The sequence below is a fragment of the Hylobates moloch genome, unplaced genomic scaffold (assembly GCF_009828535.3).
Source record: "Hylobates moloch isolate HMO894 unplaced genomic scaffold, HMol_V3 SCAFFOLD_5, whole genome shotgun sequence".
NCBI classification, from domain to species: Eukaryota; Metazoa; Chordata; class Mammalia; order Primates; family Hylobatidae; genus Hylobates; species Hylobates moloch.
In genome coordinates, this window is record NW_026652280.1 from 148,783,484 (window position 1) to 148,855,572 (window position 72,089).

Below are 72,089 nucleotides of genomic sequence, written 5' to 3' on the forward strand. Positions count from 1 at the left end.
TCTGCTGCCCAGGCTGGAGTGCAGTGGCACAATCTTGGCTCACTGCAACTTCCACCTCCTTGGTTCAAGTGATTCTCCTGCCTCAGCCTCCTGAGTAGCTGGGATTGCAGGTGCACACCATAATACCCAGCTACTTTTTGCATTTTTAGTAGAGACGGCGTTTCACCATGTTGGCCAGGTTGGTTTCGAACTCCTGACCTCAAGCGATCCACCCACCTCGGCCTTCCAAAGTGCTGGGATTACAGGCATGAGCCACTGCATGTGGCCCCACCCACCTTTGTTAAAATAGTATTATGGCTCATCTTTGAATTCTGGTTGTTTTTGTCCTTTGCATTTGTCTTTTAATAAACAATTAGAGTTGAAATTACGATCTGACGGAGTCATTAAGATAATCCCTTAAATTCTTGCTTATTAGTTTTCAGTTCAGCATTCTCTGCCTCTTAAGCAATTCAGGCAACTAGATAGTTTAAAATGGAAGAGCCATTCACTTCATCACAGTGAGATAAAATGCAGCATGTGAAAATGCCCCGGTCATTATTTATCTCACTCCTACCCACCCTTTATGTCTCTAAGCCTCAGTTTCTTCTTTTATAAAATGGGGTTAATAATAAATACCTCATAGAGTTTTTTAAGAATTAAATAATTTCATATTTGTACAGTGTATATTAAGTGCTTGGCATATAGTAAGTGCCCAATAAACTTTGTTGGTGGTTTTAGTTATTATTACTATCAGGAAGTCTTCTCTGAATCCCTAGGTTGGTCTATGAACCCCTTCTTCTGTGTTCCCATGGTATCCAGCATAAAACATCACACTTGTCATTTATACTGAAACCACTGGGTTATGAAATGGTCTCTCTTCTAAACTATAAGCTCTTCAACAACACAGAGTGAGTCTAATTCATTTTTCAATCCCCAGATACTGATGCTTTCCCTGGCATATTTAGGTGCATATTTAACTGTTTTCCAATTGGGAAAAAAATCCCTCAAAGCTCAAGTCTAACTGAGACTCAAAAAAATTTAGGTCTGAGACTAAACAAAAAAAATTACTGTTTGACATAGAGAAAGTCACTACAATATCCACTGAGATTCCAGAGGGGAAAGGAAAAAAAGCATGATCCTGCTATTACTTTTTTGGTTCATGGTGTCTGATGTGTCACTGGTACTAGTTTCTAAAAACGCTACCAGTTTGGAAATGCTGATTCCTGGAAGCTGGACTGATGTGCAAAATATTTTCCTTTAGAGTATTGCATGGAAAAAGCATAAAGGATTGTTCTTACCAATATACATTGTTAGTATACAAAACACCCTTTGAAGGGCTGACATCTGTTTAAATACAGTATTTTATTTTCAATTATTTCCTGTGTAATTTGCTCAGAATGGTAGGCAATTCTCACTAGGTACATTTGTTTTCTGAAATCCTAAATAGACTAAGCTAGAGTGTGTACCTCCATTAGCCAAGTTCAATTGCAGAGGGAGCAGAAAAAACTACCTGGGCATCCAATCCAGTTTGTCAAAATCTGTCCTATATACACACACATTGCAGTTGAGCTTCTCACATTCCACCCATATGCCAAGCCAATATTAGCCTTATTAATAAATAAAAGCCTCTATGTCATATATTTATTTGCATGCCCAGTGCATTCTCAGCCCTGTGTGACTTTATTATCCCCATTTTATAGATTAGGAAATCATGGCTCAGAGATGCTAGTGATGGCTCAAGGTTACTCAACTAGAAACTCCTAGGCCCAGGATTTCAATTCAGTGTTTCCAATTCCAAAACCCATATGTTCTTCTCTGTACCTGTTGCAGAAACGTGATATGAGATAAAAGAAAACATGAGATTCTCTGTGCCCTCTGCAAAATGCCCTCTTTTTATCCCTACTATTGCCTGAAATGGGTGAACACACTCAATGACTCTTTTCTGAAAATATACATTTCCAGCGTCCTTAAACAAAACTGGTTCTCCAAAGGGCATTGATTTTAAAATGGGAAAATGAGCCCCATTCCTTCATGGATAATTCAAATCTTTTCTTCTAATAGCCAGCCACTATCAGGGATTGAGGACAACCAGCACATATTATTGCTCAGTCTCTCAGTGAACCCTTTGAGACCTTGAATAATCTAATTTGACTTTCCACAGTATTCAAAATGATTGCCAAATCTCTGCTGTAAGGTACAAGATCAATATACACACCATAAGGTTAGCCAGAATTAAGAACTCGTGACAAAATAATAAGTGGGTTTAAAAAAGTCTAAAACTGGAAACACATTTCAAACATGAACCTACCAGAGATATCCCATATTCCATTTAGCTTACATGATGTCTCAAATTAGGAAGAAAGCTGAAAAGGTCAGTTAGATATATTTACTTGTCTGACAATACATCAATACAATAATCAGTCAGTTTGTCTGTAATAGCGTCTAAAATCCACAGCTGGGGCCAATGTCTTGGTGTTTAGTAGACAGCTAATTGTTAAACTTCGTACACCTGGAATATTGTGGCGGGCAAAATCCATTTTAAAAGCCTGAAGTATTTAGTTTTACAGTCTACACTCATCACATGGAGAACTGCCAGATTTTCCTTTCCTCTTGAGCTGCGCGTAGCACAGATTCGTCTTACTGAAGGATGTAACCTTTGGAGGTCACCAGCAGTCTACTTCCATCTTCTCATTGTCCAGAAGTGAATCTAAGTCCATTACTGTATTTCACCCAAGCAAGCTGACTTCCTTTTCTGGGTGTGCATTATTTATCCCATTCATATGCAGAAAAGTAAATAAAAAACATAAAACCTTAACAAAAAGGCCTGCCATAAATTACTTGCATACACAGTGTAGATTTTAATAAACTATCAAAATTCTCTGTGGTTACCTTCCACCAAGAAGGAAAAACAGTACCCACATTTATAAAGAAAAAAAGATGTACTACGTAGGAATTTTTGCAATCACGTGGTCCTCCTACAGATGTTTTTAATGATTCTTTTAGAAGCGTAGAAATGAAATATATCTCAGTAGTAATCTTTGTGAGAAAAACCTTCGCCTCTTAATTTCCATATTTACTTTTTGAAAATAAAAACAAAAAAAGAACAACTCTTAAGATTCCCACATATTCCCAAGACCTGTCCTTATGCAACACCACCTAATTATTTTCACGCAGGAGTAACGCATTTGCTAGATTGGGGCTTAACATACCACGCTCGAGCTCAGTGAGTGGTTTACCTGGAAATCTTGACTTCAGATGACCTGAAAACGGTGGCTTACAGAGGTGAGAGAAAAGAAGATCTGTAATTATGGCAACCCATTTTTAAAGACAGTTTAGGGAAACTGAGGCAAAATTATTTTCTCAAGTGGTGCTTTAAAATTCCTTTTAACAGAACAAATCCCCCAAACAGAGGGGAAAAACCCTCATGACCTTTAGTTTACAGTACCAGTCTATCAGTTTTCAGAAATGGGGAACGAGGTTTGCAGTGAATGGATTTCCCCCTTCAGAGCACGCTTAGGAAGCTTGGCTTGCTTCTATTCTTTTCTCCTCCTCCCCCCTACTTCAAGCAAAAGCACTGGAGATTCAGGAATGTTTTTAAATTCAAATATGAGGCGAAGGAAAGGAAGCCAAACGATCTGAGACAGGGGCTGTGGCTTAGAACCGACCAAGGTTCATTCCTCAAGCCTCCTCTCTCTCAGTCACCAAGTGTCCCCCCATTCCCGGGTCCCGGTGCAGATGAGGCTGTGCTGCGGTCTGAAGACTGAGCAACAGGAGTCCGCCCGCCTCGCAGCTCCCTCCCCGACCCGCTATCTCCAGGTGGGTTGTCGAGCACTGGCGAAACCTGCGGCCCAACCCTTCCTAGGCAACGGAAAAAACGTGCTCAGGAGTTCATTCAGCGAAAGCGCACAGCAAGGCTGGGGGCCTGTCACCGGGGAGGTGGCACTGGATAGGTTGGGTTTTGCTTTTTGCATCTTCATCCCTCTCTTCAAAGCCGTCTCCGGGGAAGGCTGCCTTCGTCCACATTTCCTCTTTCCCCCAGGGGTTCCGACCCTCGACAAGTAGAGTGACTAGGGCTCTGGCTCCCTCAGTTTCGAGTCTTTACTCGCTGCTGGGCGACAATGCAGACACCTGGCCTGGCCCTCGCCCCCAGAGAGCGCGGCCCGGCCGCGGTCTGCAGCCCACCCTGGGTGTCCACATCCGAGGGGCGCGATGGGGGCAGGCTGCTTTCAGAACCCTGCGGGAAGACTGAAACTTGATCTGTCAGATGCAGGCTTCTAAGCCCAGCCATCTGACAGGGACCCTGGCAACCCGCGGGAAAGGCGACTACCCTCGGGCGAGCGGGCGAGTGCGCTTCTGCAAGCCCCTTCAATTACATGCCCCGTGTGGGGAAGGTGGGACGGGGCGCGGCTGCCTCACCCCGAACCCCCGAGATGCAGTCCCCGGATGCTACCGCCCGTCGGCCAGCCCTAGCCCTACCTCAAAAAGCTGAGGGATTTCCCTCCGGGCCAGATACTCCTTGGCATCGTTGGTGTTCATGGCTGTGCCGCGCGTGCCTTGGGGCGCAAGCGGGGAGGCTCCCGGGCTGCGGCGACCTGAGCCGGGGCTGGCGCTAGGGCTGGCAGAGTCCGCGCCGAGCAGCGGTGCAGCCCTCTTTCTCACGCGCACTCAGCTCAGCCTCTCCGCCCAGGCCAGGGACCCCCCTCCGCCTCTCCCCGGGGGCTGTGGTCTCCGCGCTCCCGCCGCCCCCGCTTCGGTTCCAGCCCCCGAGCCGGAGCTGCAGGCGCCGAGCAGCTGTGCCGCGGCTTCCCGGGCTGCCAGGCAGCGCGGCCGCCAGGGGTGGAGCGCAGGGAGCGGAGGAGGGAGGACAGCGTGGCGGACGCAAGGCAGCAGCCCGCCCGCCTCTCCGGTTCAGCGCGCCGCGCTCCGCGCCTCCCCGAGCCGGGTCTGCGGCGGCTGCCGGTCACGCTGCGCGGGCGGGCGCGAGGTGCGGGGGTGGGGGCGGGCGCGCGCAGGGGGTCGAAGTCATACCCCTCGGTGCCGCACCGGCGCCGGAGCGCGACGCTTCCCTGCGTGCGCCGCCCAGAGATGCAGCTACCCCGGACCAGGTGGCCAAGGGAACAGGGTCGGGGTCTGTAGGAACCTGCGACCGTTTCGCTTCTCCGAACCTTGTACACACACAGACACACGCACGCACATACACGGTTACCTCCGGGTCCCCGAGGAACTCCCAGGAAAAACCTAATAGTCACAGGATTTATCATTTATTCCTAAGGTTACCGATCTTTCACTATAGGGAGCTGTGGGGAAGGGGGGAAAGGAGATTCATGGTGTGGAATCCAACCCTTAAGATAATTTTTAGATATTGAGTATCTCTATCCTTCAGGAAAGTTTTGCTGGCTGGTTTCGAATTTTTTCCCTGTCGGTGTCACAAATCTTCATAGACTTTAGGATAAGGCCTTAGTGTGAGCCTGAAATCCTAATCAACTGAAGGACTAATAAGTAGTCAACTAGTTAATTATCTCCGTGGAGAAGAAGGGACAGTGGAGGAGAAAGGTGGGTGGTAGTGGAGAGCTAGAGATGCTGAAATTGCAAATGTGTTTAGTAGGTGGGGAGGGTGGGCATCATTAAATAGACCTGAGGAGTGTGCAGTCCGTGGACACTGTTGCATCGGAGCACCGCTGGGGGAATATGAGTGAGTATGGGTGGGTGCGCTAAGGGATAATGGGGAATGGATCTTCCTGCTGCAGACCATTGTCAAGGTGTAACCCATCTTCCTCCTAGCTCCCAAGATGACTCAATTCCCTGCTAAGATGTCTTCTCATTGCCTGTTTGGAAGATAGTCCTTGCCCCCGGAGAATATGATCTCTAACTTCCCACAAAGCCTAACACTGTAGGAGGGTGTGTGAGAGAGGACACTTTGGTAGGCACTGGTATCTGGGGTCTGGCTGGAGAAAGAAGCAAAGCTGCCACTGCTTTAAAAAAACTATAGAGTCTGAATGTCCATTTCAAGTGCATCTTTGCAGATCTTTTCTTGGTTCTATTTCTTGTTCCAGAAACAACTGCAGCTCAAGTCTTAACTACAGCTGCAGCTTTGTTTTACCTGAGGGAGTAAATGAAGTTTTAACACTTGTGAACCCGTGTGTCATATGGTTGCCTTAGACGAGGCAGGTATTTCAGTTCCGTGGAAATTGGTTTTTGCCCTTAGAATATGCCACTTCACTTACAGTCCCAACTTCTAGTATTTCTTTACCTTATTTAAGATTGGCTATGGCAGTAGTGAAAGCAGTGTCTCTTCCCTATGCAATGATGCTTGAAAAGTACGATGGTCCGTGGCATTAAGGCTTACTTTGTGAGCAGGCACAGTGGAGGTGAAGCACGCAGGAATGAAGAGGCCACTTTCTCCAGGACTTTTCAAGGTCATTCTTTGCAGACAAGAATCTGGCAGAGCACGGCTCACCTATCTTCCCTTGAAGAAATGCATAATTCTAAGTGTACTTTAGTGTTACTGGACAAGTGATGGGAACTTGCTTGTAAAAAGAGAACGGATAAGAAAGACTGCACTGCACTAAAAATTGTAGATAGCCTGAAAAATGTAGTAAATGGTGATACGGCAAGTTTTCAAGTAGCCTTATGCAGAGACAATTAGTGTATTTTGGCGTGTGCCAGGGTGGAGAGAGATGCGTGAAAGAGGAAGATGTTCGTAATTACTTTTGCAAAGGAAGTTGTGGCCTTGTAGGGAGGGGCTACATGAGAGAGGTATAATGCTTAAAAGCCAAGCTAATGGTTCAAAAGAGAGGAAAGAGAAAGGACAAGGGACACTAAATACATCCTTGCTGTGGGAAAGCTGGCCTCTCATTCCCTGTGATGAAATTCTATGTGTGGGTATATAGAAGGCTCACGGCCCTTGGCCCTTTGTTTATTTGGGACTGCTTTCCTGCAAGCTGTAATGAATCAAAATGATTACTGCATGTCGGATGTCTTCGGACAGACTCCCTTCTCATCACGCCTTGAGAGAGGGTGCTGGGTTCTGAGATATAGCAGTGAATAACAGACATGATCTTTGCTGTCAAGGAACTTAAATTCTAGGAAGAGTGTCTGTAAGAAGTGCAGATGAACAATAAGCAAATAAAAATGCATACACAACATCACATAGTGATTAAAAAATACAAAAAAGGACATAAACAAGAACATATCAGTTAGTGATAATTGATGATGAAAATCAGAGTGGTTGATTTGAAACAAGGGGGCAGAGGCTCCAGGTCTGTTCTGTGGAAGCAGCTGAGGAAGTGGGAGGAAGAATAACCATTAGGGGCCGGGCATGGTGGCTCACGCCTGTAATCTCAGCATTTTGGGAGGCCAAAGAAGGGGAGGATCACGAGGTCAGGAGATCAAGACCATTCTGGCTAACACGGTGAAAACCCGTCTCTACTAAAAATACAAAAAATTAGCCGGGCGTGGTGGTGGGTGCCTGTAGTCCCAGCTACTAGGGAGGCTGAGGCAGGAGAATGGCGTGAACCCAGGAGGCGGAGCTTGCAGTGAGCCGAGATGACGTCACTGCACTCCAGCCTGTGCGACAGAGCAAGACTCCATCTCAAAAACAAATAAGTAAATAAATAAATAAAGGAATAACCATTGGGATGATGACTAGGACTTCCAAAGGGCTGGGCATCCTTCAGGCTCTTGGTGGGAATGTTTCCCTGAGTCATCATAGGTACAGATGAATGGAGGAATAAAATATCTATAGCTCTATCTATAGAATGCTTAGGACTCAGCCAAAGAAATTTAGAAAGGTACCCTAGCAGGAAAAAGTAAACTTTCTATTTTAAAAAACAAATATGTTGAAGTCTTTAAAAATTACACCATGATGGCTTGAAAGAGTAAATGCCATATATAGAGATTCCTGATTTGCCATGTAGGAGTATGTTTAGGTGCTGAGAAAATCTAGCTCAAGCAATGTCTTCGTAATGTCTAGAAATATAATGGTGTATAAATACATGATTTACGAGTCACAATGAAAATAGTGTTTTATGATAATTCATTCAGTCAACAGATATTTCTTGTGCATCTCCTGTGTGCCAGGCATCGCTGGCACTGCTGTGCTGTCAGGCACGTAGGTGAATAAAACACATGCATGGAGCATTTATCTAGGAGCAGGAGATAATTTGCAACAGATATAATAAACAAGTATATGAAATTGTTGTTAGATGGTGATAAATACCATGGGAAAAGAAAAAGTAGAGGAGGGTAAGGAGAACTAGAAGGCTGGCTTCAGTTTTATACAGAGTGGTCAGGGAAGGCCTCATTGAGAAGGTGAAATTTTCAGCAAAGGTTTGAGAAAGCGAGAGAGCAACCACTTCAAATGTCCTAGCAAGGGCAGATTCCTGGCACTTTCTGGCAACAGCGAGGAGGCTAGTGTAGCAGGAACAGGGTGAGGGAGGAGAAGAACAGAGAGGAATGGGGCCAAAGCACTTGGGACCTTGTAAACCATTGTCAGTTCTTCTCTAATGGGAAGTTAGAGAAACGTTTCAAGCCAAGACTAATATGATCTGACTTGCATTTTAAAAGGCTTCTCTGTTGGTTTAGGTATAGGTAAGAGAGAAAAGGTAGGAGTGGGGAGAACACTTGGAAGGCTATTGTGACTCAGGTGCGAGGTGACGAAGGCATGGACTCAAATATTGGCAGCAGAGACAATGAGAACTGGTTAAATTCTAGATATATTTTGAAGATAGAACAAATAGGGTTTCTTGACAGCTTGGATGTAGTATATGAGAGAAAAAGAAATCCTCAAGTATGACTTCATGGTTTTTGGCCTGAGGATAGTGTGGAGACAATTTAATTGGCCTCAAGAGGCTTACTAACAAAATTATTTAATAGATAGATGACAAAGGACTCTATGCAACCCAGAGAAGCAACAGGACAACTGGCTCTGAAGGGAGTCTGGCAGATGGTAGGTTCTCCGTACTGCTTACTGACCATATTTCTTCATCTTCATCTGCAACCCTTGGCTTATAGCAGCCATTTGAGCTCTAAAGGTAACCTACATGTTAGGTTGACTCACACATTGTACAACCTCCTGTGCAAGTGGAAGAGGGGAATTTACACTTGCTTCAGGATATGCTTGCAACTTAAATGTTTTAGAACTTCAGTGTTCCTTCTGCACGAATATTTTACCTGCCCATGTGAACTCTGTAATTCCATCAAATCTAGTCTTCATCCATCAACCAGTAATCCTAACTTGGTTATGATAGATATAAATAAGGGAGCAACTTGAACTCCAAAGACCCTCTAAGTTTCAAAGCTGCAGGTAAAATACAGAGAGAAACATTATTGTTTTGATTTAAAGAAATATTCTAACATATGCTTAGAAGTAAAAGCTTTAGGAGGTCTTAGAGAAAAACGAACAGATCATTTTTAACAGATTATTTTTTAAAACAGATTATTTTTTAAAATTCGTTTTCACAGAATGCAAGTACCACATTTAGGTTTTTATTATATTATTCTTTTTACCATTATTGACAAGCAGCAATTCTGTTGAGCCTAGAGGCCTAAAATGTCTAAGTCATACATATGTATCAGGACCACTATGCCCTTCTGAGTTGTTTACATTGCTTATTTTTGTCTTTACTATATGTCTCATGGACAATGTATTAGTGATGCATACACTAATCAGCCTAGGATGAGTAAGATAAAATCTTTCCATCCAAGGAATAAAATGTGTTTTTTCTCAGTAGTCACAAGGCATTCATGTTGGTGTGCTGGAAAATTTTAAAACTTACCAGAATTTACCATCTGTTCCTGTTTTTAGCTAGTCTGTTTAACCACGTTTCTTCTATTAATTGTCCTTCTGCAATACAATTAACATTTACACTGTTTTTCTAATCAGATGAAATCATAAAATTAAAGATCTAGTGGAGATATATGAGTAGTGATTAAGTTAAATAAATAAATCCCCAAATAAATCAACATTTTAGATTGTGCAGAGGAAAACTAATACTAAAACATTTCTCCAAGAATGTCCCTGTCTTGTGCAAAAATGTTGAGTGGCCACCATTTTCTTCACCATCCATTATGGTACTCACTAGCCTCTCATGGCCATTTACACTTAAATATTAGATTGGTGCAAAAGTAATTGCAGTTTTTGCCATTTGCAATTATTTTTAATGGCAAAAACTGCATTTACTTTTGCACCAACCTGATAAATACAATTAGTTTCCTGTTTTGTACTTAGTCAAATATTTCCATACCTCCAAGGCTCCATTTAAAGACAACCTTCTCCCTAAAAGCCATGTTTATTTAGCCCTAATGGATTTAAGTGATTTCTTCCTTTATCCTCTTTAGAATGTTACTTGTACCTCTATCCTGCCTTCTTCCTTATTTACGTACCTTTGTTTTTCTCATCTGCCTTGACCCAAAAATGTGTCTTCATGGTTTACCCTTATGCAGTTTATCATGTACATAATAAATACTGTAAATTTATTATTTGAGTAATTTATAATACATTTAAATATTACTTCTGTTTTGTGAGCATATGCAGCCCCATTGCTTGATGTGCTTTAAATTTGTAAATGTATTTGCTCCATTATTTTCTAGGGTTATCATTTTCAAATTCTATCAACATTAACTAATCTTGAGATGTAGGGGAAAAGAAGACTAATTGCAACAAGTTATAGACCCAAGTTTCTCTATTCATGACTATGATTTGTGCTCGAGTATTTGAATTGCCTTCATGATTATCTCTCACGCCTGTAGCTAACAAACAGGATGCAATTTAAATCAAACAAACAGAGTGTCTACTAATCTCTGATAATTGGTGCTAGGTGTCCTTCCCATCCAGCTGTCCCTGATCACCAGTTTTACAGAATCACAATCATTAGGACAGAAAAAGATTGTTATGACCTTGTTCATGCCGTTTCTAAAAACTAGCCTATTGTTACACTTCCATTATTTGGATCAAAATAAAGCTTCTCATCAGTTAATCTATTTTCAAATTACAAGCTCCAAATAGATTCTCAGAGGTCATTAATCATCTCACCTCCAGAAAATATAACGCAAGCCCATGGCATATTCCTTTTAAGGAAATGTTGTATTATATTCCTCTTGTCTTCCACAATGTTCTTGTTTGTAATTTTCAGAAACTGGAAGGTGCTATTTGTGAAGATTATTTCATGCTAATGAAATGTTGGAAGTCTCAATGTTGGAACTACTTTTGATGCAGACATTTTTGCTCCTTAGTTCAGCTAAAACGAGGTTCTTGTCACGCGACCAGGAAAGATTAGGCATGCAGACACATTGAAAGGTGAGGAGAGCAGAATTTATTAAAAGAAAGCTCTCAGCAAAAAAAGAAGAGGTCCTGCTAATAGACTCCCACCTCACAGATTGAACAGAACGCCAGGCCACCGCCCACGAGGTGGGGCTGCACGAGGAACGGATTCCCGTGGCTCCACCCTATCCCCCCCAGTGCTCATGTGGGCATTATTCAGAAAGAATTAGTTGAGAAAAGGTGGGTAAACAGGGGCAGTTCTCCGTCTGGCTCCGGGTTTCATCTGGGACCAGCAGTCTGGTTTGTCAGCCTTCAGGCTGTTTTAGGCTTGATGGTGGGATTTCACCGGGGATCCTTGGTTATCTCCCGTCTCTGTCACTTTTATGAAAGCAGAAGAGAAGTTTTTATGTATCTCTGTTTTCCTGAGCACCCACTTTCAAAAGAAGGTGTTTCCTAACATGGCGCTGGTGGCTTCTTGGGGACAATCATCCTGGCATTTTATATCTACGATTTGGTAAGAGTAAAAGGAAAAAGTATTCTTATGCTTAGTCTGAAGTATTCACTAAATACTTTTTAAATGTATTCTAAACACCTTTCAACTCATCTATCTTATAGTTACACCAATGGCCTCTGAGAAGGTGACTTTTTACCTGTTTATCTTCAGCCTTGGCTTTTCTGTGCTCCAGTTCTGCTGTGACAATGGGTTGCTAGATATCCATACTTTCATTTAGCTAACATTTATTGATCACGTACTATATGCCAAGCACTGTGCTAGGTTTTTAGGAAACAAAGTCATAGCCAGTGTGGCAAAATGCTCATGATCTCCCCGAAGGAAAAGGCTACTAAACCAAAGAGACTACAAAAACAGTAGAAAGAGCATAGGCTGTGGAGTCATGATTTCTAGCCTTGTCTCGTTCTTACTCAGCTATCTGATGTCCACAATTTATTAACCAGTCCAAGCCTCAGTTTTCTCCTTTATGAAAATAAGCATATTAATCCCTAGCTCACTGAATTATTGTGAGGGTTAATTGAGCTGGTAAGTGCAGAGTTGAAACTAAACCTAATTCTCAGCCTCCAAATTCCAATTCATTGCCTACTGAATTTCTTAATCTATCATTGAACCATTACTCCCTCTCCCTCATTGTAAATGCACGTTGAATTGATTGGGTGCACTTGTCTGATGCTCTGAGTAGTCTGCCTGCCTGGAATACCTCTCCAGTTCTGCGTGGCTAAATTCTTCCTGCTTCACGGATCTTGTTGAAATATCATCTTCATAAAGCTTTCTCGGCTTCTGCATCATGAAATAACTGCTTCCCATAAAATCCTGTAGCATTTTTTTAATATGAGGCAAGGTACATGGAGTACTAGAATAAGAATGGTAATTAATATCAGTGCATCAAAAACATTATAACTGTAGCAATAGTTTGTCATTTGAGCTTGAGAAAGATGTGGTGATGCAATCTTAACTTTGAAATGAAAGGAACCTAAGGGAGTGTGGAAAAGGGATGATCAGTTTTCTCCATGGCCAGCCCTCAGTCAGCCCTTGCTACTTCTACTTCCCCACATTTACCTTCTCATTCTCTTCAGGAAGCTGATTCTAAAGCAAATTAGAAATGGTAATAATGAACCAGATATAAAAACCAGCTGATATAAGTCCTTATGTGCAACTTCAAAGTGGGTGTTTTTAAGCTGTATTTGTTACCCTGGTTCTTAGTAAACATGGGTTTCTTGGCTTATTTTTGTTTGAACCATCTCTCTAAAGTCTTGGATGCTTGAAAATATGTTAGCATCTAGAACTTAGGAATGTTTTAATTATTGAATAAAGAGTGGATTTCACTGTAATCTAATTTGCTTCATATGCCATTAGACCACACATCCAATAAATATGTTGAATCTTCATAAAAATGTATTTATAGAAGCAATTTGGTACTCATTGTTGTTAGAAAGTTTGATTTCAAGGACTTTGAGAATACATAATAATTTAAATTATTTATTACCAAAATAACTTCACTTTCTGTGTTTGTGCAAATATTAGTAAATGTCATTGATCTCTACTAAATGCCTAGGCTCTCTGAGAACTAAATATGATTTTATGGTGAACTATCACCACTTTCATGGCAGTCATCAACAACTAGGCAAGGAGCACAGGTACTGGAACCAAACCAGTAGACAGTTCCAGATAGTTTTACGTGTCCACCGATACTGCTAATCATACCTCCTTTCACAGGAGAAACTATCATCTCTACTCTGAATTGTGTATAATATGAGTTTACATATGAATATGTACAAATGATTCCAATGAACTCTGAACAACTCTACCTTATTAATCCCAATTCACAGATATACTTTCATACTCTATGCACTGAAGCAAAAGAGGTCTTTTTGTTTGCTTTCTTGTATTGTTTCTGCATTGGTCATTAGCAGGAGTTTTAAAACACTGTTGATTTAGCACCTCTAGACATTCAGTTTCAAGGTCTTGGTCATTTTATCTTTCTCTACCAGCCAAAACACACTATATAGTAAAAATACCCCCTTTTTGTTGTTGTTAATACTGCCAAAGAACTTATTTTTTACTTTCCAGGTTCTCTAGAATTGTATTTCCGTTATTAACAAAAGATTTTTTATTGAATATCTCTGCTGCATATTTCCCACATTCTCTAAGATTTGATATGTATTTTTTCTTTATTTGTTATCTTTATTTAACCAGCATTCTTAGTTATTTTACTCTATACAGAAGGCTTATATTACCCAAATGACCCTTGGAAAACAGTCTGCTGATTGCCATTGCCCACTGCTAAATTTCTATATGAGACATTTCACATTGAAATACTTGACCCATGTTAGCACTAGGGAACTGGTGATACAAACTTGTTTCTTATTTTAACCGTTTCTACATCTAGCAGCTGCACCTTCACCTTTATCTCAGTCATAGGGTGGAGTGCCCAACCTGGGCATCCTCCTGGAGAGAGAAGGTAAATCTAATAGATGGGCATAACTTATGCCCCTGGGGAAGTGTTCACCATTCTTTTTTAGTGGCACATACCACTTTCTCATTAGTTGTTAGGAAAATAGGATCTGGTAATAATTTGTTGAGTGGCTAATATGAGCTGAGAGCACTCCCTTCTTCACAGCCCCATGACTGGAAGTTTGAATGTGAACACAGAAAAGAAGGAACCTCATCTCTCTCCTTTGGTGCCCTCATTGATGGAAAAAATATTGAACCTGACTATTACATAGCCTCTCTAATGTTATAGCACCACATAGCAACATCAGAAGGCTCCTGAGGAGACTCGGAAATCAATTCTACACGTGATTATGAACCACATGTGGAAAAAATTCCACCAGTGTCTTCATTGAACTAGGCAGGCTAGTGCCTTAAATTATTCTGGAACCAATAAGTTCACAGCTGACTTGTAATCATTTCCCTTCATGTGATTTGAACTGTGAGTCATCTGTTCCACTGAAATTGTGGACACATTGGTGTATTTTTAACTTACTATGAGCCACTCTTCTAGAATAAAACAGAACAGAAATGCAATATGCAATTGTCTAAGAGGAAATAGTGTACAAGGTCTTGAGTGGAGATCTATGTGCTGGATCTGGCAGGAAGTGATGAAGGTCTTCAGGGCTGCACCTCTCTGTACATATTCCCTAGAGCTGCCTTCTCAATGCAGGACCAGAAGAAACACAATTTCCCAGAATGAGTCATTCCCCTGGGCTCCTGTGCCCTTGGTTTCTGTGTCTGCCTCTCTTCTGGACCCTGTCTTATTCATCTTTACATCTCCCAAACCAAGCACTGCTGTCTAAATAATAGTAGTATCTGCACATATATCTGTTGAATATATCCACTCATTCATTCATTCCTTTATTTTACAGACATTTATATTCAAGAGCCTGTGATAGGCACTGGGGATTCAGCAGAGAACAAAACAGATAATTCTTCCCTGGAAAGAGCTTAAGCATGAGTGTGTATGTGTGTCTGGGGGTGGAGTAAGTCAGACTATACATTCATAATTACACAAATAATTCCAGCTACAAGGTTTACATGTGTTCTGAAGGACTAGGGAGTCCTGACCAAACTCTGCTAATTAACTAGCAATATGGCACTGGCCAAATTACTTAACCGTCTGAGTCTTAGTTTTCTCATTTGTAAAAGAAGAAATTTGGTTCAGCTGATGTATAACATCTCTTTTACACCTGAGTTTTATGGTTCTGTGCTTGCTTTGTGAAAAACTGTGTTTTGTACAAAGGGCAACTGATTAAAATTATTCCTTAAAAAGAAATACCAGTAACAATGATCAGAAGGCAGTCATTTTATAAATTTTCAAACTTTCAGTGACCATAGTGGAAACCACCACATGAAGGGAAATGAAAGAAATCTGTTAAACAAACAAACAAAACACAAAAACACAGTTATATTAAGAATCGAAGAAAAATGAATAAAATGTCCTGAATCTTAAATGACTTGACATCATTTTCGATAACTAACAGGACAGTGCGAAGTATTATGGGAGACCTTTTCCAGCTCCAGGTGACAAATAGTGTGGGATTTTAAGAGATAACACCTTATTGAGAATAAAATTACTAAACTTTCTAGTGCCAAGTTTTACAGAGGCCCTGTTCTTGGTAAGAGACTTCTGGTTTATTCCCAGGTGAAAGAGGCCAAACTGAACTGATGATCTTTACCAGTGAGAAAGATAAGAAGCCCCGGGGGACTGGGAGAGTAGAATGTTTAAGGGATTATCTCCTCCTCTTTCATGGAGGAAGGAAGGAAACACTCAAATGCTTCCCTTTCTTGAAGCTGAAGGAAGGGAGCCCAAGAGGTGCCCTCCTAAAGTTTTTGGAGGGGCTGGCAGAAGAAAAGTCTGACATCTCGGCCGGGCGCGGTGGCTCACGCCTATAATCCCAGCACTTTGGGAGGCCGAGGTGGGCGGATCACGAGGTCAGGAGATCGAGACCATCCTGGCTAACATGGTGAAACCCCGTCTCTACTACAAATACAAAAAATTAGCCGAGCGCGATGGTGGGCACCTGTAGTCCCAGCTACTTGGGAGGCTGAGGCAGGAGAATGGCATGAACCTGGGAGGCGGAGCTTGCAGTGAGCTGAGACAGGCCACTGCAGTCTGGCCTGGGCGAAAGAGCCAGACTCTGTCTCAAAAAAAAAAAAAAAGTCTGACATCTCAAATCCTGGTGGTTGTCTGCTGATCCAGGGCTTGCTGTTCTGCCCTGGGGCTATTGGAGTGAGGGAGAGATCACTGGCAAGAGATGATATCACTGTAGTAAGCCAGGTGGTCTGGGAGAATAATTTTCTCTACAAGCTCACTACTCTCAAGAGATACGGCAGACAGTCCATGAGATGGGAGGGAGCACAGGCTTGCTGGGGATTGCTGCAGCATAAGAGGAAGGGGCCCTGCAAAAACAGGATGTAGCCTCATGCTAAATAGGTATTCTCCAACTGAGCAGGCCCAGTCTCACAAAGTACCACCAATGACCATGGAGAGTTTTAGGGGTCTGAGTCTGTAGGGTTCCCATTCATCCCATACTGAGACAGTAGGTCAGAAGCTGGATCAGTTGTGAAAATCACAGAAAGGGGACAACCACCCCGGTGCAAGTATTCATAAAAGAGAACAGTGGTTACATCCAGGAAAGACTGCATCAATCAAGTAACCCTGGGTAGTCTAGGAAGAATACATTCATCCCTTTCCCTTCCCTGAGATGAGGCATAGTTAACTGGGGAGACTGACCCCTGACTAAGCCGGTAGATTCCAGATCGTGAATTGTATGAGCTTCAGATCTTGGGTTCTAATAGCTCTAGGTCAAGCAACAGCTAAACAAAGGACATCATCCAGCAGACCAGAGGAGGCAGAGGATCTGGTGCCTGAGAAGTCTTTTCTGTCACATCCTCACCAGGCCACATCCTGCCCTCATCACATGATGACGATTTCAGAAAGGGAGGCAAGGGAAGGCCGCCTAGGAGCTGATATATGTTTATCTAAGACTGAGTACTACCCAAATGGGTATTTAAATGATTATATGACACTAAGCTTTAAGACAATGAACGAGGGGTTCAGGGGAAGTCTAGAATAGTCATAAACAAAATATGTATATTGACTTTGTATAGCTGGGTTTTCAAGTCTGGATTTCTGACTCCCTACACACTATTATTGAGTAAAGGAAAAATTGGATCACAAAAAATCTGAATAATTACATTCTTTTAAGAAGCAATGTACTGTAGAAGTAGTGTGATGCAGAAAAACCATCTACGATAGAGCCTATTTTGATATGAAGTAGAGCAGCTTCATTTCTCAGTTCTGCCACCCATTAGGTGTGTGGTCTTGGGCACATTGCTTAATCTATCTGCCTCAATTTCTTTAGAAAAGACAAAATAATAGCTACCCTGTTGGATTGTATAAGGATTAGAAATAACATGCATCGTATTCAAATACAGTTCCTGACACACAAACAATGGTGAACACTGGTAATTATTATTAGTATGATGACTATATGCTGTGTCTGTGTTACTTTTTCTTTTTCCTTTTTCCCCTACCTTTCCCGCAAGTCTTACTTTTTCTGTAACAGGGAAGTCAGAATCCCTGGTCCCTGCTTACTGTTTGCTTTGTATGAATAAGGTTTGATGAATCTCTTAGCCTCAGCCAATTTTCCTACTATATATTATAGACAGCCTGCATTGCCAAGAACTACACTGAGGTTAAAGTCTGTTTGTTATTGGTATTACTTTGTAGAATCTTTAAGCTAAAATATAATTCCTTAATGAATCATAGGAAAATAAATAAAAATAAAATGTGAAAATAAACTTCAGACATTAATGAAATCCTTGAGACTTGTTTTTTAGACAGTGGACATGGAGAGATGAGAATTTTTTATTTAATACTCAAAAGCTTGCCAATTAGATTATTTTTAGCTCCCAGTTCTCCTCCAAACTAGTAGGAGTATTTTGTCCTGAAACATCAAAAAATTAATTCCTTTTAAAGAGCTAAATAGGTACATGTCTAGATGGAAAAAGTATGGAGAAAACAGACTGTGAAAAGAATAACAAATGACAAGAATGTACTCCTAAAATAGTATAATTTACCAATTATATAATCATATAAATAACAAAGGATACTGAGATTTTGTTATTTTTCCTATTTATCCATAGCATTTCTCCACACCAGAAAAGATGTTTATTAACATCCATTAAATAAAAAACAGCAAAAACATCATTCAAGCTTCCTAATTCAGGATGACATAATGTAGGCAAACCCACACCATTGATATGAAAATAGAGAAGCTGTAAAGCATCCAGATATTTCCTATACCTAGATATCTATCTATTATTATTTAAATAAAAATATTTCTTTCTGAATTTTCTTAGTTCAGATCTGATCTCCTAATCAGGTGTACTCACAATTTCAATACTGCCCCAGTGTTTCTGCCGCCTGTGATTACAATGACTCTCTCTCTTCCATGTGACAACTACAGCAATCATACTCCCGGATGTTCTGAGACACCTGCAAATTCAAACATTCTGTCGTCAGTCCCTCTTCCCCACTCATCTATGAGCACTAAGTGCTTTCTAGCTATAGCCTCTGCCTCACCTTGTCTTTGTGTCATATTTGCTTTTTTAAAAGCAGGTGAAAAAAATCAGATGGAGTTCAGAATCAGTTGTTGATTTACATTATCAATATATGAATATATAGAAGTCTAATACTCAAATTAGCAATAAACTCAAGAGTCAGCAGAATAATACATCCCACATTTTTCTCTACCTCACTGATGGTTCCTTTTTTGTTATTTCACTGGTTCATCTCCCTGACTGCTAATTGTGAAGGGCACCAGCACTCAGCCCTTGGACACCTTGTTTTTCTCTGTATGGACCCACTCCCTTTATGATCTCATCCAGCCTCATGGCTTTATATGCCATCTATATGCCCTTAGTCTTTCCAAATTTATATCCTCAGTCTAGAGCTTTACTCAAACTACAGAAACTCTTGTATACAATGCCTACTTGATAATTCCACTCTAAAGTCTAATTGGCACCTCCAATTTAATATTCCAAAATCAGCTTCCTGATCATCCCCTCTTCTCCTGGTCCTTGTGAAGTTTCTTCTACCTCTGTTAATGGCAAGTGAATTCTGCCAGTTGCCCAGGCCAGAAGCTTTGGGGTTATTCTTGAATCTTTCTTTCATCACTCACATCCTGTTGACTGTAGCTTCAAAACATATCCAGAATCTAAGTTCTCTTCACCGTCATCACTACCACCACCTTGGTCCAAATACCATCATTTCTCACCTGCATTTTTGCAGTAGCCTCCTGCTGGTCTCCCTGCTTTCACTTTCTGCCACCTGCCTCTATTCTCAACTCAGCAACTAGAGTGGTGCTGTCAAAAAATAAGTCCAATCATGTCATTCTTTGCTCAAAACCCATCACACATCAGAGAAAAACCCAAAATTATTTTACAGTGGCCAAAAGTGCCCTATGTAACCCACCCTTAAACACACACACACACACACTATACTTCTCCACTCCTTTGTTCTGACCTCATGACCTATCTCCTACTATTCCCAACCTTCTCTGCCTTCTTCATTCTGCTTCCCTGTGATTCCCAGGTCCTTCCAGGTATGTTCTTTTCTCAGGGCCTCTCGCTGTGTCTTCTACTTGGACTGCTCTTCCCTCAAATTACCATGTGGTCTATTCCCTAACCTCCTCATGCCTTTGCTCTAATGTCCTCTTCTCGGTGGTTCCTTCCCTTCCTTGACAACCTTATTTTAAACTGTAAACCTCCTTTCCCTGACTGCCCCAGAACTTCCTATTCCTCTCTCCTGTCTTATTTTTCTATATACTACTGATCACTACTTAACAAACTATACAGTTTGACAGTTTGTTGTTTATAGTTTCTATTGGATGGCCTTCTCCCAGTAAGAAAGTAAGTTCCAGGCCAGGCACGGTGGCTCATGCCTGTAATCCCAGCACTCTGGAAGGCTGAGGCAGGAGAATTGTTTGAGGCTAGGAGTTAGAAACCAGCCTGGTTAACATAGCAAGATCCTGTTTCTACATCCCACTCATCACCCTTTCTTCTCCATAGATCATTCAGCTTCATGTACAGCCCCTGTTGCCCCAGGTTGGTGTCTCTCCTCTGGGCTGGGTATGGGTAGTATTGCTCGTCTTTCTTTGCCCTAGAGCCATGATTTTGCCAGACAAGACCCTGCTCTCTGTGCCAATTTCGCAAAGCAGGTTCACTGAGACAACTGTCCTGCACCCCTGTGCAGGATTTGGGGATTTTTTTAATTACAAGTTTCTTTCTAATATATATGTCATTGTATTTTAACCAATGTGGAATAGAAACTAGCTGGCCAAAATTTTACTTTGAAAACCTGCAATGAACTAAAGTCCACTTCATTTTTTTTGTTCTTAGAAAAATCTCTTTTTAATTTTTGGATAAGAAGAAGCAGTGTATACTAGTTAAGAAGGCAGATTCTAGAGTCTGATGGATGGGATCTAAATCCCGGCTCTGCCCTTTATAGCAAGTCACGTATGCTCTTTGGCAAGTGACTCAAGCCCTCAATGCCTTAATTTCCTCATCTGAACAATGCGGATAAAATTAGTGCTACTGTAGAGAGTTGTTGTGAGTATTCAATGAGTTAATACATGCAAAGCTTGAATCGGTGTTCATTAAATGTTAGCTATTATTATTATTGTGAAGTGGCTTCAGTGAGACCAGTGGACAAGGCAACACAGAAACAAAGTACATCTGCAGAATTTCTATAAAGATTAATTTGGGATTTTTCTTAATTTAAGCTATTTTCAAAGTATACAAATAATACAACTTCCTTCCCAAATTGAAGAGAACTCTAGGCAGGGGCTTTAGCAGGAGAAGAGGAGTCCAGATAGCAAGGACATGCAGGCTGAGAAGCAGAAGTGACCACTAAGTGTGGCTGGGAGGGATGATAGTGAGCTCCTCTGCACACCTGCTGTGAGGATTTAATGGGAAAAGGCACCATTGAATGAGAGTTTGACCTTCCCCACTGTGTGTTATTCTAGGGGCAAAGAAAAGTGTAAATCCAGCTGATATAGTATGCCCTATGTGCTGAGAATCTGCAGGAGGTGAAAACTCCCAGTAAAGCTGAAGGGCACGCAATAGCGGGGTTTGGTTGCAGGAGAACCATGAGTCCCTCTGCCTCCTTGGAGCAGCAGGTGGTCCCTTACTCTATTAGGTCAAAAGAAGAATCCAGCATGTGGTCTAGCACTTAGATGCTAGCCTGACATTCCATGTCACTGTGAAGGGTGAATGAAGAAATTCAAGCTACTACCCCACATCAGTGGCAGCAGGTAAAGATTCACTAACATCTATTGGCTTCTAGAACTTCTGCTAAACTGAATTTAGAATCTTGTTCTTCGTATCCAGGGATTTCTTCGTCTCCTCTCATACATTCCAGTATCCATGCACACGAAGTGATTTTTATTGTTGAAATTATATTTTCTGCTGAATGATAGTTATCTTTTGGTCTAGCCAAGCAGGCACCTTGCCCACATTATATGCTTGATAAATATTTGTTGAGTAAAAAATTAACAAATCAAGAACATAGACTCAAGGATTTAAAATTTCAAAAGACATAGAAGTGAAAAAGAAAATTCTACTTATTCACCTTCTATGCCAACATTCTATCCCATTGCCAAAGCGTACCTACTATTAGTAGAATCTTATTTTTCTTTACAGAAAGTATCTATAAATATAAAAGCATATATGTTTTTATTTTATGTAAATAAAATGAAGTTTCTATCTATTTGTCTCTGTTACCATATCATACAAAAATACCTGGGCGATATTCCATCACACTTGAGAGGAATTCATTTAAGATGGTTTGGTTTAAAATACAGACTATGTGACAGAGATGAAATTCATTTTGGAGAAGCCAATGGGTCATTCCAAAAGAGTAGGCAGTTATCCTCTAAAGCAACTGACACTGACCTACAGGAAGTTTGTTTTGTACTGCCAACTGGAAGAAGTTCCACACAGATTAAAAGATCAAGGACAGAGAAACCAGACTAGGATTTCAGATGTGGATCCCAATGGGAAATTCATAGGGGTAGGTCCTTCAAATTGCAGTTGCTAATCTCTGATGAAGATCTTTCTGAGGTGAGAGTTTTTTGCAGTACTCTTCAGGAGGAGTAGCAACAGGGATTTAATTATGTAATGTTGGTTCCTAAATTTCTCCAACCACTCTGGGCAGGTTTGCCATTTCTACATAGATCCTTTCCTCCCCAACGTATCTTATTTTGCAGTGTACACAGCAAATATATGCATGTCTACTCTGAGCCAGGCACCATGTTAAGTGATAGGGCTATAAAAATAAACACTTGAATCTTGACCTCACAGAGTTCAAGTCGAATTAAAAAAAATATTCCACTGATGGTCTGGAGGGTATATCAGATGTCAATTTTGAGCCTGTCAGATGCATTTTGAGTCTGCAGTTCTTAGCCTTGAAAGGAGGAGAGCACAGAGAAGGCATCCCCAGATGCTATGGATGAGTTTTTGAATGGTCCTTTATGCATACAGGTTCATTCATTCAACAAATATTTATTTACTGCAAATATTTGTTTGATATGCCCTTGTAGGTCACTCCGAAGACTTTAGCTTTTACTCTGGGTCAGATGGAAGTGATTGGAGTGTTTTGAGCAGAGGAATGACATGATCTGACTTACAGATTGACTGTGGCTAGCTACTGTTTGGAGCACAGAGTCTAGGGAGCAAGGGCAGAGAAACCAGGAGGCTATTACAATGATCCAGAGAGAGATGATGGTGGCTTAGACCAGGGTGTTGATGGTGGAGGTGATAAAAACCAGGCTGTTGATGGTGGAGGTGATAAAAATCAGTTGTATTTAGGTTATATTCTGAAGACATGTTTGATAATGGATTTGATATGGGATGTGACCATGTTATCAATTGCGAGTTGGATTTAACAAGGTGTAGGCTTTAGCCAAGCATGTAAGGTGTATGCTGAAGCATGATGAAGTAAGCATGAATACAAGAGAAGTGATTATAATAATTGAACACAGATGTTAAGTTACAGAAAGAGGACTGTGAGGACCTTGATGAGGTGAGGGAAAGTGAAAAGGTGGCAGAATCAGTAGATTGTTGGCTTTGACATGGTCAGAAATCTTATCTTTGGAGACAGGGTTCTAAGAAAAATAGCGGCAATGTGGTGGCTCATGCCTATAATCCCAGCAATTTGGGAGGCCAAGGCAGGCAGATTACTTGAGCCCAGGAGTTAGAGACCAACCTGGGCAACAAAGTGAGATCCTGTCTCTACAAAAAATACAACAATTAGCCTTGTGTAGTGGCATACACCTGTAGTCCCAGCTACTTGGGAGGCTGGATGGGAGGGTCACTTGAGCCTAAAAGGAGGAGGTTGCAGTGAGCAGAGATTGTGCCAGGAGGGAGGAGAGGCAGGGAGGGAGGAAGGAAGGAAGGAGGGAAGGAGGGAAGGAAGGAAAGGAAGGGAAGGAGGGAGAGGAGGAAGGGGAGAGAAGGTAAATAGATGGTGGTGGGAAGATGGATGGTGGAAATTTAGGTTAAGGAAGAGTTGCAATTTTTGGTAATTTTAAAGTCTAAGATACACCATAAGAATGAGCAATGGTGGTGATAAACAGGATCCTGGAGAAGGGGAGGTAAAGGAAGTTAGACGCTAGAGTATTGGAAGGATCATCTATGTGGATTTTGAAATCACTAAGAATTAAGACAGTAATAATGTTGAAGAGGGTGACTGTGAGCTGTAATTGAAATCTGGTGGATGCCTGCAACAAGAAGAGGCAATGGTATTGTCTATTCAGGTGATATGAGATTCAAAGTTAGCGAGTGTTAGGGGGGATGAAAAGAGAATTATTTGGAGTGAAAAAGGGAGGACGCCTACTTCTGTGTTACCCGCAGGCGCAATATTTTCAGAAATATGAAAGAAAAACAGCTACCACATGAGAGGGCTCTGGGGAGAGCCAAGTTTACAGTAAAGCAAGAAAGTGAGAGAAATGTTGACAGAAGAGATTGAGAAAATAAGAGTTTGCTGATGATGGACTGTGAGTTCAAGAGCACATAAATCTCCCCGCCTCCACTCCTTACTCTAGCCATTGGATAAGTAGAGGCTGAGAGCATGGTGGTCTTATTCTGAGAGCCCCCTGGCAGGCATGAGCTTTCTAGGCTTTGATAAATCATGAATCATGGCATGTGCCAGAGAATGGATTTTGGGTTTCTGCAGTGGAAATGCCTTTTGTATTTTAGGGTTAATACATTTTGTCTACTATAGGAAGCACCTAGAAGTAGAACTAATCCACATACCCATTACGGGTTTTCTGTAATGGACACCTGAAAGAACTAATCAGAAATTTAGACGAGATCTATCTAGATTGATAATGGCATGCTTGAGCAAACGGTGGGGAACAAAGACTTCCTGAACCTCTCAGTAAGTCCCCTGTCTGATAAATGAATTAACACTAAAATAGAAGCGAGTTGAGGTTCCTGAGAAATTTTGCAGTGCAAAACTGATTAATTTCAGTAATTCTGCTGGGTAAAAGTTCAGCACCAAAGACTACATTCATTACCTAGTTTTGCTATACTCACCCCCTTGCCTCTCTGCTATCTGGTTGGGATGCCTGGGAAAGCCAGGGTTGTATACATCTGAAATTGATTAAATCCAACACTGCTTGACACTGAAGTAGCACACTGCTCCTTTTATCTTAATAAGTATTCTATGACATTAATTCAGAGTAGTAAATGGAGTTAGATTATAAAGCTTTTTTCATTAGTCTAAATTACACTACACTTTACTTACATCCCTCAGATGAAATAATGAATAAATTTTTAAAAGCACCTTCTTCCACGATATGATATTTTGAGGTAAAATTGATCTTTTGTTGAAGTAATTTCAAAAACATTCTACTGACTTGTTTCTGGGAGATTCCATTAATATATTCATAGAATAGAAATTGAATGGTATTTGATAAACTTAAGCCATACAAATGATATTTGCTACCCTTTATAGCCATCGCTGGAAAAGCAGTAATAAAAACTGAGTAAATGTATCAATTATATACAACAGAATACAAAATTTATTTTTCACCAACACCCATAACCTTATATATAATGCTGCAGCACTGTTACATATTGCTTAAGCACAATTTTGTCCTTAATTTTTTTAGCATTTTTGTGCCTTTTTTTGTCTGTATCAAAAATAGAATATTGTGATTTTTCATGGATCAAAATAGTTGTTAGGCTTGTATGTGAGGCAGATACAAGTTTCACAGACACAAATTCTTGTGTGCAAAAATGGCAACTCACTTTATTTTCCCATAACTAAATTTAATTTCTACTTCCAGCTCCTGTTTCCTCCTGATGGCAGAAAGCTTTATCTTGTTACTTGAGGTAAACTCAGGAGAATACAGTAATTTCCCAGTTATTTAGGTTTAAATGTAGTCCAGTTCAGAGCACTTTCTTTTCTTCCCTTCTCCCAGGATGGCATCTCCCTTACGAGCGGGCAGGGACTGGGGGCATCGCATATGGCGTTATGGCATTGGATAAGCAGAGAATTCTGCTCTGGAATTTACTGAGGTGGCTGGTAATTGTGCATGCTCACGTACACTGGGTCTGCATCTGGTTTCCTATTTGCACAGTCCACATTGGTATCTTCAGATGTGGTCTTCATGGACTATAAGATATTTGGGCCTCTGGCTGTTTCCTTTGTATAATTTATTCTCTGGAGCGAAGGGAAGGTTTGGTTAGCCTCATCCCTCTTTGGGGCTATGAACAACCCAGAGCTGCCATCAGGCTATCTGTCCCACTACTTCTTCTCATTGTGTTCAAAGCACTTCTTTGAGGTCATCTGTGTTTCATTTTCGGAGTTGCAGATATGAAGCAGACACAAATTCCTTTATGGAAATCCCCCGAAGTTTTATGGTGGGCCTGGTATCCACCACACTTCCCGAAGACCAGTTCTTGGAGTGGGCCGGAAAAAGACCTTCCATATGGACCTGTCAGGGACTAAGCTTTCTCCTTCTGCTCTTGAAACTTCTGAGAGCATGGCAAGTGGGTATTACTCTGGCTCTTTATAAGAAGAAATCCCAGGCCTCAGTTCTACAGCTCAGTCTCTTTAAAAACTCAAAAACCTATTAACTTCAAGAGCCTACTTTGAAATTCAAATATGAGTGTTGACCATTTCTTTCTGCTACCCGCTGGAGGCAATGATGTCTTGACCAAGTAGGGGGGGAGCTACTTATGTGAGGAAGTGCTGGGGAATGGGCAGAGGATGAGGATGTAGAGGGGACTGGAAGACACACTGGTGAGTACCTGAAGCTATTATTCCACGGCATCTACTCTGACCTAGTGAACACTGCCATTTGTATATTCCTCTCCAGGTTCTATGACATTCATCTATTTTAATTTTCTTCCTACCTTTTTCATCAGTCTGCTTTAAGTTTTTTCTTACCTCTTCAGTCACTTCAGTCACTTCTTTTTTCTCTATTTCTACTTTTTTTTCTCTGTTTTGTCCCAAACAGTGAGATTCTGATTTTGGCTCTTGATCGTTCTCCCTTCTTACCCTCTCTGCCTTTTTGAAACTTCAAGCATTTCTATATGATCCTGTGGTATATCTATACAAACTAAGGCCTGGTTACCATCCTGACCTCCAATCTCACATTTCAATGACCATGAAGACATTTCTACTAGGACCTAGCATCACCTCAAAGTAACATGTCCAAAAACATACTCTTCATCTTCTCCCCACCTTTCAAAACTAACTCTCACTTTCCTCCCCCTTTCTGTTAATGGCATTACCATTTTTCTGGTCACTGTGTTGACAATTATTCTCACTTTTGGCTTCTAACAGTCATCAAGCCTCATGCATTATTATTTTGAAATATCTCTTATATTTGCAACCCCATCTGCATTCTGACTCTCCCCAAGGGCCTGTGGCAGCCTATTAGCCAGTAGTTGCACTCTGACTTAGGAATTTCCTACTGTTGCCTCCTTCTGCCCTGTCCATCCTGGCTGGATCTCTCGGTTACTTTTACCCTGTTTTGGCTCTACACCTTGGTTGCCACATTTCAACTTGCTTTTTAGATGGGTAAATAGATTTTGGATGTTCTAGCCTGGCTCTGGGTCTAAGTGTCTCGCAGAGTATTTGTTTTTCAGTCTCTTGTCTCAACTCTAGATGTGACTTGACTGATGAAACTTCCACTTGGTAGAGACTAGTTCTCACCTGACCTCTCTCTAACTGGGAAAAGGCTTCAGACGAACTTGCCTTGCTGCCCACAATCTACTGCACACCATCCTCACATTAATGGTAGTTTGGTTCTTTGTCTTCCTTACCTCCTAGTCTGTGGGGATCCCTCATGTTTGTATATACAACATGTTTGTATATTGCAGGAGAATAAACAAACATGTTCAGTCTTACATGTAAGCTCTTCTGTGTTGTCACTAATGAGCTTTCTAGCTTTACTGCCAACAACATTCATAAAAGAACCTTCAGCCAGTCCACTAAATTGGTCTAATTACCATCTCTCCACTACTTTTTGCTTTCATACATCTGTCTTTTCGGATATCTGAAATCCCTCCACCATACCCCCTCCCCCATTTCCCCTTGGAAAACATACACTTACTTCCAATTTGATTTTATTATTTGTTTATTTATCTTATTGATACATAATAATTGTATCTAGTTATGGAGTATATGTAATATTTTGATACAAGCATACAATGCATGATGATTAAATCAGGATAATTAGGATAATCATCACCCCCAACATTTATCATTTCTTTGTGTTAGGAACATTCCAAATCTTCTGTTCTAGCTAGTTAGAAATATGCAATAAATTATTAACTTTTGTCACTCTGCTGTGCTATCAAACACTGTAACTTATTCCTTCTATAAAACTGTATGTTTGTACCCATTAACCAACCTCTCTTCATATCCCCTTTGCCCCTACCCTTCCCAGCCTCTGGTAACCATCATTCTACTCTCTATCTTCATGATACCAACATTTTAGCTTCCACATGTGAATGAGAACATGCAATATTTGTCTTATTGAATCTGGCTTATTTCTTCATGATATCAACATTTTAGCTTCCACATATTAATGAGAACATGCAATATTTATTTTATTGAGTCTGGCTTATTTCACTTAGCAAAATGTCCTCCACTTCCATTCATGTTGCTGCACATAACAGGATTTCATTCTTTTTTATGGCTGAATAATATTTCATTGTGTATATATACCACTTTTTCTTTATCCATTTATCCATTGATGGACACTCAGGTTGCTGCTATATCTTGGCTATTGTGAATAATGCTGCAATAAACATGGAAGTGCAGATACCTCTGTAAATTAAAAAAAAAATTTCATAGAGACAGGGTCTCACTCTGTTGCTGAGGCTGGATTGCAGTGGTGCAGTCATAGATCACTGCAACGTCTAACTTCTGGACTCATGTGATCCTCCTCCCTCAGCCTCCCAAGTAGCTAGTACTGCAGGTGCTTACCACTATACCTGGTTAATTTTTTATTTTTATTTTTAGAGGCAAAGTCTTGCTATGTTGCTCAGGCTGGTCTTGAACTCTGATCTCAAGTGATCTTCTCACCCTGGCCTCCAAAAGTGCTAGGATTATAGGAATGAGCCACGGCACCAGGCCTTTTTTTAAAAAAATGGATTTTTAATTATTGTGGGTATATAATAGGTATATATATTTATGGGGTACATGTGATGTTTTGATATATGCATACAATGTGTAATAATCACATCAGGGTAATTGGAGTATCCATCACCTCAAACATTCATCATTTTTTTATATTACTGCCATTCCAATTCTACTATTTTAGTTATTTTTAAATATACAATAAATTATTGTTGACTAAAGTCACCCAGCTGTGCATCATTCATCATTACAGAAAAGCAAATCAAAACCACAATGAGATATCATCTCATGTCAGTCAGAATGGCTATTGTTAAAAGTCAAAAAATAATAGATGCTGGCAAGGTTGTGGAGAAAAAGGAATGCTTTTCACTGCTGGTGGGAGTGTAAATTAGTTCAACCATTGTGAAAGATAGTGTGATGATCCCTCAAAGACCTAGAGACAGAAATACCATTTGAACCAGCACTCCCATTACTGGGTATATACCCAATGGAAAAGAAATCATTCTTTTATAAAGACACATGCACATGTGTGTTCATTGCAGCACTATTCACAATAGCAAAGACATGGAATCAACCTAAATGCCCATCAATGATAGACTGGATAAAAAAGATGTGGTACATATACACCATGGAATACTATGCAGCCATAAAAGGGAATGAGATTATGTCCTTTGCTGGAACATGGATGGAGTTGGAGGCCATCATGCTTAGCAAACTAATGCAGGAACAGAAAACCAAACATATGTGTCCTTACTTAGAAGGGGGAGCTAAATGATGAGAACAGACGGACACATAGAGGGGAACAATGCATACTGGGGCTTCTCAGAGGGTGGGAGGAGGGAGAGGATACGGAAAACTAACTAATGGATAATACCATATTAATACCTGGCTGATGAAATAATCTGTACTACAAACCCCCTTGACACACATTTACCTATGTAACAAACCTGCACATCCTGCACATGTACCCCTGAACTTAAGAACAAAATAAAGTCACCCAGTTGTGCTATTAAATACTAGTTCTTATTCATTCTACCTATATTTTTATACCCACTAACTATCCCCACTCTTTCTTCTACTCCCTGCTACATTTCCCAGCCTCTGGTAAGCATCATTCTGCTTTCTAGTTCCATGAGTTCCATTGTTTTAATTTTTAGCTCCCAAATATGAGTGAGAAAATGCAAAATTTGTCTTTCTGTGCCTGACGCAATGTCCTCCAGTTCCGTTCATGTTGTTGCAAATGACAGGCTGAATAATATTCCATTTGGGGTGTCCAACATTTTAGCTTCCATATGCCACATTGTTAGAATTGTCTTGGGCCACACTTAAAATACACTAACACTAATGATAGCTGATGAGCTAAAAAAAACACACACAAAAAATCTCATAATGTTTTAAGAAAGTTTACGAATTTGTGTTGGACTGCATTCAAAACCATCCTGGGCCACATGTGGCCCATGGGACATGGGTTGGACCAGTTTGGTGTATATGTACCACATTTTCTCTATCCATTCACCTGTTGATGGATACTTAGGTTGATTCCAAATCTTGGCTATTGTGAATAGTGCTGCAATAAACATGGGGGTGCAGATATCTCTTGGATGTACCAATTTCCTGTCTTTTCTAACTCAGTATTGAGATTGCTGGATCATATGATACTACTGCCATTTTATTTATTTTCTGGTTGATTTTTGGTTTTCCTTCCTTCCTGGTTTCTTTGTGTAAAAGTGATTTTTCTCTGGTAGTATGCTTTAATTTTTTGCTGTTTATTTTTTGTGTATCTGTTGTAGGTTTTTTTAATTTGAGGTTACCATGAGGCTTGTAAATGATATCTTATAACTAATTATTTTAAACTCATGACAGCTTAACTCTGATTACAAAAAAAAAACAAAAACAAAAGAGCAAAGAGAAAACTAATAAAAGTTCTACACTTCAACTCCATCCCCCTGACTTTTTAAACTTCTTGTTGTTTCTTATCTTTTTATACACTCTGCCTCTTAAAACTTTGTTGTAGTTATTGTATTTGACAGCTTTGTCTTTTAGTATTCCTACTCAGTAAATGAGTGGTTTACACACCACAATTACAGTGTTAGAGTATTCTGTATTTATCTGTGTACTTACTCTTATCAGTGTTTTGTAACTTTGGATAAATTTTTATTGCTCATTAACAACCCTTTCTTTCAGATTGAAGGAGTCCTTTCAGCATTTCTTGTAGGACAGGTCTGGTGTTGACAAAATCACTCAGCTTTTATTTGTCTGGGAAAGTCTTTATTTCTTCTTCACGTTTTAAGCAATTTTCACTGGATATACTATTCTAGGATAAAAGTTTTATTTCTTTCATCACTTTAAATATGTCATGCCGCTATCTCCTGGACTATAAGGTTTCCACTGAGAAGTCTGCCAGACACATTGGAGATCTTTATATGTTATTTGCTTCTTTTGTTGCCTTTAGAATCCTTTATCCTTGACCTTTGAGGTTTTATTAAATATCTTGAGATAGTCTTATTTGGGTTAAATCTTCCTGGTGTTCTGTGACCTTCTTATACTTGAATATTGGTATCTTTCTCTAGGTTTAGAAAGTTCTGTTATTTATTTGAATAAGCTTTCTAGCTTAATCTCTCTACTTCTTCTTTAAGGCCAATAACTCTTAAGGTTTGCCCTTTTGATGCTGTTTTCTATATCTTGTAGGCATGCTTCATTCTTTTTTATTCATTTCAATTTTTTCTCCTCTGACCATATATTTTCGTATAACCTGTCTTGAAGCTCACTAATTTTTTCTTCTGCTTAATCAATTCTGCTGTTTAGAGTCTCTGATGCATTTTTCAGTTTGTCAGTTGAATTTTTCCACTCCAGAATTTCTTCTTAATTTTTTTTTTTTAAATTTCAATCTCTTTGTTAAAAATTTTTGATAGAAATCTGGATTCCTTGTCTGTATTATCTTGAAGTTTGTTGAGCTTCCTTAAAGTAACTATTTTGAATTCCCCATGTGAAAGTTCACACATCTCTGTCACTGCAGGATTGGTCACTGGTGCCTTATTTAGTTTGTTTGGTGAGGTCATCTTTTCCTGGATAGTCTTGATGTCTATGGATGTTTATTGATGCCTGGACATTGAAGAATTAGGTATTTTTTCTAATCTTCACAGTCTGGGCTTGTTTGTACCAATCTTTCTTGAGAAGACTTTTGAGATATTCAAAGAGAATGGAATGTTGTCATCTAAGTCTCCGGTCACTGCAGATGTATCTGGACTAAAGAGCACCCCGAGCCCAGTAACACCGCGACACTTGCAGGCTCAAAGAGGGCTTGGGTAATATCCAAAAGAATCCCCTGGATTACAAAGCAGGATCTCTCATTTTCTTCCCTCACTTACCCCAGACAGGAGCCTGTCTTTCCATGCTAGGCTGCCTGGAGTTGGGGGAGTTGTGATGCAAGTACTTCCCTGGTCACCACAGCTGGGACTGTGCTGGATCACACCTGAAGTCAGCATAGTGCTATATCTTGCTCAAGGCCCATGGTGACTACTGCCTGGCTATTACTGATGTTTATTCAAAGACCAACAGCTCTTTAGTCATCAGGTGGTGAATCCTGTCAGGACTGGGTCCTTTCCTTCTAGGCACTGGGTTGCCTTCTGGCACAGGGTGGGTCTAGAAATGCTTGTCCAGAAACTAGGGCCTGGAATCCGGGGCTTCAGGAATCTGCCTGATGCTTTAGTTCATTGTGGCTGAGCTGGTACCCAAGTTGCAAGGCAAAGTCCTCTGTAATCTTCCCTCTCTTTCCTGCAAGTGGAAGGAGTCTACTTGAGCTGTACTGCTTGGAGTTGTTGGAGGGGTGATGTAAGCATTCCCTTAGCTGTAGCAGCTGATGTTTCACTGGGTTGCTGCACCCCAAGTCCACTGACTTCGAGCCCAGTGCAGCACCAGGACTTGCTTAGAGACTGCATTCCTTGTGGCCTGCCTGCCTTTCAAATATATTCAGGACTCCAGGTCACTTTAGTGAGTCCATGGTGGAGCTAGCTGGAACTTCTTTGGGGCAGAGGATTCTACTCTGGCTGAGGCTATGTTCTCCCTCCATGGGCAATGGCAGAATTCTTCCCTGTGCTGGGTTCCTCTGTGATAGGGCAGCACTGAGTTCCAATGCAAAGTTACACAATCACTTCACTCTCCCTCCCCCAAGCACATAGATTTTCTTTCCATGCATTTCCTGGGATGGGGGATGGGTAGTGTAGCCAATGCAAGACGGTCTTTCCTATCCTTTTCAGTTCCTCTTTCCTTGATATCATATTAAAACCAGGCACTGTGAAGGCTCAACAGACTATCTCTTCTTATGAAGGTGTTTTCTTGCAAAGATATTTGTTCAATTTGATGTTTCTGCAGTGGGGACAATCACTGGAGGGATCTATTTGGCCATCTTGCTTTGCTTCTTCCTCCAATAGCTCTTTGGTGTTCTGATTTCCTTTCTTTTTTGGATATATACTCAGTAGATCATATTGTGGATTTATTTTAAGTTTTTGAAGAAACTTCCATACTGTTGTCCATAAAGGCAACCTAATTTACTATCCCACCAACAGTATATGACCATTGCCCTTTCTCCACATCCTTACCAGCATTTGTTATTTTTTGTCTTTTTGATAATAGCCATTCTAATGGGTGAGATGATATCCCACTGTAGTTTTGATTTGTGTTTCCCTGATGATTAGTAGTACTGAACACTTTTCTCATATTCCTCTTTGCCATTTGTATGTCTGCTTTGGCAAAATGTCTATTTAGATCGTTTGCCCATTTTAAAAATTGAATTATTTGTTTTTTTCTTATTGAGTTATTTGAGTTGCTTATATATTCTGTTTAGTAATCACTTTTCAGATAGATGCTTTGCAAATATTTTCTTCCATTCTGTATGTTGTCTCTGTAGACTGTTTTCTTTGCTATGTAAAACATTTTTAGCTTGATATAATCCAACTTGTCTATTTTTGGGTTTTATTGTGTGTACTTTTGAGGTCTTACCCCAAACATCTTTGCCCAGACCAATGTCCTGAAGTGATTCCTCGCTGTTTTCTTTTAGTAATTTCACAGTTCCAGGTCTTATTTTTTAAATTTTTTATCCCTTTATATTTGGTATTGGAATAATGTGAAGGATAGGAATCTAGTTTTATTTTTCTGCATATGGATATCTAGTTTTCCCATGTGTTGAAGAGATCGTTCTTTCCCCAAAGTATGTTCTTGGCACCTGTGTCAAAAATGAGTTGGTTATAAATGTGTGGATTTATTTCTGTGTTCTCTATTCTGTTCCATTGGGCCTAAGTGTCCGTTTTTATGCCAGTACTGCTGTTTTTGTTACTATAGCCTTGCAGTATATTCTGAAATCAAGTAGTGTAATACCTCCAGCTTTGTTCATTTTCTCAGGTTTGCTTTGGTTATTTGGGGTCTTTAGTGGTGCCATACAAATTTTAAAATTGTTTTTCTCTTCTTCTGTGAATAATATCATTGGTATTTTGATAGGGATTGCATTGACTTTGTAGATTGTTTTGGGTAGTATGGACATTTTAGCAATATTAATTATTCCAATCCATGAACATGGGATATCATTCCATTTTTTGTGAGTCTTCTTTAACTTCTTTCATCAGTGTTTTATAGTTTTCCTTGTAGAGAGCTTTCATTTCCTCAGTTAAATTTATTTTTAGCTATTTCAACTTTTTGTCACTATTATAAATGGGATTACTTTATTGATTGTTTTCAGATTGTTTCCACTGGCATGTAGAAGTGCTACTAATTTTTATATGTTGACTTTGTATCCTACAACTTTACCAAATTTATCAGTTATTATAGTTTCTTCATGGAATCACAAAGTTTTCAAAACATAGAATCATGTCATCTGTGAACAAAGATAACTTGACTTCTTCCTTTCCAATTTAGATGTCCTTTATTTTCTTTCTCTTGCCTAATTTTTCTGGCTAGAACTTCCAGTACTCTATTGAAAAAGTGGTGAGAATGGGGATCCTTGCTGTGTTCCAGATCTTAGAGGAAAGGCTTTCAATTTTTCCTTATTCAGTATATTATCTGTGGGTTTTTCACATATTCACCTTCATTTTTTTGAAGTATGTTCCCTCTATACCCAATTAGTTGAGAGTTTTAATCATGGAAAAAATGTTGAAATTTATCAAATACTTTTTAAGCATTTATTGAAATGATCATACAATTTTTATTCTTGATTCTGTCAGTGTGGTGTATCAAGTTTACTGATTTGCATATGTTGAACCATTATTGCATCTCTTGGATAAATCTCACTTGACTATGATGGAATGATCTTTTTAAATATGTTGTGGAATTCAGTTTGCTGATATTTGTTAAGAATTTTTGCATCTATGTTTATCAGTGAAATTGGTTTGTGGTTTTCTTTTTGAATTGTGTATTTGTCTAATTTTGGTATCTTGGTAATGCTGGCCTTATAGAATGGGTTTGGAAGTATTCCTTCTTCTTTAAGATTTTTGAATAGTTTGTGTAGAATTGGTATTAATTCTTCTTTAAATGTTTGGTAGAATTCAACAGTGAATACATCAGATCTTGGGCTTTTCTTTGATGGGAGACTTTTTAATTACTGTTTTAATCTCATTACTTGTTATTGGTCTGTTCAGGTTTTCTATTTCTTCCTGGTTTCATCTTGGTAGGTTGTAAGGGCTCAGGAATTAATCTTTTTTTTCTAGTTTTTCCAATTTATTGGCATATAGTTATTCATAATAATCTCTAATGATTCTCTATTTCTGTGGTATCCATTGTAATATCTCCTTTTTTGTTTCTGATATTATTTATTTGAGTCCTCTCTCTTTTCTTTGGTCTAGCTAAAGTTTTGTTAATTTCATTTATTATTTCAAAAGTGCAATTTGTGCTTCATCAAAAATTGCTTCGTCAAAAATACAAAAGTATTGTTCACATAGATGCTTTATCTGAATTATCAGTGTTGTTTGTTTTTGCTTGTCTAGTTCCTTGAGGTGATCTTTAGGTTGTTTATTTGAAGTCTTTCTACTTTTTTGATGTAGGCATTTATTGCTACAGAACTGCTCTTAGAACTGCTTTGATATATTACATCGGCTTTAGTATGTCATGTTTCCATTTTCATTTGTCTGAAGGTAATTTTAAATTTCCTTTTTAATTTCGTTGTTGGCCCATTCAGTGTCCAGGAATATGTTGTTTCATTTCCATGAATTTGTACAATTTCCAGTGTTTCTTTTTTTAAAACTGGTTTCTAGTTTTATTCCAGAATGGTAGAATAATTGGAATAATTATGTTAAGAAATGCACTTGATATGATTTGGATTTTTAAAGAATGTGTCAAAACTTGTTTTGGGACCTAACATATGATCTATCCTAGATAATCTTCTATGTGCTGTTGAGAAAAATGTGTATTCTGCAGCTGTTGGATGGAATGTTCTGTAATATCTGTAACATAAAGTAAAATAAAATATAACATAACATAAAATATCTGTTATGTTCCCTTGGTCTAGAGTTCAGTTTAACTCCAATGTTTCTTTGTTACTTTTCTGTCTGAGTGATCTGGGCATCACTGAAAATGGGGTGTTGAAATCTCCTACTACTATTTATTGTAGTCAATCTCTCCCTTTAAGTCTATTAACTTTTTTACATATTTGTATGCTCCAGTATTGGATGCATATATATTTACAATTATTATGTATTCTTGCTATACTGTCCCCTATATCATTATATAATGGCTTTCTTTTTTGTCATTTTAAAAACGACTCTTGGCTTCAAGTCTAGTTTATCTGATATTAGCAAACCTATCCCTGTTGCTTTTTGGTTTCTATTTGCATGAAATACCTTTTTTCATTCCTTCACTTTTAGTCTCTGTGAATGTCTTTATAGATTAAGTGAAGTACTTGTAGATAGCATACAGTTGGATCTTGTTTTTTAAATCCATTCAGCCACTCTATGTCTTTTGGTTGGACAATTTGATCCATTTACATTCAAAGTTATTATTCATAGTAAGGGTTTACTACTGCCATTTTGTTACTTGACTTCTTGTTGTTTTGTGAATTCTTCCCTTTTTCCTCTCTCACTCTCTTCTTTTGTGGTTAAGTGATTTCCTCTGGTAGTACATTTTTATTCCATGCTATTTATTTTTATACATCTATTGTAGGTTTTTGCTTTATGGTTAACATGAGGCTTACAAAAACCCTCTTATATTTATAATAAGTTATTTTAAACTGAGAGTGACTTATATTTTATTGCAAAGAAAAGATAAGAAACAACAAACTCTACACTTTAATACCATCCTCTCACCACATTTTGACTTTTTCGTGTTTCAATTTACTTTTTTTACATTGTACATCTCTTAATAAATTATAGTTATTGATTTCAGTGGTTTTGTCTTTTAATCTTCATATTTAAGATATAGGTCATTTACTTACCCTAATTTCACTATTGGTGTATTCTGAATTTGTCCGTTTTCTTTCTTTTACCAATGAGTTTCATACCTGCAGATTGTTTCTTGTTACATGTTAGCATCCATTTCTTTCAGATTGAAGAACTCTCTTTAGCATGTCTTGTAACACAGGTCTGGTGTTGACAAATTCCCTCAGTTTTTGTTTGTCCGAGAAAGTCTTTATCTCTCTTCTTGTTTTAATAGCTTTGCTGGGCACATTATTCTGGTTGACAGTTTTTTTTTTTTTTTTTCTTTCAGCACTTTGAAGCTTCCCATTCTCACCTGGCCTGTAGGATTTCTGCTGTGAAATCCAGTGAAAGCTGTATTGGTGCTTTGTTTAATGTAATATTTTTCTTTTCTTTTGCTGCACTGAGTATTTTTTTGGTCTCTGATTTTTGCTAATTTGATTATGATATGCCTTAGGGATTTCCTCTTTGGGTTTAATTTGATTGACGACCTCTGAGATTCCTGTATCTGAATGGTGTCCCCTTTCTCCATCTTTGGGAAATTTTCACCATTATTTTGTTAAATATGCCTTCTAGGCCTTTTTCCCTCTTGCCTCCTTTGGGAATTCCTACTATGCAGAGGTTAGTTTGCTTGATCATGTGCCATAATTCTTAAAAAGTTCTTTTTTACACTTTTAAATTCTTTTTTCTTTTTTTCTCCTCTGATTAGGTAATTTCATATGTGCTGTCTTCAAACTTGCTAATTCTTTTCTCTAATCAAGTCTGCTGTTGAAGCTTTCTAATGAGTTTTTCAGTTTAGTTATTGCATCAGTTTAGTTATGGTTTCTTTATTTCTAGAAACCTAGAAATAAAAGATTTGTTTGTTTTTATTTATTATTTCTTTTATTTCTTTGTCAAATATCTCATTTTGTTCCTGGGTTACTTTCCAAATTTTGTATTTTCTATCCATATTTTCTTGTGATTCTCTAAATTTGTTTAAGAGGATTATTTTGAATTGTCTGTTTAACATTTCCTAGGTCTTCACTTCTAGCTCCATTGCTGGAGCTTTGTTGATTTCTTTTGGTAAGGTCATATTTCCCTGAGTTTTTACAATTCTTGTGGCTTTGCCTTAATACCTGCACATTTTAGGAGATAGCTACCTCTTCCAGTTCTTGCAGGTGTTCTTTGGTGGTGTTTGAACTTTACTACTTTGTATCAGAACTTAACTGCTGATATTCTTTTTTTTTTTTTTTTTGGGAGAATTTATAGTTAGTACCAGAACTAAATCACTGCACTGGAACTAACTTTCGCCCTGCCACTGTTTCCCAGTCTGGGGAAGACTTATAGTGAGCACTAAGTTAACAATGCCCTGGAGCTATATGGCTGCCCTGCCACTGTCTCCCAGTTTGTGGAAGACTTAAGCAGTCACTGGAACTCAATCCTAACATTTCTAGTTGTTTCTGGTCCAGTGGAGGCTCCATAGGAACACCTAGTCTTTGTTGAAATCTGGCTAGGGATTCAGGCCATCTCACAGACTATGTACCCTATAGCACTATGGTGCCAGCCAATCTCTTCAATGTGGTGTCCATATTGATTGGAGTGAAGAGTAACCACCAAGATCCATGTGCCAGTCGCTATGATCAGTGTCCCACTCTTTGTCTCAGTTCATCCCAAGTAATTCAGCCCTTCTGACACTCCCAATTGTTCCCATGGGATGGGGCAGAAGTGGGCTTCCTGAGAAGATTCCCATACTGGTGGGGAGATCGTATGTTCACTTCCAACTCCCCCTTCTTACCTTAGAAACCATGAGTCTAGGAAAATTCTCCATGAGCAGCATTATGCCAGCTTGATGGAGGGGGCTGCGATGTCTGAAACAGCCAGTTTTCTTACCTGTCACAGCTTCTCTCAATTTTGAGGGCCCCGGAGGTTTCTTCAATTCTCCCTTGAATTGTGGTGAACTCAGGGTTGTGTTCTTGTCTTTAAGTAGTTTCCAGTTGTATTTTTATGGAGGGAGTGATAGTAGGGGATCTTCCATTTCATCATCTTGCTGATGTTACTCCCTCATTTCAATTTAGCTTAAATTTCTTCCTGAAGCTTTCAATCACTTAATTGAACCTCTTCTGTTGGAAACACAAAATAATAACAGGAAGTAAAATAAGGAATCGTTATAATCATAAAACAGAAACATAACTATAAAAACAATATCTATTGATACCAGTTGCATGTAAGTAATTTTATTGGTTGTTGCAGAAATTAAACTGATGAGGCTCTGCATCAGTTTCTGTGGAAAATGAGGAATGATTTTTAATTTCAAAGATAATAATGACATCAGAATCCCCAAATCTAGCCCTGATTCCCAGGCCTCTCCTTTCCTGATATTTGTTGCGTGTACTCTCTTTACTCCTTGTCTCCTTGCAATTTTTTTCTTGCTCGGTTTTCTTCAGCACACCTCCCACCTCCCTTTTGGTCCTTCTGCCTCACTGAATGCTTCCTTTCAGGTTGGCTTTTTTTTTTTTTTTTTTTTTTTTTTGGGAGACTGAGTTTCACTCTATCACCCAGGCTGGAGTGTGGAGTGCAGTGGCGCCATCTCAGCTCACTGCAACCCCCACCTCCCATGTTCATGCAATTCTCCTGGCTCAGCCTCCCGAGTAGCTGGGATTACAGGCACCCACCACCACACCCAGCTAATTTTTGTATTTTTAGTAGAGACGGAGTTTCACCACGTTGGCCAGTCTGGTCTTAAACTCCCGACCTAGGCAATCTGCCTGCCTCAGCCTCCCAAAGTGCTGGGATTACAAGCATGAGCCACCGTGCCCAGCCTCACATTGGCTTTTGATGTTTCTCTGCCTAAGCCCTGATCTGCAGGCGCTCCCTTTATAAAATCATCACTTATAGATCACTTTATGACTTACAAATATTGATGCTTGCCCTTGACTCTTACTAGTAAGCTCAGTCTAGACCAATGTTTTTAGCTTGGAGGTTAAGTAAGTAATTCAAACTCTAAATGTTCAAGACTGAATTCACTATTAGCCCTCACAATCTAGTTTGTATTCACCATCTGTGATAAAAACAGCATCGTCTTCATAGTCACTCATTCTGAAATAATGCTCAGCTGCTCCTCAGCAATTCCCCTTTTCTCAACACAATTCACTCTCTGTGTTGAGACACTAAGAAGCATCTTATTACACTCAAAGTAATATAAATATTTAAGAAAAAGAAAAAATTACCCTATATGCCTAATAATAGGCAAATACATTCCAAAACTCTTTCTTGGAGAAAACCCACATCTTTTCTCAGTCCCTTGGAGATGTAAACCTTACTATGTCTTCACAATGTAAACATCTGAGGAGTTAACTAAAACAATTTCTATGCCCAGCCCAGCTGGAACTAAAAAAAAAAAAAAAAAAAAAAATGGCTTAGAAACCAAACAACTCCAAACCATGAGGAACACTTCATTTCCCCGAATCTAGTTCATAGCCTCCATGAGATTACCTATCAAGAGCAAATAAAAAATCTTAAAAGTCTTCTCCACAAATATTTTTAAAAAGTCATCTGTATCTGAGCAGGTGAACTTAACTTTTTCCATCTGCCTGAAACACAGTTTAGAACCAACTTTTCTTTTATAAACTAGTGATAAACTAGTGAGTTCTGTATTATTATACCTGCTTCATGGCTAAAATTTTAGAATGAAAGCTATAATATCTCTGTTTGCATCTGGGCCATGTGTTTATGTATGAGTGTGATTGTTGATATGTATAATATTTTTTCTACCCCTGGATGGTATTGCCGAAAGTAACTTGTAAAAGAGCTCTATTTAATTGTCTTAAATAAAAAAACATAAATGCCTATATATAGAGAAATATAGAGACTAACTCAAATGTTTTCCAAGCTCATACAAGGTAGGATAATTTTTGGTAAATAAAGCTAGCTCAAGTTTGTTGGTTTAATTAAAACAGGCATGTCTTCAGGTTGTCAAATATAGTTCAAGTATACAATTTTTTTCTACCTGGGGTTACTAGTCAAACAAGCCATGTTATCTCTGTTTGACATTTAAGTTTTTAAGATTATAAATTCAACTTAAAAATAAAACATACAATAACAGTAAATTTCTTAAGGTATGTCTAGCTTGATGGTAAAGGGGAAAAAAGCTGTATGTTTAAATTTTCTGGTGCTTTGCTTCAATGATGTTTGATGGTTGCCTAATAGGTTATAAAAATTGCCAATAAGAAAAAGAGCTTAAAATGAAGACTAGCTTTGTCTAATATCTCATGGAATTTTCATGAGTAATCGAAACATAATTTTAAAGAATAAGTCAAATATATGTAAATAGGATAAAAGTTTACAAATAAACTTTATAAGAATGATTATGTTTTATAAAAATATATCTGCTTAAAAATAGTTTCCAAAATCTTTTTGGAAATTTGAAATCTTAAAGTTATACTCAGTTAAGTTAAATGATAAATATTAATTGAATATTTAGATCATTTACAAATAAGATGAAATACCAAAACATTAATTACTGAATATAAGTTCATCTACTCGAGCTTCTTAATTGATACAAAGACAAAAGATATTTGGACCTGTTAATAATATGTTCTTCTTGTTACATTAAAAAAATTATGCTATGAAAGAGGCTTGTGCCTCCAGAAATTATGAAATGGTTTGTTCACAACTTGCCTAATCTATGACAGAATGTTAGTACACAACACAAAGTTCACAATTGCTTATTTCTAGTTGTTACTGGGAATTAGGGTTATTAAGGTTAAAATTTGAACAAAAATATGCCATAAAACTACTGGAAATAACAAGAAATAAAACTCTGTATGCAAAGAACGTAATGAAAGTAGGATGTGTTTTTGGCAAGAAAAGTTGTGAGGTATAAAAAGATGAATTTTGTTGAGGGAAAAGGAGAATAATTTTGTCCTAGTTTAGAGGTTATTTAAAGATTGTTTTGTAATTTTAAAAAGAGAAGAATAAAAGACAAAAATTAAGTGAATATAGGAAGGTGGGAAAAGAGAGAGGCAGAGAGACAGCCAAGAGCAAGCAAGCAAGTGAGCAAACTAGAATTTGGTGTTTTCTCTGTTAAAAGAACAAAGTTTTCTTGATTTTTGTACAGGAGTTTCCATTACCTGTCAAATGATCAAATTATCAAAATAATTTTTTTGTGCTCCTTGTTGTCCTTATCAGGTCTTTGATTACTTAAGAAAACAAAATATTAAAAGATATTGAAAGAAGGCTGGGCATGGTGAATCACACCTGTAATCCCGATGCTTTAGGAGGCTGAGGTGGGAGGAATGCCTGATGCCAGATGTTTGAGACTAGCTTGGACAACATAGCAAGACCTGGTCTCTACCAAAAAATGAAAAATTAGCTGGGCATCATAGTGCACACCTGTAGTCTCAGCTACTCAGGAGGCTAAGGTGTGAGAATTGCTTGAGCCCAGGAGTTCAGAGTTATAGTGCGCTGTGATTGCATTATTTCACTCTAGCCTGGGCAACAGTGAGACGTTGTCTCAACAACAACACAAAAGACATTACAAGAGCAAAGTTTTTGTTTTATTTTTACAAGTATGCAACTTTGTGTATTTGTCTTTGAAATCTTTGTCACTATGGTTAAACAGATGACGTGGTTTGGAAATCTGTCCCATCCAAATCTCATGTTGAAATGTGACCCCCTCCAGCCTGGCCAACATGGTGAAACCCCATCTCTACCAAAAAAAAAAAAAAAAATAGCTGGACATGGTGGCATGTGCCTGTGGTTCTGGCTACTTGAGAGACTGAGGTGGGAGAATTGCTTGAACCTGGGAGACAAAGGTTGCAGTGAGTTGAGATGGTGTCACTGCACTTCAGCTTGGGCAACAGAGTTCGACCCTGTCTCAGAAAAAAGAAAGAAGGAAACAACAGGTGCTGGAGAGGATGTGGAGAAATAAGAACACTTTTACACTGTTGGTGGGACTGTAAACTAGTTCAACCATTGTGGAAGTCAGTGTGGCAATTCCCAGCCATCCCATTACTGGGTATATACCCAAAGGAATATAAATCATGCTGCTATAAAAACATATGAACACGTATGTTTATTGCGGCACTATTCACAATAGCAAAGACTTGGAACCAACCCAAATGTCCAACAACGATAGACTGGATTAAGAAAATGTGGCACATATACACCATGGAATACTGTGCAGCCATAAAAAATGATGAGTTCATGTCCTTTGTAGGGATATGGATGAAACAGGAAATTATCATTCTCAGTAAACTATGGCAAGGACAAAAAACCAAACACCGCATGTTCTCACTCATAGGTGGGAATTGAACAATGAGAACACATGGACACAGGAAGGGGAACATCACACTCCGGGGACTGTTGTGGGGTGGAGGGAGCGGGGGAGGGATAGCATTAGGAGATATACCTAATGCTAAATAACGAGTTAATGGGTGCAGCACACCAACATGGCACATGTATACATATGTAACAAACCTGCACATTGTGCACATGTACCCTAAAACTTAAAGTATAATAATAATGAAATAAAAAATAAAAAAAAAGAAAGAGACAGAGAAAGAAAAGAAAAAAAGAGAGGAAGAAAGAAAGAGAAAGAAAGAAAGGTGACCCCTGATGTTGGAGGTGGAGTCTAGCTGGAGGTGTTGGGTCATGGGGGCAGATCCCTCATAAATGGCTTGGTTCCCTCCCTGTGGTAATGAGTGGTAATGAGTTCATGCAAGAGCTAGTTCTTTAAAAAGCCTGCCCCCCTCCTCACCAACTCTCTTGCTCCCTCTCTTATGATGCAATATGTTGGCTCCCCTTTCACTTTCTGCCATGATTGCAAGCTTCCTGAGGCCCTCACCAGAAGGAAATGCCAGCACTATGCTTCCTGCACAGGCTGAAGAACCACGAGCTAAAATAAACCTCTTTTCTTTATACATTACCCAGTCTCAGGTATTCTTTTGTAGCAACACAGACAGAATAATACAATAGATAACTGAGTATTGTTTCAAAGTGATCTGTGATCCTATTTTATCAAGAGTTTTAAACCTTTTGACATTTTTGACAACATTTGAACTCCCAGGATCAAATTCTAAAGTGCTTTTGACCTCAAAGTAACTTTGGGATTTTCCAGAGGTCCCCTGGAAAATCTCAAAAGATTTGTTTTTTATCTTTCTGAAAGAGAGATATTAAAATAATTAGGGTTATGTGTTATTTGTAGGAATATATATTATTAATATAAGTATTAAAGAAATTGCATAAAATTCCTAGAAATCTGATATGTCCTAGTATAATGTCATCAGTCATAATCCTAGTTATTATCTTAAAATGTTGCATGCCACAGAAATAACGAAATTTTCTTATCAATTGCATTGTAATGATCTCTCATGAGATTTTTGACCATGGCCATTTAAAAGCATTTGTCATTCACAGACAGTTGTTTTACTCTGATGTTTTCCTGAAATCAACTACAGACAAAACTGCTTTATGGTTAAAGAGATTCATGGAAAAGACTCTGACAAGTGCAGGCTTCTGATAACTTTAAGATCATACCACTGAGCTTGATAAGAATTTCTAAAAATCAAATGGATAAACTGATTGATTCATAAAACTTCTAACCCAGGATTAAACAGAACAAGAAGTAATTGGTGGGAGTAAATAAACTGAAGAGGATGATTATTATTTTTATGACTTTATTAAACTATTATATTAATGCTTTAATATTTTGTTTTCCAGATTTAAAGAACACTTTTTCTGTTTCTATTTAAGCTAGTTATAGCTTGCAGCAATCTAGTAAAGTATACTTTGGAAACAGATTTGAAGCATTTATCTATTCCCTACCTGATCCCTCCAAAATTCAGAAACACTTATTGAGTATTATTTTCATGGCAATATAGTTATTTATATAAGATCAATAAGAATATATTTTCTTTGTAACATGATATAATTGGAAACATTGGTTATATTACCAAGGCTTTGACTAGAATGTCATATTTGAGAATTATATGCATAGGATCAGATATAACCAGACAGTTTTAATGAAGTAAGGTTGATTTTATCAACCCAATAAAGCCACTTAGAAAAAAAAAAAAGACTAGTACCTGGCTTCAAAGGATTCCAACCTTACAGGTGAGTAAGGAACGTCACTTCCTGGTAGGCCCAGGAGGCTCACAATATTTTGAGAGCCTTGAGAAATGAGGAATTCACCTAAATCTATAGGTAGGTGAAGTCGAATGCAAAGTCCCTACCTTAGCTTTATAGCTTGAAGAGGCTTTTATTTTAATTTAATTTAATTAATGTATTTATTTTTAGACGAAATTTCACTCCTCTTGCTCAGGCTGGAGTGCAATGGTGTGATCTCAGCTCACTGCAACCTCCGCCTCCCAGGTTCAAGTGATTCTCCTGCCTCAGCCTCCTGAGTAGCTGGGATTACAGGCATGCACCACCACGCCCAGCTAATTTTGTATTTTTAGTAGAGATGGGGTTTCTCCATGTTGCTCAGGCTGGTCTTGAACTCCCAACCTCAGGTGATCCACCTGCCTCGGCCTCCCAAGGTGCTAGGGTTACAGGCATGAGCCACTGTGCCCAGCCTTTATTTTATTTTTTAATTCTTTGTTTAACTATTTATGTATATATATTTATTGTATTTTTTTTAGAGATGAGGTCTTGCTATGTTTCCCAGGCTAGTCTTGAACTCCTGGGCTCAAACAATCCTCCTGCGTCAGCCTCCTGAGTAACTGGGACTATAGGTGTGCAGCACTGAGTCTGGAATGGAGAGGCTTTTAAAAGTCTAATCAGAGATTCCTTATTAAAAGTTCCAGCAAAGCAGATTTAAAAAGTGTCTATATGACCAGTCACTATTCTTGCTTTGCTTATTTAAATAATCAGGCCAAATTTAATGAGACTAGACTTATTTTACAAACAAATGAGTCTTACTGTGATTATGTTTGGTAAACATGAGGGTGACTATAGACAGAAAAATTATGTGCACTATAGAAAACTATAGTAATTCAATTCTAGCCTTGCTCATTGTCATTAAGGTTTTGTTATCTTTCTGTAAACTGGACTGTATCGTGAATTCTTCTAGTTTCCTCCAATATCTGGCTATGACTCTCCAAACTAACATTTCCAATTTTCTCCCACCTTTCTGACTTGAAACAAAAAATAAAACTGCCCCTTTCCCAAAGCCTTGCAAGCTGAAGCTGGATGACTTGATATAAACTTCATAGAAATTACCACAAAAACTCAAATATAAACAAGCTTCATGCCTGTTGCTGTGTGGACTACTCAGAAAGTTCACCCATATCACCTGACAACATCACCAGAGACATTCAGACAGCAAAAGAAGTGCTTCGAGCCCAATATCTAGAAATCTTCTTGACTGGCTGCCCTCTGGACTCATAAACAGATTTTTTTGTTTGTTTGTTTGTTTCCATAGAAATGCCTGATTGCTCGGACCATATGGAAGCCTAACTTTGGTAGGAACCCACCTGCAACATTGTCTCCTAAAATGAAACACAACTGTTTGTTTAATGGAACTGACCTGTCCTCCAGGAGTAAGAGATTTTCAGTAAGATAAGGTTGCAATCTATCAACTCAGCTTCTGAACTATGAAACTTCTTGGGGAAGGTTCAAGGGAGAGAAATGAAGGATGGCAGAATATGCCATCTGCAAATACACCACTTTGGCATAAGGATTATTTTGATATAAAGGCACTTTAGAAAAAGAACAACAGTGGCTGCAAGAAAGGCGCTCTAATCTTCCCCTTTTTCTTCCTGAAAGTTGAAGATAAAACCCCCACATGGAAAAATCCTCCTGTACCAGAAAGAAAGTTCTAATTTTCAGTAACAGGAAGTTGAGGGGGAAGAATTCTCTACAAACAAACCTGGTTAAACTAACCCTTATCTTCCTAGCCACTTCTCTACCCAGTTAACTACCCTAGCCCAAGCCCCTTTGCCTCATCACAGTCTCATAATTTACTACTCTTTGTCCAATTCAGTATGTAAGTATTCGATTTTACCTGGGTCTTCCGGTCTTTATTTTCTTATGAAGCCTCGTGTGCCACATAATACTTGTATTAAATTATATGCTTTTCTCCTACTAATTTCTTTTATGTCAATTTATTTCTCAGCCCTGGCCAAAAAGCCCTAAGGGGAGAGAGGTAAAATTTTACCTTTCCTCCCTTCAATGTGCCTCCGCCCCACATATTATCTGCTCCTTCACTAGCAAACAGACTTCATAAGAACAGGCCTTTTCATTGCTTTTTGATTGTTTTTTTTTTCATTGTTGCATTGTTGTAGCTGCTTTTTTAAAATTGTTTTTTCATTGTTGTGGCTGCAGGTGCTTGCCAGGTGATAGGAACCCAATAAGTCTTTATGGCATTAAAAAACAAGCTAGTCAATTCTGTTGAATACAACTTCCCTTTCTGATTTGTGCTTTTTTTTTCTTTAGCCTATTTTTTTCAGTAGCTTAAAAAATTTGTTTTAGGGTCAGGGTCTTGCTCTGTTGCTCAGGCTGGATGCAGTGGCTCCATCATAGCTCCCTGCAGCCTCAAACCTTTAGGCTCAAGCAATCCTCCTGACTAACCCTCCTGACCAGCTGGTATACAGGTGCAGGCCACCCTGCCAGCACTCTAGCCTGACACTTACTTGAGAAGCAGTGAAGGATATTCATTAAGTGTGCAAATTCAAGAGTAAGACTACTTGAGTTTGAATCCTAGCTTCAACACCTACAGGGCATGGAACCTGAGGCAAATTACATAAAAACTGTATACCCCAGTTGTACATATGTAAAATGACAAAATAATAACATCTGCTTTATAAAGCTGTTACAAGAATTAATGCACATAAATATATGGTAAACAATTAACACAGGCACATAATGAGCATAATGTGTTAGTCATTACTTTCTCACATAAACTATTATTATGGTCTATTTCTAGTCTCTTTATTGCTGTCTTCCTAAAATATACATTTGATCATGTTACCCTGCTGCTTAATTTTTTTTTGAGACAGGGTCTTGCTATGTTGCCCAGGCTGGTCTCAAACTCTGGGCTTAAGAGATTCTCCCCACTCAGCCTGCTGAGCATCTGGAATTACAGGCTCATGCCACCATTTCAGGCTGCTTGAATTGATAGCTGTGCACTATTCACAAGAAGAAGTTTAGCACTCTGGTGGAGAGTACATGGTTCTTCACAGACGACACCATTTCCTATTATTCAAGCCCATGCTCTCTGTTTCAGTTACTTGGGTTGCTCATCCTTCCTCAAAAGCTCACAACAGGCCTTTCTCTGATTCTGTACATCTGCCTGAAATGCCCCTTGCCTCTTCCAAACAGGCCCCTTATTCCTTCTTATTCTTTCCTTTCCTGATAAGTTCTAATGTTGCCTCCCCAGCGAAGTCTTCCCTGACTCCTAATAATAATTATAGCAATACTAAAAAAAATGACACTAGCTTTCCTTGAGAATTTGCCATAGGCCAGACACTGTACTGAACACTTCACATTTATTATTTCATTTAACCTTTTTAACAATCCTATGTGATAGGGCTAATGTTAGTCTCCATTACAGAAATAAAGAAAAAAGTTAGCTAAGTTAACTAGAATGAACAATTTATCTGAATTCCAGTAGGACTTCAGATATAGCTTTATTATGGCTCTAAAACCTTGTCGAACAATTATTTATTCAAGAGGCTGCTCTCTGCCTCTCTTCCTGCAGAATGAGCCTTTGCAACTAAGAACTGTGGTTCTGTTTCTTATTCTTGGGGCTCACTGTCATGCCTGGCACATAGTAGTTAGCCAGAAAGTGCTTTATCTTGCCTGACTTGGGTTTTTACTAAGACGACCAAAGTCAGTTTTAGATAACTTTTTAAAATTATGTCCTTGAATTATTAAGCCTGGCTTAAAATTGCCTCATTACCTTCTTTTGAATAAATAATTGTAAATCCCTTTATAGAAGAGGAGAAAATAAAAGAGTACCACATGGAGATATTAAAAATTATTTTACTTATTTAAAAAATTGACTTTGATCTCAAATGACAAAAAGCTCCAACTGTAAAGAGAACAAAAAATGTAAACAAAGCGTTCACATTCATTTTGTGGCACTGACACAAAACAAAAGGAGTAAAAATGCATTAAATTTGTTTTGAGACCTCTATACTTAATGATGCCCTTAAGAACTAAAGTAATTTTTGTATTTTTTTAAACAATAAGACTGCAGCTATAGAAATTAACTGACATTATAGTCCTACATATCTTTCACTGATGGGTACTTCTCTATTCAAAACAATCTGTTTCTTATTAGAAAGGAAGCTTTTGAAATCACATATGAAAAGATTAGGCTTTTTCATCAGAACTGACAGATAAAATTATAAAGTCTATAAAAGATCTAGTTTTTATGAAAATTTTAGGGTTTTTTTTGCCAGAATATGCTAATACAAAGAGAGATGTCTGGCCATGTGAATTATAACTTAACTCTATTTATTTTGCTACTTCCATTGATATAAATATTAGAAATACTAATATGAATTTTATAAAGATTTCCTCAATGTTTTGGGAAAAACAAGAACATTGAAAAGAAATGATTTTATTAATCATCAAACTGAAACTCAGGAAGGCAGTGGAAGTAAATTTTGCAATGCAGATATAAGTCAGACTACCAGAATAATTTTTGCCCCCAGAGACTTGGCAATGTGGTGTTCTAGTAGAGCAGGGAGAGAACAAGATAGCAAACTTGCTAGAGACAGTAAAGAGAGCTGGCAATGGGGGACAGAAGAGGAAAATAATAACTGATATGGTTGGCTCTGTGTCACCACCCAAATCTATCTCTAAGTGTAATCCCCAAGTGTCAAGGGAGGGACCTGGTAGAAGGTGATTGGATCATGGGGGTGGTTTTCTCCATGCTGTTTTCATGGTAGTGAGGGAGTTCTCATGAGATCTGATGGTTTAAAAGTGACAGTTTCCCCCAATCTCTGTCTCTCTCCTGCTGCCATGTAAGACATGCCTTGCTTCCCTTTTGCCTTCTGCCATGATTGTAAGTTTCCTGAGGCCTCCCCAGCCATACAGAACTATGAGTCAATTAAACCTCTTTTGTTTATAAATTAGCCAGTCTCAGGCAGTAACTTTATAGCAGTGTGAGAATGGACTAATACAATAACTAGTATTAACTGAGTGCTCAGTGTGTACTGGACACTGAGCTAACGTCTTTAGCTTGTATATATGCATTATCTCAGATAACTCTATGAAGTAGGCTGTCTTAGTCCATTTTGCGCTGCTGTAACAGAATGCCACAGACTGGGTAATTTATAATGAACAGCAATGATTTAGCTCATGGTTCTGGAAGCTGGGAAGTTCAAAATTGAGAGGCTGACATCTGGTGAAAGCCTTCTGGTTGCATTAGTCATGGCAGAAGAACAAAGAAAGGGTGCAAGAAAAAGAAAGCGAGAGGTGGCTGAACTCATCCTTTTATAAGGAGAACACTCTTGCAATAATGTACCCACTCCTGCAATAATGGCATTAATCCACTCATGAATGTGATGCTCCCATGACCCAAATGCCTACCATTAGGACTGAACTCTCAACATTGCTGCATTGGGAATCAAGTTTCCAACTCGTGAACTTTGAGGGACACATTCAAATCATAACATAGGCATTTTTATTACTACCATTTTATATATGAGGAAACCAAAGCTCAGAAAGACAATATAACCTGCCCAAAGAGATACAGCTAGTAATGTCCAGCTTAGACTAGAACCCAAGCAGTCCTTACTCCAGTCACTGCCCTTTAATCACTATGCTACAACAGACTCAAGAGACCTATGAGGAGCTCTAGTGATTCTGTATTCAGCACCGGCCTCCATAAATAGTAATTTATGGTGATTATATGTAAGATTGTTAGGTTCAAGTTTAGAAATTCAACAAATAGAAAATTGAGAAAAACACTTCTAGTTAAGACTCTTGGTCTTGGAGTCCTTAGAAGGGGCCCCACACTTTAGGTATGCTCCTTAAACAATAAGAACACCAAATGCACAAATAGAAAGATTAAGACATACACATAGAATCATACAATTTTAGATGACAACTGAAGAGGCCAAAATCATTACGGTAGCTCACAACCTCCTTAAAAATCATTATGGTCATGAATTTCTTTTTGATGTCTAACCTAAATCTATTGAACTAAAATTTACTTCCTTAAGCATGAAGGATGACTATTTGCTCATTCATATATGTTCAAGGAAACTATAAAATGGTAGTGTAACTCTGCAAGTAAATAGTAACATTTGGGTAAATTCAAGTTCCTTATTGGGCAGAAGTTTTAGGCTGATGAAAAATTTTGTGAGTCTCAATTTCTCAGTAGTTGATGAATCTCTCAAGTGTTGTTATATAGCCAGCACTAAAGGTCTAGGTAATGATTATGCACACAGATGGTCCATGCCCTTCTACTCTTCTCCTTCTCACTGACTGACTGCCCCATATAATTGCTTGGTTTATTTGCAACTAAAATCTATCCATCTTGTTATTTGTTGGCAGACATGGTTAAAAATATTTGTTAGGAGTTACAATAACACTTAGTCAAAATAAAATTATATATTCTACAGTTATCTTTTTAAATATCCCCACTTTTCTGATAGATGCATATTGCTTTTTTCTCATATACCATGTCATTTTTTTAAAAGATTCATTCTCTTAATTTAGTCCTTGCCAACTGTCTATTTTTAGTGACAATCACATGATCTGTACTTTTTATTGATGTCTTTCATTTTTAAATAGAATTTTTTTTAGCAGTTTAGTGTTCACAGCAAAATTGAGCAAAAAGTACAGAATTAACATATTCTCCCTGCTGCCTCACACACACAACTGTTCCCACTATCAACATCCCTCACCACAGCCGTAGATTTGTTATAATAAATGAACTTACACTAACACATCATTTTAACCTAAAGTCCATAGTCTACATTAGGGTTCACTCTTGGTGTTGTACATTCTCTAGGTTTTCAAACATGTATAATGAAATATATCCACCATTGTAGTATCATACAGAACTTTTTCCTTGCCTCAAAAATCCTCTGACTTCTGCCTATTCATCCCTCTCTCCCACCCAGCTCCTGGAAACCACTGACCTGTTTACTGTCTCCATAGTTTTGACTTTCCCAGAATGCGATATAGTTGGAACCATACAATGTGTACCCTTTTTAGATTGGCTTCTTTCACTTAGTAATTATGCATTACATTTCATCTATGTCTTTTCATGGCTTAACAGTTCATTTATTTTTAGTATTGAATAATATTCCATTGTCTGAATGTACCACAGTTTATTTAGCCATTCATCCCTTGAAGGACATCTTGGTTGCCTCCAACTTTCGGCAATTATGAATAAAGCTGCTATGAATATCTATGTACAGGTTTCATGTGGACGTAAATTTTCAGTTCATTGGGTAAATACCAAGGAGTGCAACTGCTAGATTATATGGTAAGATTATGTTTAATTTAGTAAGAAACAGCCAAATCTTCTTCCAAAGTGGCTGTAGCATTTTGCATTCCTGCAAACAATGAATAAGAGTTCCTGTTGTTCCACATTCTTGCTGGCATTTGATGTTTCCAGTGTTTAGGATTTCAGTGTTTAGGTCATTTTGATAGGTATGTGTGGTATCTCATTGTTCTTTTAATTTGCATTTCCCTAATAACATATGATGTTGAACATCTTTTCATATACTTATTTGCCATCTGTAGATCTTCTTTGGTGAAGTGTCTGTTCAGGTCTTTTGTTTATTTATCAGGTTGTTTTCTTGTTGTTGACTTTTATAAGTTCCTTGTATATTTTAGATAAGTCTTTTACCAGATGTGTCTTTGGAAATATTTTCCATTTCATTGTTTCAATCTAAAATTATTCTGTGATTTCTAGAGTTATTCCTTTCTTCAATTAGTATTCTTTATTCATTGAATTTCTTTGAAAACTCATTTGTGTGTATATTTATTTAACAAACATTTATTAAGCACCTTTTAGCATTGTCCTAGATTGTGGGAATACAAGATTACAAAATGAGTAAGACCTTTGATGTCTTTGGCTGGAAATAATTCAATCTGTCCACCATGTGAGATAATATAATAGATGCCACAATAGAAATACATGTAGAGTGTTATGGGAGCAAAAGAGAGTTGCAATCCTTCTGGAATTGGTAGGGTCAAATGAATAACAACCATAGCAATTAATAATATTTGAGATTTATTCATTGAGTTCTTACTTTGTACTTAAGACTATGGCCAAGAGGTTTATGTACATCTTCATATTTAAAGTTAACAATAACTCCATGAGGTAAGCCTACTTTAATTTTATTAAATTAAGGATTTCTGTTCAATGAAGGGTAACATAGAACAAGTTGAGGGCTGGGTGCCATGGCTCACACCTGTAATCCCAGCACTTTGGGAGGCTGAGGTGGGCGGATCACCTGAGGTCGAGAGTTCAAGACCAGCCTGACCAACATGAAGAAACCCTGTCCCTACTAAAAATACAACAATTAGCTGGGTGTGGTGGCACATGCCTATAATCCCAGCTACTTGGGAGGCTGAGGTAGGAGAATCGCTTGAACCCAGGAGGCGGAGGTTGCAGTGAGCCGAGATCATGCCATTGCACTCCAGCCTGGGCAACAAGAGTGAAACTCTGTCTCAAAAAGAAGCCAAAAAAAAAAAAAAAAAAGAAAAAGTTGAAAGACCAGGACAGAATGGGGAGAACTTATCTGAAATATATAAAGCCAACAAAAGATTAAATATATGGACTATGTGAGGAATCACTGCAAATAGACCAAAAAAGGGATAGAAAACACAACTTAAAAATGGGTAAACAGTATGAACAGGTAATTAACAAAAGACAAAATCTGAAAGGTTAACAAGCATATGAAAACATGCTCAAAAGTATTAGCAATCAGATAAATGCATATCTGAACTATCACTTTTCCCTATTAGAATGGGAAAAAAACAAAAAAAGAGAAATGCCAAGTGTGGGGATATAGGAATCCTCATGCTCTTCTGGTGGGAGTTTAGATGGAGATTTATTTTTAGAGAGCAATCTGGCTCCACCTATTCAAATTAAATATGCATATCTTTTAACCTGGCAATTCTTTCTTCCTTGCTCAAAGAACCCTAACTCCTTTTCTGAAGCAACATTACCAGCCCTCTTGGACAAATAGTGATTGATCTTGACTAATTCTAGCAATCCTATACTCTTTGTCAGTGATTGGTCTGGAAATGGGCATGTGACCAAACCCTGGACAATCAAATATTAGAAGCTGCATTCTAAGAGGCTACTAAGAATGTGTTCCTTGATAAAAGACAAGTATGTAATATTTGGAGCTTCAGCAGACATTCTGCTACCAGAGGAACAAATCAGAATCCCAAAGCCAATATACTGAGGTGGTGGAGCAAGAGGGCTATTGAAGAAGTCATTGCGTTTGCACACCTACTTTGTAACAAGCTTTCAGCGGACTGCTAGTCTAGTCAGTTTATTAAATAACCTTATATCTTAAGTTACTTTTATTTTTTTTTATTTTTATTTTTTGAGATGGAGTCTTGCTCAGTCGCCCAGGCTGGAGTGCAGTGGCGCAATCTCGGCTCACTGCAAGCTCCGCCTCCCGGGTTCACGCCATTCTCCTGCCTCAGCCTCTCCGAGTAGCTGGGACTACAGGCGCCCGCCATCACGCCAGGCTCTTTTTTTTGTATTTTCAGTAGAGACCGGGTTTCACCGTGGTCTCGATCTCCTGACCTCGTGATCCGCCCGCCTCCGCCTCCCAAAGTGCTGGGATTACAAGCGTGAGCCACCGCACCCGGCCTTAAGTTACTTTTAGTAGGGGTTCTGTTACTCATGGGCAAAATCATCCTAACTGATTCAGTGCTCAAATTTTTGTTGAACAAATACGACTGTTACAAACATCACAAAACAAATTGTTCTCTTTGTCCATCTCTCTTTCTACCATAAAAGAGGTTAAAGAGGAAGAATGAGTGCAGATAACATAATTCTAAAACATATTTGTTGATTATGAAAATGGCTATCTATATTAAATCCTATATTAGTTTCCTAGTGTTACAATATAAATTATTGCAAACTAGATTGCTTAAAACAACAGAAATTAATTGTCCCACAGTTCTGGAGGCTACAAGTTTGAAATCAAGGTGTTTTCAGGTCTATGGTGTCTCTGAAGACTCTAGGGAAGATATCCTTATTTGCTTCTTTCCTGCTTCTGGTGGCTTCTGGCAATCCTTGGCATTCTGGTTGTAGTTGCATCACTGTAATATTTTCCTCCATCTTTACGTGGCCTTTTTTTTCTTTCCTGTTTATGTCTGTATCCTTTCCTCCTCTTATTAAGGACACCAGATATTGGATTTAGGGCCCACTATAATTTAGTATGATCTTATATTAATCCTTACCTTGATTATATTTGCAAAGACTCTATTACTAAATTTGCTCACATTCTGAGGTTCTGGGAGTACATGAATTTGGGGGGAACACTATTCAACCAACTAAAAATTCTAAATATTTTATTGCATTTGTAGAAAGAATATCTGAACTTCAAACATTCCACTTTCATGACATTCTCAATGATATATTTATAGTATCTTCTATTTGCAATTTACCTGGTAATCTCTGTCATAAACAGCACATAACTTCTCATTACATCATTGTTATTATATGTCAATTCTACATTATGATACATTTTTTGTTAAACATAGTCATACTTATTCTGATTTTCATTAAAGGACATTACTGCTCTAAGTGTTACAGACACATAAGTATACTGGAAAGCAGGCAAACAACAAACAAAAAGAATCAATTAAATAAAATTTTTAACATATTATTCACGTAGTGATTTTTGGTGGCATGACATTTATTAATAGGCTCTCTATTTTTATTTTGTTTTTTTTCCAGAGATGTTAATCATTAACTATGAAATCATTAGTGCCTATTCATTACAGAGATGTTATTCTCCCTGCTCTTGTGCCGAAAGTAATCCCAAACCATCATCTGGAAAATTACTACTCATCTGGAAATTTTAAGAGAAGATTCTAAAGTTGAGAAATTTGGAATTCTTACTTTTTAGTACCCAGTGATACAGATTTCATCTATGAAATTCTTTTGAGAAAAATTCGATTAGTGATACATTTTGTGTCGATTTCAAAATAATTTTTGTTCTTTGCTCCTTCATTTGTGTTTCTTAGTTTTGGTTGGATAAAAACAGAACTTCAACTGGCAAAGACACTGGGTCTTATTTCTGTCAAGGTCAATCAATATTAAGGACCTATCACAAGCTTTTTTTGATAGATTGACAACCAAAAGGTATTAGATCTAATAGTTTAATAATGTGAGCTCTGGATAAGGAGGATATTTAACCATTATTATTTTACTTTTTTGTCTAGTGGCCTCAATTTATTCACTTAAATATTTCATTTGCCTGAAGTGCTTGAACAAGAGAAAAAAAAGTCTGATCATTAAACTGAATTGGCTAAATCAAGCAGAAAGAGCAGACCATTTCCAGCACTGAGCAGCTGCTGTTACCAGATATAAAAGGATGGAGAAATGTTAGTTATTTCTTTTTAAAAAAACATTTAAAACGTTCATTTTTCTCCTGATAAAAAGGGGGTATGTCCTCTTTGTAAAAAATTTTATTTCCTGTCTCTGACTGGAAAATTCTTATTTCATTCCAAGCTGAAATTCCTTAGGAAAGCATTCCCTGACTACGTTATGTTGCCTTAGTGCATGATGATTCCAGCCTGTATTTTGCCTATATTGGACTTATTATGATATAATTAATTAATAATTTGTCTGGTCATCTGTTTAATCTGCCTTGTTCCATGAGGGCAGAAATTGTGTCTGTCTTATTCCCCATTGCATTCTCAGTTCCTAGCACATTCTTTAACACAGAGTAGATGCTTAATGAATAACTTGAGTGACTCAGAGGATAAATGAAAATAGAACATGCACACTCTTAATACTCAGGAAAAACAACTGGATAACATTTTAGTAAGTTTCCTTCTTGTTTGTTTCTATTTTTTCGTGGTTGAAAAATTACCCTTTATACAATTTTCTACACTATCTTTTCACTTAACATTAGCTAGTTTTACTCTTAATTATTTTTATTTAAGAAGCAATATAGATCCATAATAAAACCAACATAAATCCATGATAAAAGTTCAAATAACATGAAGAACAGAGAATAAAAGTCCTCTTCAACTCTGATCTTCATTTCCAAACCTCTAGGGGGTAACCACGGCTAACAGCTGAGGTACCTGTGTTAGTTTCCTATTGCTACCATAATAAGTAACCACAAATTTAGTGGCTTAAAATAAAGCAAATGTATTTTCTGGCACCTCTGAAGGTCTGAAGTCCAAAATGGGTTGGTAGAGCTATGTTCCTTCTATAGACTCTAGGGAAAAATTAGTTTCTTTGTCTTTTCCAGCCTCTAGAAGTAACAGACATGCCTTCACTGGTGGCCCTTCATCACTGTGACCACTGGTTGGTCTTCACATCTCTTTCTCTTCTCTGACCCCCTTGCCCTCCTCTTAAAAGAACCCCTGTGATTACATTGGGCCTACCCAGATAATTCATTATTATCTTCTTATCCCAATATCCTTACTTTAATACATTTGTAAAGTCCCTTTTGCCATATAAGGTAACATATTCACAAGTTCTAGGGATTAGGACACAGACATCTTCAGGGAGCCATTATTTTGCCTACCATGGTACATTTCTAGCAATTTTCTATACAACACACACATTCCTCCCTACCCTTTCCATTATTCTAATATCTTCCTAAGAGAGATCTTTCAGGATGTCCCATACTTTACAATATGTGGTATGATTAAAATATCTACTAAATGTCCCTGGGATTTCAGAGTGTCACAAGATGCTTAACGAATAAAATCAATGTACAGCTGAATAAAAATCAACTGAATAAAATTAATTGCACTTGTTGAAAATTCTCAGCCTCATGTAGAACTAAACTCTCTTGATCGGCTTTATGCCAACAGAGCTGGTGGTTTCTTGTTTAACAATGGAGGACTATACTCTTAATGAGACAGCAAGTTTTACATTGCTAAAGCATTTGACATGACTTTATGTTCAGGTCATTATGGCATTTTATAATAGCACAAGATTTCAAAAAATGAGATTTTGAAGGGCAGTTGCTCTATTCTTGTATTGAAGCAATGTTATTATGGCTTACTTAGTCTGAAGCTAATGAGAAGGTCATGAGATGGAAATGGATTATAGCAGAATAACAAACTATTGTTAAATGGCTCACTGGAAGGAGGGAAGAAAAGTATTTCAGGCCAAACTGAAAAGGAATTTAAGGTGGTGCAATATCAAGATCATGATAGGAAATACATATAAATACAAGGAAATGATATAAATACACTAGAATGAAAGCCCTTTGGCTTTAATTACTTTTTTCTACTTATATTTTATTACATATATAATTTCCTTTTACTGAATTTTACCTTGCTCTGAAAACCATTTTTTTTTTTTTTTTTTTGAGATGGCATTTTGCTCTGTCACCCAGGCTGGATTGCAGTGGCACAATTTCGGCTCACTGCAGCTTCTGCCTCCCAGGTTCAAGCGATTGTTGTGCCTCAGCCTACCGAGTAGCTGGGATTACAGGCACCCGCCACCACGCCTGGCTAAGTTTTGTATTTTTAGTAGAGATGGGGTTTCATCATGTTGGCCGGGCTGGTCTTGAACTCCTGACCTCAAGTGATCCACCCGCTTTGTCCTTCCAAAGTGCTGGGATTATAGGTGTGTGCCACCATGCCCAGCCCCCAAAAAGACTTTGACTGTTAGATATGAAATGCTTCCATAAAATAGTTTTGGCACAGATTTTTGTAGCAAACAGACTTGCCTGTAGCAATTGAACTATATAGTATAAAATATATTGTAAAATATCTCGCAGGGTCTATATTCTTATCCTGATTAAATGTATCTTTTCCACTTACTTTATTTTGTAACAACATTTATTTACTAGTCACAAAAGTATTTATAATAGGTTTATGTAATTTTTCCTTTCAAATAGCTCTGGATAAATATTTAAACCAGACTTCACTTGTATATAAATCCTAAACCTGCTCCACTTCCTGTGGTTCCTATGCTTTAAAAAATGGCACTGCCATGCATTCAGTTGTACAAGCCAGATATTTAAAAGTCGTCCTTGAAATTGTCCTCTCTCTTACTTCCCAAATATAATCTATCATCATGTTCTTTGAGTTGTAATTCTAAAATCCCTATTAACTCTTAACACTCTGGTCTAAGCTACCATTGCCTGGACTGTGGCAGTGGCCTTTTAAATGCTGTACCTAAAGCATTTCCCAGTTCTCCTCATTGGAAGCAACATAATCTTTCCCACTGTGATGCTTTCTTTTGCCCTTAGGATACAGACCAAAATCTAACCTGACCCACAAGTCTGTGGAGAGAGGTGGCACCTGCTTAGCAATTCAGCCTCTCCCCTTAGCAATTTAGCACTCTCCCCTTTGTTCTCTAAACTGCAGGACCAGTGTAATTCTATAAGTTCCTCTAATAAGCCAAGCTCTGTTATGCCACACGTCTTTGGAAGGGCTGTTTCCTCTGCCTTGAAAGCTCTTCTCTCTTCTCCATATCTGCCTCATTAACTCATTAATTTCAGCTCAGTCCATTTCCTCAGAGAAACTTACTCTGATTTTTCTTAAATGGTCTCCTATTAGACTTTTACATTTTTATAATGTTCCTATTATTAATGTTTGGCTTCCCTGGACTGTGTGTGAGCTCTGTAAGGCCAGGAACTTGTTCAATGTTTGCTCTCTCCTGTATTGCTGGTGCCTAGCACAATACCTGGTACATAGTTAGTGCTTAATAAATATTCATTGAGTGAATGAGTAACACAATTGTGTTCTTGGTGCATAAGGAAGCAGAGGGAAAAAGAGAATTAAAAAGAAGATATGGAAGGGATATAGGTAAGAGGAGGGGGCAAGAATAAAGAGTGATCTAATGGTGATCTTAGATTCTGTAGGGTCAATCTTAAGTTGTCTTTCGATTGAAGAACAACAGTAAAAACAGCATGGATAGGCTTTGTGACATGACTTACTGTGAGGGTCAGTTATAAAAACTTTTATTAGAGAAGCCAGAAATATATATGCGTGTGTGTGTGTGTGTGTGTGTGTGTGTAATTTTGATCAATCAAATACTCATATTTGGTTTTAGTTGCCAAATTGTCTTAACTCACTTAATGAATATCTCAATAATAAATTAATGAATAACTAAATTGAGTTCTAGTTTAAACACAGACTATGGTTAACAATTCTAACCATACAAATTATAAACAATGCTATCTTATATATTCACAGATAAAAGGAATTATTATTTCCAATATTGAATTGTGTTTACAACTGCTCATGTCCTTCGTTTAGGTAGGAAGCTGCCTCTATCCTATACTTGAAAATCAGCAGCTTAATGAAACAAACAAACAAACAAAGAGGAATACAAATCTACTTCTTTAGCATGATAATGAGCACTCTAATCCAATAACTAATGATAAACTTAATGAAAAGGTGCTAAAACCTTAATTTTAAAACAAAAACAAAATAAGAAGAGCTACTTGCTATCAACTTTATAAATATTGAGCCATAACAAGCTGTGAAAAAGAAATCAAGAAAGAATACTATAAAGTGACAAAAAGATAATTGACAGATATTTTAGAACTAGAAAAGTCCAGTCTGTCGAACAAAAGTTTTTAAATAATTTTCATTATTAAAATAATTCTTATTAAAATAATGAAAGAACAGTTGGACATGAAATATGATCTGTATATTGGCAATAACTGATTTGAATATATAATGAATATTATAGATATTACACACATATATAATAATTTTTATATATTTCCTACCAAATACAAAATACATTAAGTGTTTTAACAAATGTTAAACATACTTAGGAAATAGTTTAATCATAGATATCTGTGGCTTAAAGTTTTATTGAAAATAATTTTGGCCGGGCGCGGTGGCTCATGCTTGTAATCCCAGCACTTTGGGAGGCCGAGGCGGGTGAATCACGAGGTCAGGAGATCGAGACCTTGGTGAAACCCCGTCTCTACTAAAAATACAAAAAAAAAATTAGCCGGGCGTGGTGGCGGGCGCCTGTAGTCCCAGCTACTCGGAGAGGCTGAGGCAGGAGAATGGTGTGAACCCGGGAGGTGGAGCTTACAGTGAGCCGAGATTGCGCCACTGCACTCCAGCCTGGGCGACAGAGCGAGACTCCGTCTCAAACAAAAAAAAAAAAAAAAGAAAATAATTTTTTTTTTTTTTAGATGGAGTCTCATTCTGTTGCCAGGCTGGAGTGCAATGGCGCAATCTTGGCTCACTGCAACCTCTGCCTCCCGGATTCAAGCAATTCTCCTGCCTCAGCATCCTGAGTAGCTGGGACTACAGGTGCACACCACCACGCCCAGCTAATTTTTTGTACTTTTAGTAGAGATGGAGTTTCACCATGTTGGCCAGTCTGGTCTCGAACTCCTGACTTCAGGCAATCTGCCCACGTCAGCCTCCCAAAGTGCTGGGATTACAGGCTTGAGCCACTGTGCCTGGCCAAAAATAATTTTTTAAAATCTCTCAAATAAATAGATCTCCATGTTCTCAGATGAGAAGAGTAAATATAAAGATGTCAGTTTCTATTAAACTTAATAGATTTTGTATAATCCCACTAAAAATCTAAGTAGCATTTCTTTTAACTTGAACAAATTTGTGTAAAATTTGGTTAGAAAATTTTCAGGTGAAATCAATAATTTTGTGAAAAATGAAATACAGTGAAATGGTTAGCCCTAATGGCTAAATATTAGGACTTATTAAAAGCAACAATAATTAACATGGCACTGGCCTCAAAATAGTTGTGTAGAAGGAACAGAATACCTAGAAATACTGCTTTTTTTTTTTTTTTTTTTTTTTTTTGAGACAGTTTTGCTCTGTTGCCCAGGCTGGAGTGCAGTGGTGCGATCTTGGCTCACTGCAACCTGTCTCCCAGGTTCAAACAATTTTCGTGCCTCAGCCTCCCAAGTAGCTGGTATTTTAGGCACGTACCACCACGCCCAGCTAATTTTTGTATTTTTAGTAGAGATGGGGTTTCGCCATGTTGGTCAGGCTGATCTCAGAACTCCTGGTCGCATACGGTCCATCTGCTTCAGCCTCCCAAAGTGCTGAGATTACAGGCTGCACCCAGCCGAAATATTCTATTTCTTCTAACAATTTAATAAAGGAGTATCACAAGAAAATGAGAAAGGTAAGGACTATGTACAAAATTTTTTGAATAACAACACTGATACAGAATCTGTGTCCCCACCCAAATCTCATGTGGGGTTGTGATCCCCAGTGTTGGAGGTGGGTCCTTGTGGGAGGTGACTGGATCATGCAGGTGGATGAGTGGATTACTCATGAATGGTTTAGCACCATCTCCCTTGGTACTGTCCTCAGGATAGCGAGTTCTCCTGACATCTGGCCATTTAAAAAGTGTGTATCACCTCCCTCCTCTCTCACTGCTCTAGCCATGTGACGTACTGGCTCCACCCTCCACCATGATTCTAAGTTTCCTGAGGCTTCCCCAGAAGCCGAGAAGATGCTAGCATCATGCTTCCTATACAGCCTATGGAACCATGAGTCAATTAAACCTCTTTTCTTTATAAATTAGCCAGTCTCAGGTATTTCTTTACAGCAATGGGAGAACAGCCTAATACAAATACCAGTTTTGGTAAAAATAGTGGTAGATCATTATAGCAATGGCCTCCTGGGAATCCTGTTTCCTGGTATCCTTGGGATCTGGAAGCTTGGAAACCTTGCATCCTTGGGCTTGGACACATCACAAAGTTTTGGGTGGTTTGTTATGTAGCAATAGACAATTCACATATTATCTTATAGCATATACAGTAGCCCTCCCTATTTGTGGTTTTGCTTTCTATGATTTCAGTTAGCCATGGTCAACTGTGGTCTGGCAATAGGTAAGTACAGCAGATTTTGAGAGAGAGAGAGATCACATTCACTAAGATTTATACAGTATATTGTTACAACTGTTCAATTTTATTATTTTTGTAAATATCTTACTATGCCTAATTTATAAATTAAACTTTATCATAGATACATACATGTAGGAAAAAACATAGTACATATAGTCTTCAGGGCTATCTGTGATTTCAGGTATCCACTGGGGGGCTTGATACATATCCCCCTCAGATAAGGGGGACTCCTGTACCAAAATATATGCCAGATAATTAAAGAGTTAAACATAAAATTAACACAAAATAAAACTAGTAAAAAATAAATATTAGAAATGTGCCGCCCTCAGATGTTTGCATCACTAGTTCTTTCTTGTCATTCAGCTCTCAGATTTCACACCACCTATGCAGAGAGGTTTTCACTGACCACGCCACTGAAGTAGTGTCTCCCTCTCCCTTCAGTTTCTGTCATCTTACCTTATTTGTATCATCATGTATCATGTATCATCATGAGAATTTATTGTATTCATTTTTCTTTTTTCTTATTGTCTGCTTTCATTGCTGGAATGTAAGGTTCATGAGAGCAAGAACCTCCTACATATTTCCAGCTACAATATCCTGGTATGTTATGTCAACTAAAGAAAAAAAACAGGCTTTTAAATAATTAAAGTTAATTTTATTCAGAAGTCTTAGTGAGTACTGCCACCTGGGAGAATCTTTCAGAGAGTTTGTTATATTGCTCCAAAGCATTGATTCACCCCATAGCTTAAACATACGTGGTGGTTGCTGTGTGTGTGTTAAGAAGTTACATCAAATGTGCTCAGAAATTACATTAATGATATGATTTGGCTACGTCCCCACTCAAATCTCATCTTGAATTGTAGCTCCCATAATCCCCATGTGTCAATGGTAGGACCTGGTGGGAGGTAATTTAATCATGGGGGCAGGTTTTTCCCCTGCTGGTCTCATGATAGTGAATAAATCTCATGAAATCTGATGGTTTCATAAAGGGCAGTTCCTCCGCACATGTTCTCTTGCCTTGCTGCCAGGTAAGATGTGTCTTTGCTCCACCTTTGCCTTCTGTCACGATTGTGAGGCCTCCCCAGCCAAGTGGAACTGTGAGTCCATTAAACCTCTTTTTTTTATAAATTTACCCAGTCTTGGGTATTTCTTCACAGCAGTATGAAAATGGACTAATACAGTAAATTGGTACTGAGGTAGTGGGGCTCTGCTATAAGGTTAACGGAAAATGTTGAAGCAAGTTTGGAACCGGGTAACAGGCAGAGAGGTTGAAACAGTTTGGAGGGCTCAGAAGAAGACAGGAAAATGTGGGAAACTCTGGAACTTCCTAGAGACTTGGAGGCCTCAGAAGACAGAAAGATGTAGGAAAGTTTGAAACTTCCTAGCGACTTGTTGAATGGCTTTGACCAGAATGCTAATAGTGATACGGACAAAGAAGTCCAGGCTGAGGTGGTCTCAGACGGAGATGAGGAACTTGTTGGGAAATGGAGTAAAGGTCACTCGTTATGCTTTAGCAAAGAGACTGGTGGCATTTTGCCCCTGCCCTAGATATCTGTGGAACTTTGAACTTTAAGGAGATGATTTAGGGTATCTGAAGGAAGAAATTTCTAAGTGGCAAAGCGTTCAAGAGGAAGCAGAGCATAAAAGGAAAACTTGCAGCCTGATGACATGATAGAAAAGAAAAACCCATTTTCTGAGAAATTCAAGCCTGCTGCAGAAATTTGCATAAGTAACAAGAAGCCACATGTTAATCACCACGACAATGGGAAAAATGTCTCCAGGGCATGTAAGAGGTCTTCCTGGAAGTCCCTCTCATCACAAGCCAGGAGGCCAAGGAGGAAAAATGGGTTTTATGGGCCGGGCCCAGGGCCTTGCTGCTTTGTGCAGTCTCAGGCTGCTCACATGTGATATTGGGCCTGTGGGTGCACAGAAGTCAGGAATTGAGGTTTGGGAACCCTGCCTAGATTTCAGAGGATGTATGGAAACACCCGGATGTTCAGGCAGAGGTGTGCTGCAGGGGCAGGGCCCTCATGCAGGACCTCTGCTAAAGCAATGCAGGAGGGAAATGTAGGGTGGGATCCCCCACACAGAGTCCCCACTGGGGCAGTGCCTAGTGGAGCTGTGAGAAGAGGGCCACCATCCTCCAGACAGCAGGATGGTAGATCCACCAACAGCTTGCAGCGTGTGCCTGGGAAAGCCAGAGACACTCAATGCCAGCCTGTTAAAGCAGCTGGGAAGGAGGCTATATCTTGCAAAGCCACAGGGGCAGAGCTGCCCAAGACCATGGCAACCTACCTCTTGTATCAATGTGAACTGGATGTGAGACACGGAGTCAAAGGAGATCATTTTAGAGCTTTAAGATTTGACTGCCCTGCTGGATTTTGGACTTGCGTGCTCCTCCTTCATCTTCTACCATGATCGTGAGGCTTCCCCAGCCATGTGGAACTGTGAGTCCATTAAGCCTTTTTCTTTATAAATTACGCAGTCTTGGGTATTTCTTCATAGCAGTATGAAAATGGGTTAATACAAGTAAAGTCTCATCAAAGTGTGGGTATGAAGTTACATCTGGTCACGAATTTGAGGCATAATCATTAATCTTGTCAGACAGTATCTTATGTACAGGAAGAGGCAAAGGCTAGGATCACTGAACTTACCTTTTGTAAAAATTCAGTGAGTCAGCCAAGAGGTGTGCAAACCTGTTCCCCATCCTGCTTATGGTCTTCCAGGCATTCTTCCACAAGGCTGCTCACAGTCAAGGAGTCAGGGGCTTTGGGAAATATTGCTGGCAAAGGAGCAGAATGAGCAAATGGCTTCTTATCTTTGCTACTTTGTTTCATAATCATCAGCATCCAATAGATACCTGTTGAATTAATGAATAAATGGAAGATATTCTGGCAGTGTATTCACTTTCTAGGATTCACATACTGGAAAACTTAAATTTGACTACATAGCATGAAGCCTCTCACAAAGTGCAATAGCAAAAGAAACAAATAAAAGGAAAAGAGAGACAAGAGAATGGGAAAAGCAATAGCATAAAATATGGCAAAGGCTAATGTTACTTATTTATAAATATATTATTCAAACTCATATGCAAAACATAAATATATAAACAAAGAATTTACATCAGAGGACACAGAGATAGTTTAGAAACACAAGAAAGACATCAGCTCTTGATAGTAACCAAAGAATGATAAGTATAGTTACCTAGGGGTAACATTTCATACCAAAGAATTTAAAGGAAAAAAAATGGTATGGTTTGGTGTTGTGTATTCTGATAGCGCTGTAAGCTTGTTCATTTTGGAAAGCAACATCATTTATAGTTATTAAAATGTTTTTGAATATTTTGACCCCAAATTCCTATTTCAGGAAAATTATACAAACAAAATAATTCAACAGATTTAAAAAGTGAGACACACAAAAGATACTCTTTACAATATTATTTTCATAGTAAAACTTAAAAACTGCATTGTGCAGTAGAGGGACAATTACTTTGGCTGAGGCATCAATAATGGATGGAATTTTATCTCACCATTAAATGTTTAAATTGTGAGGAAGCAGCGTGGAAACGTTTATGTCATACTAGATGAAATGCATAAATTAAAACTGAACGCACATAATAAAGAGAATGGTGGACCATATATATACACGAGCTGTGTCTCTTCCAGATAGGCTTTAGTTCCATAATTACAGAAGATACTCAAGAAACAAAAACTTAACTAGCTTCCCATGTTAATCCTTTCACCATGTAGTAGACCCCAAGCCTCTAAATTGCAGCGCCCACCCACATTTTCCATTTATAGTTTATCCAATTAATCATTTTTGTGCCAAAACGCTTGTTCTTCCCACCACATCCAGCTTCATATTTTCAAAGAATTGGCAGCACTCCGCAAAAAAAAAAAAAATAAAAAAATAAATGAAAAAATAAGGGAACAGAGAAATAACTTTTTAAAGTTTAAAGAGTCACGGGTTTTTCCTCCGCTCACCTTTCAAATTTTTTTCTTAAATGTTATACCTATTTTACAACCTCCAAACTGAAAATGCAGTTAAAAATAAAAAGGTCGATATCCTGTGTCTACCTTGTCCCAGCTGCCCCGGACTCTCGAACTCCACAAAAGCGCGGAGCTCTAAAGCCGGACCAGACGGCCACCTCGAAGGGGCGCGGATGGCGTCGCAAAAACCCGCGGCGCTACTTTACGGCACTGCCTCCGCCCTTTCAGGTGCGGGAAGTCTGAAGCCGGCAAACATGGCCGTCACCGACAGCCTCAGCCGGGCTGCGACTGCCTTGGCAGCTGTGTTGCTCTTGTCCTTCGGCAGCGTGGCCGCTAGTCATATCGAGGTAGGAGTCAGGCTCATTTGACCACAGAGCCCCGGGAGGCCGGCTGTGTCGTGGCTGTGAGCCCTCCAGCAGATGTCCGATTCACAGCAGCTGAGGGAAGCCTCCTGGAATCAATCAGCCCCTGATCCAGGCTGGGTTTGAGGAGGGTGTCACTGGGCACGCGTTAGGACAGTGTTGGTCTGTTTCAGCGTTTTAAAACGATGAATTAAAATAAACCCTCTGAGACAGAGGAGGACCTGATCCTTTGCTCCTACATGTGTGCAGTTCTTAGCAGGTGAAATACGAGCAAGAGGCTGGTGAAATGTCAGTGTGCGGCAACTGCTTTCCTACTACTCAGCTGCAGCCCTCTGTTCTGATAGGAGTCAGACGGAACTGGAGAGGTGAGAGCAATTTAAAGAATCCAGATCATAGAATTTAGTGATAATTAGAACATGGGATAAATATATGTTTATTAAAACTCAAGTTTCTGGCTTAGGGGCAACACGTCTGGGTTAAGAAATGGAGGATGAAAGGGGTGCTTAGTTTTATCCTGGGCTCCTCCAGCTTCCCATTTTTAAACGTGGACACAGGATGTTCTGGTGCTCTATAATGCTTTTACTATCCACCATACTCTGACGATTCCTCAGTCCTGGTCTTCAATCTAGATGTCTGGTATCTTTTTCAGGCCTGCATATCCAGCTGATTAAGAAGCCGGGATAGTCAGGAGACATTTGAAAATCTGTGTCCACAGTTTTATCTTCTGCTTATCTTACCTCCTCTTAAAAAGACACCGAAAAACTAAGCACCCCTTTTCTCCTCCATTTCTCAACCAGATGTGCTGCTCCTAAGCTAGAAACCTGAGAGTCTTAATCTCTTTTTCCCATATTCTAATTATCACTAAATTCTGTGATCTCAATTCTTAAAATTGCCCTCACCTTTCCAGTTCCACTGACTTAATTCAGGCTGTGATCACTTCTTGTCTAGACTCTTGCGATTACTTTATGTTGTTTTCCATAGGCCTCCATACTCCCTCACTTTGGTGCTGAATTCGTCTCCACGAAATGTATGGCTGATCAGGTTATTCTTCTGATGAAATCTTTTAAATATTTCTCCATTGCGTACAGAATAAAGTCTAAACGTTATGACCTGGTGCTTGCCTACTTTTCCGGTGTTCCATGTTGGAACCTCTTCTCCACACCACCGGTGCACCTTGAGCTTAGACCAGTGGACTCCAAACTTTTTGAATACACACCCTATCAGTTAAAAAAAGATATTGAGCATGAACTTCATATATATTTATGAATTACTGTTAATTTATATATTTGATGTTTATATAGCATAATTTTTAGAGAACATAAATATGAGTAAATAGTTCTGTTTCCCTCCTTTATTCTAATTTTGACCATTTCATCTTGGATACTATTACTGTTTTTTGTAGTTAAATAATTGCTGTACTTTTTCACATTACAATATTTTATACATCGTGTTTCCTCTGTTCATGTGCTAGAATGCAGTAAAGGCATAACTTCTGTAGAACCTTTCCCTATCTCTTACCTTTGCCTTTACTCTTGTAATTCATACACTTGATACAGCACTCATTTACTATAACCCGTGTATACTTTGTACTGTTATTCCATCATATCTCACTTAGAGATAGGAGCAACAGTTTCCTAAATGTTTTGCCTTGAGTCATTGTTTTTTCCTTTCAATCTGTTCTCCAAACTGAAGCCAGAGTAACTTTTAAAAATACAGTTCCAATCATGTCACCTAGGCACCTTAATGTTGCTCAAAAGACCACCTTAATGTTGCTCTAAACTCTTCACCACGACCCACAAACAAAATCCCTGCGTAGTTTTTGGGCCCTGACTACACTTCAAATTTTTTCTTTCTCTTTCAAACTTCTAGTTAGGCTAACTTTCTTTCAGTTTCTCAAAACCTTTAAGCTTTTTCTCACATTAGAGCTGTCTCCGCTCTGTCTGGAATTGTATTTCCTCTTTTCTTCATCTTTTGGATTTTAACCCAACAGTCACTTCTTTAGGAAAACTTTCCTGACCAGGTCAGGTCCCTCTGTTATACTCTTATTATATTGTGTGTCTTTCCTTATCTGTTAAATGTATATCTATCCAATTAGATAGTAACCTATTTGAAGGCAGTACTGTAGCTATTTTTGCCCAGCATTGTATTTGGAGCACTCAGGGCAGTGACTGGCATGTTGCCCAATGAGTGTGATGAATTAATGAATGTTACATTGTAGTGTAATGTGTTTGCATGCTCCTCTTTATTGAACTCTGGATTCTTGAGAGAAAGCAGCATGCTTTTCAGTGATTTTTGTATCACTATATATTAATGGTATCTGGCACATAATAGGTGCTCCATTTACTGTATGTAGAATGAATGACTTTATAATGACTGTATTGTCTAGACAACCACAAAAAAGTTTTGCCATCTAAATTTTTTCACTAAGGTCTGAAAGAAGTAAGAACTTTGGAGGTGGAAGGCACATTAGAGACATGAGGATAGTCAAGTCTAAAGAGCTAAATGACTTACCGCAATTTCACAGCCAGTTGCGAGATAGGACCTGCATTTTAGCTTAGGTCTTTGAATTCCCAAATCAATGCTTAACCACTGTAGTGCATTGCTTTCTTTAAGATCAGGCGGCTGTTGAGTTTGGAGAGGGAAAAATACACACACACACACACCCCCACACACACACACCCACACACACATGCCACACACACACTTTTTGTTCAGGTTATTCTTCTATATTATGTCAATAATTTATCAGAAACAATGCTTAACAATAGACAACCCATTATAGTTTCATTTAATATGAAATACTATGTTATTGCCTTGCTAAATTAAGTGTATTTTATCCTAGCCATAGTAATTTCAGAGATCACAGTTTTTTTCCATCTCTATTGGTAGTTAACATAAGATTTGACTTGTATTACTATAGCAAATCATATTCTAATGAAAATTGATATTCTTGAGGGTTACATGTACACTCTAAAATCTGTTAATGGTATTTCACAAATCTCCAGAAATAGATACTTTACTTTCTGACCAATGTTGTATTCTCTTTAAGCGATGCCTCTCTTTTTGTAATATATATGTTTTAATTGGCACAATAATTGTACATATTTATGGAGTATATAGTGTGATATTTTGAGACATATTCAATATGAAATGATCAAATCAGTAATTAGCATATCTGTCACCTCAAAAGTTTATCATTTCTTTGTGTTGATAATATTCAAAATGTTAGAAAGGAGTTCTAGCTACTTGAGAAAATATAATAAATTATTGTTTACTGTAGTTACTCTGAAGTGCTACAGAAGGCTAGAACTTATTCCTGTTATCTGTAATTTTGTATCTGTTAACGAATGTCTCTCTGTACTCCCCCTGTCACCTTCCTATTCTTTCCAGCCTCTATTCTACTCTCTTTCCATGAGATCAAGTTTTTAAAAATGTCCATATCTGGGTGATATTGAAATTAAAAAATTTAAATTTCTGTGCCTGACTTTTTTCACTCAATGTAATTTCCTCCAGGCTCATCCATGTAGCTGTTTATGATAGGATTTTATTCTTTTTATGGATGAATAATACTCCATTTGATATATACACGTGTGCACGTGCACACGCACACACACACATTTGCTTTGTCCATTCATCTACTGATAGACACTGAGGTTGATGCTATATCTTGGCTATTGTGAATAGTGCTGCAATAAATATGGAGTGTAGATATCTCTTTGGCCTACTGGTTTCCTTTCCTTTGAATATATGCCCAGTAGTGGAATTGCTGGATCATATGGTAGTTCTATTTTGAGTGTTTTGAGGAGCTTCCATACTGTTCACCATAGTGGCTGTACTAATTTACATTCCCACCAGCAGTGTATAAGAATTCCCAATTCCCTTTTGTCTACATCTTAACTAGCATTTGTTATTTTTTGTCTTTTTGATAATAGGCACTAAGATGATATCTCATTGTGGTTTTGGTTAGCATTTCCTTGGTGATTAGTGATATTGAACATTTTTTCATATACTTGTGGGCCATTTGTATGTCTTCTGAGAAATATCTATTCAAATCCTTTGCTCATTTTTAATTGGATTATTTGTGTTTTTTTGCTGTTAACATAAGTTTGAGTTCCTTGTATATTTTGGATGTTAATCCCTTATTGGATGAATAGTTTGCAAATATTTCAGGATTGCTTTTCTACTTCTGTGAAGAATATCATTGGTATTTTGGTAGAGATTGCAATGAACTGTAGATCACTTTAGGTGATGTGGTCATTTTAACAATACAGTATTTATTCTTCCAATTCAATGCATGGAAGCATTTTCATCTTTTATGTTCTCTTAATTTTCTCTTATCAATGTTTTGTAATTTTCATTGTAGAGATTTTTCACTTCTTGGTTAAATTTATTCCTAAATTTTTCTGTAGTTATTGTAAATGGGATTGCATTCCTGATTTTTCTTCAACTAGTTCATTATTGGTA

At 38.5% G+C, this 72,089-nt stretch overlaps 2 protein-coding genes and 1 long non-coding RNA gene across 12 annotated transcripts in view; 1 reads left to right on the plus strand and 2 right to left on the minus strand.

Moving 5' to 3' along the window:
* AK5 (adenylate kinase 5) overlaps window positions 1-4,876 on the minus strand; it is a 296,002-nt gene extending 291,126 nt beyond the window's left edge. The window contains exon 1 of one of the 2 annotated variants that reach the window (XM_032155547.2): window positions 4,456-4,876. In XM_032155547.2, the coding sequence (XP_032011438.1) occupies window positions 4,456-4,515 (60 nt within the window). In that variant the 5' untranslated portion in view covers window positions 4,516-4,876. The remainder of the gene's footprint in view (window positions 1-4,455) is intronic. The other variant, XM_032155548.3, reaches the window with a different exon arrangement.
* Window positions 4,877-18,647: 13,771 nt separating this feature from the next.
* Window positions 18,648-39,377, minus strand: LOC131383624 (uncharacterized). The gene is made up of 4 exons (XR_009213787.1): window positions 39,177-39,377; window positions 24,852-24,979; window positions 19,532-19,619; window positions 18,648-18,750 (listed from the first exon to the last, which is right to left on the minus strand). It is a non-coding gene; the product is annotated as an uncharacterized LOC131383624 (long non-coding RNA).
* Window positions 39,378-67,489: 28,112 nt separating this feature from the next.
* PIGK (phosphatidylinositol glycan anchor biosynthesis class K) overlaps window positions 67,490-72,089 on the plus strand; it is a 183,585-nt gene continuing 178,985 nt past the window's right edge. For 8 of the 9 annotated variants that reach the window (XR_009213708.1, XR_009213710.1, XR_009213709.1 and 5 more), the window contains exon 1: window positions 67,507-67,610. Coding sequence is in view for 1 of the 9 variants with exons in the window: in XM_032155550.2 (XP_032011441.1) it covers window positions 67,518-67,610 (93 nt within the window). In the remaining 8 variants the exon portion in view is untranslated. Of the gene's footprint in view, window positions 67,611-72,089 lie in introns of all 9 variants that reach the window. The other variant, XM_032155550.2, reaches the window with a different exon arrangement.